This window comes from Mustela nigripes, chromosome 4 (assembly GCF_022355385.1).
Source record: "Mustela nigripes isolate SB6536 chromosome 4, MUSNIG.SB6536, whole genome shotgun sequence".
NCBI lineage: Eukaryota > Metazoa > Chordata > Mammalia > Carnivora > Mustelidae > Mustela > Mustela nigripes.
The window spans coordinates 94,596,934-94,666,126 of record NC_081560.1 but is presented as its reverse complement, the minus strand read 5'-3'; the positions used below and the strand labels follow the sequence as shown (position 1 = coordinate 94,666,126).

The window sequence follows — 69,193 nt, the reverse complement described above, 5'->3', positions numbered from 1 at the left end:
AGTATGGCGGCCCACACGGGCTTGCTTCCTGCCCTGGGTTCAGCCCCACATGGCTTTGGTCCATGGCTTGGAAACCCTACGGGATTTGGGGCCAGTACAGCATTTAGCATTTCAAGGTCCTCTAGATGCACACGGTGGCTGTGGTTAACTCCCAAAGATGTCCTTTATCAATCAACGGTGTAGCTGTTTGTGTATCACCAAGACATGGACCTGGTCCTAAAAACTGTCCGCTTCATTGATTGTGCAGCAGAGCAGAAGCCGGAACCATGGCCGGAGGGTGGGGGTGTTCTGAGGAGGACCAGACAGCCCATGGCAGACACCTGACATTCTATGCAGGGTTCAACTGCTTGAGTCCCCAAAGTCAGCAGTTCTCCTCAAATCAGGACATGGAGAAGCCAAGCCTGGGAGTCAGGCACAGATGGTCCAGGCCAGGAACCCCACTCTCCCTACCCCATGTACCGAGAATCAAGACCTTGGTGCTGGAGCATCGGTGGCCAGTGCTTGGTCCTGACAGTGGGGCTCCAGCCTGGGGGTCAGAAGGCCTCTGAATTGAGACACCCCAACCACAAGGCCACAAACCAGAGATGGCCCTTGACTTTGTAGCTGCTCTTTTAATGTATAAATAAATAAACTCTTTAAAAAATAAAAATAAAAAAGAACTTAATTAAAAAAAAAAGAGCATTCCAGGAAAATCTTCACTAAACGACTTGAACACAATAGACACCTTTAGAGACTAGATACGAATAAATACAAAATGTCATTTTTATACACGCTAAATGGGAAGAGGCATGTCGAGGCCACCCAGACAAGCATTCGCTAATTAAAACTCACCTGGTACAAGGTAATCTTACCCCATAGAGTCAATATTCATAAAAAGAAAAAAAAAATTACCATGGCCTCTTGTCTTTCAGTCAATTCAAATTTAAAATACAAAACGGAAGGCGAGCGGGGGTGGCTCAGTGGTTTGAGCGCCGACTCCTGCTTTCGGCTCAGGTCCTGATCTCAGCGTCCTGGGATCCAGCCTGTGTCAGGGTCCCGCTCAGCAGAGAGTCTGCCTGAGACTCTGTCTCTGCCCCTCCCCTCCCACACACGTTCCCTCTCTAAAATAAGTAAGTCTTTTAAACAAGGAAACACAGAGCCATCAGTGTTGTGGCGACAAGAGACCCAGTGTCAGCTTCTTCAGGGAGCGGCAAGCGCAATGACACAGCCCCGCGGGCGCCTGGCCCTCACCTTTTTCTTCTCTTTCTCACGGTCCTCGGCTTCCCTCTGCCAAACCGTTTTCACGTCGAAGTCGAAAGGCCCCCTCCTGGACTCATAGCTTCCGTTGCTCTGCTGGGGGTTAAACTCTTCGTAAACCATGTAATCGGGCATGGAGATGGCGGGGATCCTGCAGCAACAAGAGCTCTGACCTGAAGCCCCCCTCATCTCCCCCTCCTCCCCACCCCGCCACCCCTCCTTCACCCTTCTTCCCCTCCCTCCTCCCTCCTTCCCCTCCACCACTTCCCCCTCCTCCATCCTTCCTATTTTCCTCCCTGCTCCCCTCCCCCTCCCTCTCTGGGGTCACACAGCAAACACCACCCCTTTCCCTCCTCCCACACCAGCTCACGCAGACCATCCCTCCCCGTTCCACTGAAGGAATGACTAACGCTTCCAGGGCTACTTCCCAGAATCGGAGGCCAAGTCAGAGGTCACAAGGTGACATAATAAGCAAAATGAGAGCATCTTACATTAAGAATTCTTGAAGTAGATGAATTAGAAACTAATTATTTCTGTTACAGTATCATCTACTACTTTGTCCACTCAAACTCTCTAGACCCCCTTCAATATCTGCCATTTCACAACAATAATATCCTTTTTCTGTTTGATGGTCATTTTTAAAAAGACCTTATTTATTTATATTGAGAGAGAGAGAGATGAGGTGGGGGGAGCACGCCAGCAGGGGAAGGGGCAGATGGAGAGAGAGAATCCCAAGCAGACTCTGCAATGATTGCAGAGCCCGACACGGGACTCCATCCGAGGACCCTGACCTGAGCTGAATCCAAGAGTCGGAAGCTCAACCGACTGAGCCCCCAGGCGCCCCCATGGTCGTTTGTAATGTAGTACTTAAACTCCCAGCCTGGTGTGCTGTCTCCACTGGCCAGTACTCAGGCCGGCTGGAGGCTGGGGGGTGGGATGTGCACCTGCCAGCACTGTCCTTTGTCATCACCCCCCACACACTGCTGGGGGCTAAGGGCTAAGGGCTGGGACTTTATCCTGGCAGCAGTGAGGGGCATGGAGAGGGCAGGGACTGCAGCTGGGGGAGGAGAGGAGGGGAGAAAAGGGAGAATGGAGGGGAGGGCCGGTCCTCCAGGATGCATCGCCTGGCTGAGCCCGGGCTGCTCCGAGCAGGGGAATGGAGGGACACAGACAAAGTCAGCAGAGCACCAAGAAGTACAGAGAAAAAGGGGTTCCCGCTGCCCCTGACACAAAGGGAGGAAGGAGGCAGGCTGGAGGCCCCCAGGAAAGCTGGTACAGAGGGCAGGGAGCAGAGGGCAGAGGCTGGGAATGCAGGCTACAGACAGGACCCCAATTCCCAGGAAGAGAAGCCCACAGGTGTGGCACCCCCTGCTTCACTGCAGGGATGGCAGAGCGAGCCCTCCCATGTTTAGGGCTCTCTGCAGACAGGGAGAAGCCCCAGGGCCCAGAAGGGAGCGCTGGAATGTCCGAGAAAGGGACAATTTCCACTGCAGTTCCTGGGCTTCCAACCTTTCTCCTCTCTACCTCTCACCCCTACAGGCTGGGAATGCCATTAGGAAGCTTGGAAGATTGGCAAGGGCACACAGGATGGGAGGGACAGCCATGCTTCCTGCTTCCCCACCTGGGACGAGGACAGCCAGGAATACAGTGGCAGGGGCAGTGCACGTGGCCCAGGAGAAGGGAGGAGGACCTGCCTGCTACCCTCCCAGAACACCCCGTCCGTGGGCTCGGGCCCCAGCTAGAGCAGCTGCCCCCTGGGCTGCAGAAGGCCTCAAGGATGCTCAGTGTCCTCACAGCCACGGGACAGCTAGGTGCCCCCTTGGTCACGTGTAGCATGGAGGCTACAGTGTGCACGCCCACACACAGGAATTCTGTAGACACTGCAGACACTCTGGGGGACAGGGCTCCCCACAGCTCTGTGACCACCATGGGTTGGGACTGTCTGCATTTCTGGCCTCGCAGGGCACCGGCGTCCTTCAGTGTGAAGAACGCTTCACCAGCCACTGTCACCGGCCCTGGGAACAAGGCAAGGTCTGAAGCCGTGTCCCCTAAGCAGCCCCGGAGGTCCAGCCCTGGGACCCCTGCACAGTCATCCATTTTGCGGCACCCTGACCCATTCCATCCTGGCTGCTGTACCACCTGGGGCTGTCATTTCACACTCTTAGTGCCCCTACTCAAGACCTGTTGGCTTAATGGGGCGCCTGGGGGGCTCAGTTCAGCATCTGCCTTCAGCTCGGGTCATGATCCCAGGGTCCTGGGATCGAGTCCTGTTTCTGGCTCCTTGCTCGGCAGGGAATCTGCTTCTCCCACTGCCTGCTGCCCCCACTGCTTATACGCTCGCACTCTCTCTGACAAATAAATAAATAGAATCTCTAAAATGCAGAGCAGGCTACTTTCCCTGTAACGACGAGGGAGGCAGCCCGTGATACTCACTGTCTCTGCTCGGCCGTGGGTGGCTTGCTGTGGTGGATGTACCAGTCTGGCAAGGAGTAGGCCACCGGGGAGCCTTTCCTGGTCCCGGGGACGAAGTGCTTCAACAAATCTCAAAGCCAAAAAGCCGCGGGGGTGAGCATGTCACACGAGTAGCAGGCAGCTTCCCATAAAGTTGCCAGAACAGCTGGAACCCCCAACCCTTTTCCCAGCCTCCCCAGAGGCTCACATCTGCTGCATTTCTCCCCCTCCCCTCCTTCATTAGTGTCATCACCATCACTGCTGTTTGGGGAGCAATTTGGAAGCCCCTCGCAGACCTGTGGCCTCCTCTGCCCCCATGAACTTGGGTGGAAGGTTCTGGAAGACTGGTGTTACATAATGACAGCACCCAGATCTGCACTGGGAAGTCAGTGCTGATGCCGTCCTGTCATCTAACTCGGAGGTCCCATCTAGATTTTGCCGGCTATCCCAGGAACTTTCTCTTACCCCGAGGCCGGGGAGTGGGAAAGAGGGTAGAGGAGCACTGCAGGTCCTGTCCTGGCCTGGCCTGACTTGGACGGATGCGGGATGGTGAGTTTTGGGTTCCTGAACATCCAAGCCTGGGTGTTGCAGGGCTGTTTCCCACCACCTGTGACAACCTCCTGGGGAAGTATGGTGGCCAGGAAACAGGACAGGAAAGGCGGTGGCTCTTAGCATCCCTTACCACAGGGCCTGAGCCCTGCCCCTCACTAGCGATCTGTATGAGCTCAATAGGCAGCATGTTCTCAGCTAAACTGTGGACCGAGGTGGATGCTCACCAGCACCGCCGCTGAAACGCATCTGTGACCTTGGTGTTGAGATGCACCAACACACCGGGTAAGGGCTGTGATCATAAACCACAGGAGCCCACGCTCCAGCAGCTCGAGAACTGGTTTCCCCAGCAAGGCTACAGAACTGCAGGCAGAGGCTCTCTGGGGAGGTGGACTGCTTCTGGGGACCCTCTACACCTGGACCACCAGGATGGGGGCGGAGACTCTAACACAGGGTCGCTTGCAAGCCAATTCCGCAATTTCGGTCTTTTTAGTCTTTACCTTTAAAAAGGAGACATCCTACGGGCCACACCCACCCCAGGCTGTGGCCTGACCCTCAATGTCCACTGGCCTGGGGCAGAACTCAGAGACATTACAGGTATTTTCACATGGAACCATGAGGACCAAAACCAGCCAATAATCTTGGCCCATGCAGCGGAGACCCTGGGGCGCACGTGGGCTGCTTACCGGGCCGGCCGCCTTGCTTCGCAAGCTTTACGTACTCGGAGTCTGTTTCTTTTACCCAGTACCTCCGGGGCCCAGGCAGGTGTCCATTGGGAGGCTCCTTCAGATCACTGAGGCCCGGGATCTGGGAGGCCGGTGGGACATCCACGGGCTTGTCAGACCGCTTCACGGGAAGGTGGTAATACCAGTCTAGAAAAGAGGTGGCCGAGGGCCAATTAATTACACCAAGTTCAGGTTGGCTTGCTGCACTGCCTACAACACAGCCACGCCATGGAGAGCATCTCAGCCTCCACAGGACATAAGCATAAGAGACATCACCACAGGACATTAGCACAGGAGAAACTCCCACGGCATGGCACATCAGCATGTGAGACATCACCACCCCCTTGGGAACACCTGCAGTGGGCTTGTAGGCACCAGTCTCCGGAGCCCACTGGCATGCCAGCTATTGGTCCTGCCAGAAGGAAGAGTTCCTTATATGAGACCCTGTGTTCCTCTGCCCCAGGCTGCACCTCTGCTCCAAAGCAGTGGTACGAGGGCCTCCTCCAATGTGTCCCAATCCCCCTGTGTCTGTGCGTCCTGGGTCTCTCTCCTCCGGGGAACTGGGAGTAACCGGCATTTCTGGATATATTGGAGAGTGCACATTCTCGAAGAATCCTAAGACACTCACAACACCACAGGTTAGCGTGGGGGGCATGGGACCAAGGCTGGGCCAGATCTGCTGAGCTCAGCAGATGAACGACGCTGAGACACATAGCCCAGGCCAGAAGTGGCACTGCCCAGATCTGACCCAGGCAGGAAGAGGCAGGCTGGCCCTCGGGGAAGCCTCCTCTGGGGACCTCCCTACGTGATGCCCCCACGCCTCCATTGGCCCACCGCGCTGCTCCCAAGGCCTATGCCAGAGGCCACAGTGGGACCGAGTGAGAGGTCCCAAGAGCAAGGAGACCGAAGGAGGCCAGGACCTCAGCCTGGCAGCCAGGTGTAACAGAAAGCCACCGCAGGTCCCAGGCAGGGGACAAGGTTGAGTCTGGCTCCCCGGGAACGTCCAGTGAGTCCCACAGAGCAGCAGCATGATGAGCATAGACGGAAGGGGTGCCACTCCCGTGGGTGGGGGCCATGAGCAGGAGGAGGGGCAACATGGGAAGGAAGAAGGAAGGGAGAGGAAGGCAGCCTGCTGTCTGTCCTTCCTCCCCTCCTGCTCTGTGCCCCACGGACAGGGGGGCCACGGGCAGTGCAGTGAACATGGCATCAGCAGAGCCATGGAGCCCCGAAGTGGGCACAGGAGGTAGGGGCATCCAGGAAACAGCCCTACAGGCTGCTTTGGGAACACCTGCCCCTGCTGGGAGGGAGAGGTGAAAACAGAACCCCAGACCTGCAGTTATCGGTGCCCACTGTGATCCCACAGAAGAAAGAGATCGGGGACACGCAGACTTCTCTGAAGGCATTTTTAGGTGAAATTAACATTTACAGCAGTGGACTCTGATTAAAGCAGATCACCCTCCATCATGTGGTGGGCCTCATCAAATCAGTTGAAGGTCTTGCGAGAAAAAGACTGAGGTCCCCGGGGTAGGGGTGCAGTTCTGCCTCTAAGCAGCTTTTAGACTCCAAATGCAACATAAGCTCTTCCCTGGGCTCGGCCTCCAGCCACACGATTGTGTGAGCCGGGTCCTTAAAATAAACCTTTAGATAGATAGATGGTCCATAGACAGATGATAGATAGCCGATTAATGACAGAGAGATGCACTGTTGGATCCATTGATCTGGAGAACTCTAATACGGTAGGATCACAGGAAAACTGTGCTGAATAAATTAAATTATGTAGAGGGCCCCTGGCTGGCTCAGTTGGTTAAGTGTCTGACTCTTGGTTTCTGCTCAGGTCCTGATCTTGGGGTCCTGGGATCAAGCCCCGCATCTGGCTCTGCACTCAGCTCAGAGTTTGCTTGAGATTCTCTCTCTTTGCCCCTCCCTTTGCTCACTCTCTCTCTCAAATAAATAAACAAAATATTTTTAAAAAATTAATTTATGTAACACACAGGTATCTCATGAACATCTGTTCTCTAAAGGTAAAGCTTAAACAACCAGTTTCTACCTCTAACTAAAAACTGTGTTCACTGCCTGAAAACGAATATAATTAACATAACAAAATATTTGAATATCAAAGGACAGCAATTAGCTGAATCAACATCTTACTATTGAGAATGAAAAAAAGCATTAAGAAAGGTTTAAGAATGGAGCAGAAGCTCACAGGTAATTTAAGACTTAGGAGAAAGAACTAAGCAGCTTCCTACTCTCATCACTTTCAACTCAAATATTTTCCCTTTTAGAGGGAAGGCATGCACTTCTTGCTTTATTTGTCCTCTGTGTTTTCATTACTAATTAATCCACAGAGAATGGTGTATCTTGCACTTCTCATTACTGGAAGCTTTGGGCAGGCACTGAGCTCTACTCCAGGCATTCATAACTGCATGCAAAGGAGCTCACACACAGGCATGCTTGCGCGCATGCACACACACACACACACACACACACACACGGTAAAAGGAATGAGAACTGTCTGGTAGCTTCTATCACTTAGAAATTACTGGTACTTGTACAGCAATTACTACCACTACTACTGTGATCAATTACCACCCGTGTAGATTTCTTTTTGTTTGTTTTATTTTTACCAGCAGTGCTGGGTATCATGTAGATTTCCTTTTTAAAGATCTGTGTATTTATTTGACAGAGAAAGAGAGAGCGGCGGCGTGTTGGGTGGAGGAGAGGGGCAGGGAGAGTGAGAGAGAATGTCAAGCAGACCCCCGGCTGAACACAGGAGCAGGTGTAGGACTCGATCCCAGGACTTTGAGATCATGCCCCAAGCAGAAACCAGCAGCTGGAGGCTTAACCAACTGAGCCACCCGGAACTCTAGTCCAAGGCAGTGTTTAATGCCCACTTATGCTGGAGCTCTGGTGGCTGATGGCCATTCTCCTGCCTTTGGACAGCTGCAGCCTTGCAAGGCCTGGACAGAGGAGCCCCCATGAGATGTGTGACCTTGGACAGCTTCCTAAAACTCTCTGTGCTTTAGTGCCCACGTCTAAAAACCGGGGCTAATGATACAATGTCGAGTTGTTTTGAGGTTAAATGTTAGTGTACAGAAGTGCCTGGCCCTTGTCAGTGTCCTCTGATGTCCTGTATACAGAAGAGTCCACTAAGGCTGGGGGAAGTCACAAAGAGGCTGAGAGCCCACAGTGGAGAAGGAGACCCGGTCAGCTGCCCCACCCCCACCCACTACACACCCAGCCCCCAGCACACCCACGGTGTCACCAATGGCAATGACAGAGCTCTGGACTAGGTCACCAGCTCCTTTAGGAATGAGAAGGCCACTTCTGAGCAGATGCGGGCACTGCAGGTGCCCACCAGCTCCCACCCCGAGGCTCCCCGGAGGGCACCTGAGCCCCCCCTTCTCCAGCCTTTCTTTCCACCTTTCCAAGAAGGGGAGGAATCAAGACAAGAGGCACAGACAGACCACAGCACCCAGCTCTCCTTCCCTCCCTTCTGCCCAGCTGGCCCCCAGAACCCTCCACCCAATCCTTCTCTGCGCCCAGCCACGAAAATCCCAAGACGTGGTTAACTGGGCGGGGGCATAAATCACCAGCAGAAGAGAGGTCACGAGATGCTCTGGGATGCAGAGCATCCAGGAAATGGGATGGAAATGGAAGTGCTTACATTCCCGGAGACAGTTGAGGCTCACCCCGGGTCCGACCATCACAGGATAGAGACCCTCCACCCTCCACCAGCGGAGGCAACAGTAGGAGGCCTGCGTTCTTGCGGGGAACATGGAGACTAGCTGGGTTCTGGGTGCCCTCCCACTTTACTCTCCCTGTTTCCCTTTAAGCTGCTTTGACCCTGAGGCCCAGGAGCAGCACTACCTGCGGGCCCCTGCCCCGGAGCAGAGCGGGGCTCAGCGGGGCGGAGGCTGCGGGTCACTCACCGCAGGGGGCGTGGCGGCCGGCCGCGCCCTGCAACTCCTTGCTCGTGTTCCTCATGCCGGGGGCGCCACGCCGACCGGGTGCTGTCGGGTGGGCCGGGGACGCCGCGGGGCCGCGCAGCCGAGGATACGTGCCGGGACCTCCTGTCCAGGCCTCCTCCACCTGCAGGCGCGCAGGCGTCCCGTCGTTCAGCAAGGGCGTCCCCGACCGCGCGGGATCGCAGCCGGGCGCGTGCGAGCTGGTGTGCGGCGGGGCACGGGGGGCGCACGCTCGCCAGTGCACAGACGGGGCACGACACGCGCGCACGCTGCGGGGCAGCGGAGTCCGCGGGGACACAGCGGGGGCGCCTGCACCCGGTATACCGCGGGCGCCCGTCCACACCAGGTCCACCGCAGGGGCACGTCCACGCGGGATCACGGCGGGGCGCGGGGGCCCCTCCGGGTCCGTGGTGACAGATGGCCCCGCCCTCCCCCTCGGCCCCGCCCCCTGCCGCCCGCTGGCGCCCCCTGCCGCCCCCTGCCCAGCTCACCGGCCCGCCGAGGGTCTCCGTTGAGTACGACCCGCACCGCCCGAGAAGACTTCACTCGCCGCGGCTAGGGCCCAAGCCCACCTCGCACTCCCAGTGGATGCGGAAGCGCCGCAGCCTGCGTCGCCCGGGCAACGGCCGTCCAGTGGGCGGGGCGGGAGCGCCCCCAGCCAGTTGGGAAAGCTTGCGGGGAAGCGGCAGACCAATCACAGAGCCAGGGGCGGAGCGATAGCACCCGTCAACGGCAGGGGGCGGGGCGGGGCGGGGCAGGGGCCTGGCCCGCGCGATCGGCGGGGCGGGGCCGGCCTCGGGCTCCCTCGGGTGCTCCACCCCGGGGAGTTTCCACAAAGAACAAATTAGACGGCTTGGCCTGTCCGTCTCCCGTTTAATTCATGCATTTTTTAAAGAGGACGAATGGGGGCTCCCGACTCTCGGGGAGGAGCCTGAGGCTCGGTGTGGGTGGCGAGCTTGAGCCCCACACCGGGTGTCCGAGGTTACTAAAAAAAAAAAAAAAAAGAAAAGAAACATCTTGAGAATAAATCAACTTTGAAAATAGACAGAGGAGGTAGCACAGCCAAAGCGGGTCTGCCAACGATGTCCGGCCGTGGACCGGTCCCGCAAAGGGCCTCCTCAGACCCTGCGCTCTCGGGGTGTTTCCCGGATCGCGAACGGACAGACGCGGCTGCGAGGGTTTCCGGGGAGCGCCTGACTCCCGGCGGACCCGGCCTGCACGGGAGCGGCGCCCAGACGTCCCCCGACACCGGGCGCGACCCTCCTTACACCCGCGGTCCTCGCTCCGAAACTGGGTGCCTCTGGCTCCGATCCCAGCCCCGAGGACCGCTCGGTCCCCCGGGAGACAGGGGCCGCTTCTGGAGCTGGAAAGCAGAGTTGGCAGTCTCGGGTCGAGTAAGAATCTGGGTAGGGCCCGAGAAGGACGAGCAGATCTCGTTTCTCACCCTTCCGGACGGAGGACTCGGTGCCCTAACAGTCCCCAGCGCTTAGAGGGATCCAGATGTCCAAACACCCAATCCCACTGCACGTTATGTGATTTTATTTGCAGATGTTTGGATGAAATGTAGATCGCACCTACATCTTTTTTCAAAATATATATTTTTTAATTTATTCATTTGAGAGAGACAGAGCAAGCGAGTGCATGAGCAGGGGGAGAGGCAGAGAGAGGGAGAAGCAGCCTCCCCAGTGAGCAGGGAGCCGCACATGGGGCTCCATCCCAGGACCCTGAGAGCAGTGACCTGAGTCGAAGGCAGACGCTTCACTGACTGAGCCACCCAGGTGCCCTTCCTACACATATCTTATCTGCCTATCTATATATCGATATCCTTATTTATTACATATATCCCATTATATATGATTTTATATACTCTATATCCTGTATACAGACATCTTATTCTACATACATCTTATGTAGAGAGCTCCTGCTCAGCAGCATTTTGAGAAAAGGAAAAAAATGCATTTGAGTACAAACTCTGATTTCTCAAAGCCCTTGAACCTGTCCTATTTTTCCTCTCTCCTAGTTTACCCCTGTGATTGACTGAAGCTGTTTATTTCGACTCCCAGGACACAGGTTCACTTCTGCTTTTGCCCATCCTTGTTATGTATCCAACCCAGAGCAGCTAAAAGGTCTGGACAATTCCCTTCCCTAGACATCCTGCCCCGGGACTCCATCTGTCCCCTCTCCATCAGGGGTCATGCTCAGGTCATGAACTCAGGGTCCTGGGATCCAGCCCTAGGTCAGGCTCCATGCCCAACTTGGAGTCTCCTTGGAAATCTCTCCCTCTCCTTCTGCATCCCCCCCCAAAAAAGATAAATAAATATATTTTTTAAATAATATAAAATGATTTAAAGACAAGCTTTTCCTTTGTGACAAAGATTTCAGTATCTCAATATTACATAGCAGTTTGGGCTTTCAGTCTAGTTGGGAAAACAAGACCATCCTCTCTGCCGCCACAGAGGGACACAGGATTACCTTGTGTCCCCATCAACACCTCCTACTGTGCCCTGTAGTATGTGTTAAAGTGATAATGGCCCGCTCTTTCTTTCTTTCTTTTATCGATAGACAAATTTCACATTTTAAAATGGATTTAAGCAAGACCCCTTGCTCAAGATTGAGATGAAACAGGAAAAATTTTGGAAAAGTAACAGAGTGAACACAAAATATACTTAAGGGACAGAGGGTTTAGATCAGTTCAATTAAATCCCTGTAATGCAATAATTTCTATACAAGGCCAAGGTAATTGTATTGTTTGGGAGAAATACAAAGTCAAAACTTATATTTGAGAAATAATAATCCATGATTTATTATTGTAAGTTTATTGTTATACACTCTATCAGAAACCACTGCTTAGAACAGAGTTGTAGGATTTTTGTTTTATATACCAAAATGTGATGCGTTGTTTTTAAAGATTTTATTTATTTATCTGACAGAGAGAGAGAGAGAGAGCAGGGGGAAAAGCAGAGGCAGAGGGAAAAGCAGACTCCCCACTGAGCAGGGAGCCCAATGCGGGACTCCATCTCAGGACTCCGAGATCATGACCCAAGCTGAAAGTAGACACCTAACCAACTGAGCCACCTAGGCGCCCTGAGATGATTATATATATATATATATATATATATATTTATATATATATAGTATTCTGCTGCCTTTCTTCATTCCTAGGGGTAGAATGGGTCCTGGTCATTTTTTTAAAAATACATCAGTCTGCCTTCTTTGCATGCAAGCTTTTCGAGGGACCTGCCTGGTAGGTAGTTCCCAGTTGGGAAGGGTCATAACTGAGGATGAGAAGGATAATGTCATCCATGAAGATGACAGTGAAGACGGCTATAGATGGGAGAGGTGTGTCCCCCCCCCACACCCCCATCCCCAGTGCATAGGTTGAAGTCTAACCCCCAGTGTAATGGTATTTGGAGGTGGGGCCCATGGGAGGAGATTGGGTCATGATGGGATTAGTGCCCTTATGAAAGAGCCCCACAGAGGCACTTGTCCCTTTCCCTCTGTGAGGACACAGCCGGAAGGCCATCTGTGAACCAGGAGTGAGCCCTCGCCAGACACCGATTCTGCCAGCACCCGGATCTCCGACTCCCAGCTCCAGACTGCGAGAAATGAATTTCTCTTGCTCACAAGCCCACCCTGTCTGTAGTTCTTGGTAAAGCATCCCCTGAACAGATTACAACAGGACTGGGTACCGGAAGTGGGGTGTTGCTATAACAAATATGTGAAGATGTGGAAGCGGCATTGGATGTGGGTAGCAGGTAGAGGCTGGAGCAGTTCTAAGGAACTAGAAACAGACCACATTGCCATGCACAGACACCCAGGACGATTCTGGCAACAGCTCAGGAAGCAAAGAGGGGTTCCAGAGAAAGCCTTGTTCCAGAGAAAGGGGTTCCAGAGAAAGCCTGGGGAAGGCCAGCATACTCACAGACAGACTATCAGTACACTGGCAAAGGCCATGGTGACAAGGTCCTGGATGGAAATGGAGAGCACCTTACAGGACACGGGCAAAGGCCACCCCAGCTAAAAAGTGGCAAAGATCCTGGCTGCATTGTGTTTGTGACCTGGTGTTTTAGGAAAGGTGGGCTTGAGAGTCATGACCTTGAATACTCAGCTGCAGCTATTTCCAAGCAAAGTGTTGAAGATACAGCCTGACTCCTCCTGACTGCTTGCCGGAAAATGCGAGAAAAGAGGCAGGTTGCACTGGAGTCTTGCAGTGACCCAGCCCAGGACATACTTCTCTTGTTCCTGGCTCTCCCGGGAAGAGGTGATCACGGGGCTGGGAAGGCCCTGCAGAGGAAGGGTCTCAAAGTACTGGGCGGGGGTGGGGGGGCGGGGGGGTGTTGCACAGCGGGGAAGGGAATCATTAGTAAAGATGGTGTTCGATCAGAATTAGAATTAGAAGACAGGAATTAGAAGACATGAAACACAATTGCAGGTAGGAGGCCGAGTGGTCCTTGTCACAACATTGCTGTTAAAAAATGGTTTGATAAGGATGTCATTTTGGAGGGATGCCTGGGTGGCTCAATTGGTTAAGTGTGACTCTTGATCTCAGCTCAGGTCAGTCGTGAGATCGAGCCCAGCATGGCCTCCGATTCTCTCTCCCTCTGCCCCTCCCCCAATCACTCTAAATAAATAAATTTAAAAACAAATAAATTAAAAAAAATTTTTAATGCTCACTGAGATGCCTGGGTGGCTCAGACCATTAAGAGTCTGACTTTGGCTCAGGTCATGATCTCAGGGTCCTGGGATCCAGTCCCACATCTGACTTCTTGCTCAGCGGGGAGCCTGCTTCTCCCTCTTCCTCTGCTGCTCCCCCTATTTGCATGCTCTCTCTCTCTCTCTCTCCCTCTGACAAATGAATAAATAACATCTTTTAAAAAATAAAAAACAATAACAAATGTAAAATCTTCCCGTCAGTATGGGACAGGTTGGATGGACTTTGGCGCTCAGAAAACTGCCTGCAGCCGTGAAACACTGGGGAAGGTCACCTCCAAGTGAGTTGGGAAGACTTAAATATAGACATTTTAAAGGAAGAAATGCAAAATGCAGAACATGGGTTACGGTCAGCTCCCAATTCCACAGTGTGAAGCAATGCGTGTATCTATAGATACACACATACACATACACAAAATTGTTCCTAATCACATTTTACATAAATATGTCATTGTGTGCACATTCATATCCTTGAACAAAAACAAGAAAGTTTGAGGAAGGACAGCCCGCAGCGGGGGTCAGAGCATGGCAGAGAGATAGCCTGTCCCTCTGCTGCATTCTGTCCCTGTTGAGCTTGGGACAGCAAGGCAGAGAAGGAGACATGCTGGGATTTCTTGGGAGGAAATCCCAAGACCTCACAGGGTCAAAGAGTAGATCAACGAACTGTAAAGTAGCACTTATGAACCACCCTGAAACCAGCGTAGATAAAAAAAAGGGAAATAAAACATGAAAATCCTAACTATGACAGGGCTGTGAGCTGTGGGGAGAGTGGAGCCAAAGGAATTCACAGTGTCGCTAAGTGAGCATCACCAGAAACCAGAGGGACTGCAGAGAAGCAGCATTTGAAGAGCGGATGGGGGAGAAATATTCCAGAAATGAGGCGATGCACGAGCACCCACATGGACCTTTAAAGTAGCCGCATCTATCGGAACAATGGGAACTAATGTCCCACTTCGGTGTATCAAAGAGAAACTGAAGAACAGCAAAGAGAGAGAGAAAATGTTAAAGACCCTAAGAGGAAAATGATCAAACCACCACACCCACGTGCACAGACGCACGTGTGCGGACACACAGACACACATGCACACAGACACGCACACAGAGGGACACACACGAAGACACACATATGCATACACACAGACACACACAGAGGGACGTGTGCACACAGACACTCGCAGACATGTGCACGCCTACGTGCAGCAATGAAGAGGAACCAACAAGGAGGAAACCGCATCACCCCGCCGGCAGGCGCCTGCTCCAAGCACCCTGAGGTCGTGCTCCGAAGCTGTCACCCGGGACGTAGACAGGTGTGGGCTGGCGAAGGGTGGACCCCAGACACGCACAAGGACGGGCGCCGGCTATCATCCATTGCTGGAGACCTGAAAGCAGCCTGAGCACGCATCCGTGCGGGAGCAGGTGGACGACCGCGACGTGTACGTGACGGAATCGAGCATCGGAGACTGCGTGGGCATGAAAGCGATCGCGCCCAAGTGAAGACGGCCCAAGACGACGCGAGAAAACGGAGGAAGGCATCTCGGTGGAAAGCAAACACACACTGTTGTGTTCTGTAAGGGCACATGTATCGTGATCGAACATTCAAAAATTCGTGGGAATTCCGTCGGTTTCCGGATCATAGTTCCCTGTGGGAAGGAAGGGACATTGGGGAGCGATGGTTTGGGGTCTCCCGTGGTCTCCGTGGTGTTTTAGCAACCCCCCGGCTGGTGACGGCGGGGAGCTAGGTACAGGGGACCTCAGACGGGTTAGGGTAAAGCATGAACACGTGCTCGGGATGAGTTTGTGGGGGCGGAGAGGCGGCCACAGGTGCACCGCCTGACCCGGGGCGGGCGGGGGGGTCCCATTATGATGTGTCACAGCGGGTGATGCAACAGAAGGGTCCTCAGCAGGTCCAGATCTGCTCGCCCACAGATAGTTCCCCCCTCTAAGGAGGAGCACGGGAGAAGACAAGAAGCCAACGCAGGCCCTCTGCGGAGGGCGCCATGCTTTTCCTAAAATAGCGAAGAGCGCAGGGACGCCCTTCTTCCTCCTTCCAGCTCTGTGCTACCTTGTGTGGGAACATGAGCGGGAGGCCGAAGCCGAGGAGGGGCGCCAGGACTTTGACAGGTCATTCGGAGGAAGCCGGCGGCAGCGCCAGTCTTCACATCCGGCTGGCGGAGGACGGGAGCCCCGAGGCCAGCCGGTACGCCGCTCCGGGGAGGGACGGCCGTGCACCTCGCAGTGCCGCGAGCCAGAGGTGCGATGCTCACTTGGGAACGGACCCAGTGAACGCTTTTTCCTTTTGAAGACAAAGTCATTTCCTAACAGTCTCCTGGCAGGTGTCTCTTGACCACAGGGCACGGGGTCTCCCTTCCACGCAGTGGTGGGGGGTGGGGGGGGCACTTTGATTCCTTCCAGCCCAGGGTCCACAAGGACGGTGAACCAGAACCGCAGCAGTGGCAAGGTGACTGCTGTGCCCTCTGGGTTTACAGATCATTCCCGTTGTGACCAGCTGTCAGTTCTCTGTGACTTACCTGGTCTAGGAGCCTGGACACGGAGTGCTGAGGGCATCCTTGAGGGACAAATGATGCACGGTTTGTAGGCACCCATTTGGAGCCAATAACTGCGTCCTGTGGTCTGAGTGGGTGTGGACTGGCTTCAAGGAGGTGGCAGGGCAGCCACCCCCCCATCCAGAGAGGGGGCAGGGCAAAGACCCCAGCCCCCCCTTACCCCACCCCTGCTGCCTGCTGGGAAAGCAGAAATGAAAAGTCACGGAAGAGCCATGGGAGTGACAGCACAGCCCTTGCACAGAAACAAAACTGCCCAAAGGAGCGAGGGCTACAACATTTTGTGTCATTTGTCATGATACAGGAAGACGGTTTTGGACTGACAGAGCAGAAGTAGCAAAGGGTGGTCCCCGCTGAAGACAGGGGCCCACAGGCAGGGCAAAGGCATCCAAGGGGCTTGGAAAAGCAGAGGCTGACAGCCAGGGTTTTCCGGAAAAACAGATGTAACCTTTGCCTGACACGGGCATGTGGTCATTTTCAGTTCCTGCAGCCCGTGGCGAGGGCTCACCTGTGCTGTAGATCCGCCTCCAACAATTCTCTTTAGGCAGTGGACCCCCCACATGATCCTAAATAGTATTTGCAGAGGATGTGGCTTCAAGATACACCTCCCTCTGAGGGCAAAGAATCAAGAAAAACTTTTGGGTCAGGACAGAGGTGACCTTTGGGGTGGAAAGGAAACAGTCTGATGGGGGCACAAGAGTGGCTGCGCGGGGCTTTTGCTCATTCCTGCGGAGCTGACGCGGGTGTGTTCATCCTGTGAAGTTCATCCTGCGACGAAGGTCGCGGAATCTGGCGGTAGAATTTGTGTCCTTTTCTGTGTCGATGGTAGACAGCAAGGAAAGGGTGAAGGGAAGCGTTAGGATTTTTTAAAGAACTTCATCAGATAGTTGTCAATCATCCTTAGTTCCTTGGCTGAATATCTTTCTTTCTTTCTTTCTTTGTTTCTTTCTACGAGGGACTTAACCATCGCAGGACTTAATCTCACGACCCTGAGATGAAGACCTAAGCCATGGGGCTCCCAGATGGCTCAGTCCATTGTCTGCCTCCAGCTCAGGTCATGATCTCAGGGTCTGGGATGGAGCCCCCAATCCGGCTCCCTGCTCAGCGAGGAGCCTGCTTCTCTGTCTCCCTCTGCCCCTCCCCCTGCTCGTGCTCTGTGTGTGTGTGTGTGTGTGTAATAAATAAAATCTTAAAAAAAATAGTAAGACCTGAGCCAAAACCAAGAGTTGGACACTTAACCGAGCCCCCCAGGTGCCCTTTAATACCTAATTTCCACAAAAATCAGACTCTAACCTCTTCTCTTTCTACCTCCAAAGATAACCCTTTCCATTTTATCCTTCGTAAGCATCTATGCACACATGAAAACACCAGTGCATACACAAGACATAAACACCAGCATAACCATGTAACATGTGTGACAGGGACAGGACATTTGAGTGTGTAAATACACCACCCCCAAAAGTGTTTTCTCTCAATTCCAAAGCTCCCTTGGGAAGTGAATTTATTCTCACACTCAGCCCAGAAGGAGCATGTTTGTGGACTTGGTTGAGGCGGTCAGTTTCACGTCCAAAGTACAGGTTCTTGGCGCTGGACCCTTACGTTGTTTTTGCTTTTCTTCTCTGTAGGTTAACCCAGTCGTGGAAGATTGTCATAAGTGCAGTGTCTATACTGACTCTTCTTCTTATAGGTAAGGTCCTCAAAGCCATGTCGCAGGACGTTTCTGTGTGGGGAGGGGGATCTCCGTGGGATGAAATTCCTGAGCAAACTCTAGAAGTCAAAAATGTCACAGGGAGATGGCAAGAAAGACTCACTTGTCCCCAGGGGGCTGGAGAAATGGCTCAACGTGCCGTTTGCAGGCCTCTGACTGCCAACATCCCACATCGCACCCCCTAGCACATGGTAAATTGCTCTAATATATTAATGACTTGAAGCACAGAGTGCCCAGCAAAATCAAGGCTCCAACTTGGGGCGCTCAGTCCGTTAAGCATCCGACTCTTGGCTTTGGCTCAGGTCATGATCTCAGGGTCATGGGATGGTGCTCCACATTGGGCTCTGTGCTCATGGAGAGCCTGCTTCTCCCCTCCCTCTCCCCTCTCCCTGCATGCATACACACATGCTTTCTCTCAATAAATAAATAAAACTAAAAAAAAAAAAAAAAGAAGATTCTGTCTGTTATGTCCATTGTTTGGACTTCCCCAGGGATGGTTTTGATCCATTTGTTTTTCTTTAAATGGGTCATATTTGCTTGTTTCTTTGTGTGTCTTATAATTTTGTGTTGGAAATGGGGCATTTCAATATTTTAATATGGTAACTCAGGAAATCAGGTTTTTTCCCCTTTCTCAGGGATCGCTGTTCCTCCTTGTTGAGGGCTGTAGTCATTTTTTACTGATGATCACTGTTTGCTCTCTAAGTGGTCTGCTATGGACCAGACAGATTTCCTGGAGTCATCGAGAGAGAGAGAATGAGGACTCTCCGAGTCTTGATTCTGCCTTAACCTTCACCCCTGGCTCACACAGACCCCGAAGAGCCACCTGAGACCAAGCCCAGGATTTTCTCTGTGATCTCTTCTGAGCATGCACCCAGCTCCTGCCATGCATGATGCACCCCCCTTTCCCTTCCAAGCCCTGTTCCCACAAAGGACTTCTTCTGACTTCTCCTTCCCATGCTGTGGGGCAGTCTGCCACTTGCCCTGTTTACTATTCCTTGCCCAGGTCAGGAAGGCCAATATATGTCCTTAAATCTTTTTTTTAAGGGCTTTATTTACTTATTTGACACACACAGAGAGAGAGAGAGCAGAGCAAGGAGCAGAGGGAGAGGAGAAGCAGACGTCTGCTGAGCTCTATCCCAGGGATCCTGAGATCATGACCTGAGCCAAAGGCAGCCGCTTAACCCATGGAGCCACCCAGGCACCCCTGTCCTTAAATCTTTCAACAGATATCACAGCCTCCCAGAAAACCCTTCTAGCCCAAAGGAGTGGGAACACCGGGCAGGTCAAAACTCCCAGGTCCTGTAGATTAAGAACAAGTCTGCATTAGCCCCCTGGAGCCAGCAAGTTACACCAACACTGTGCACTCCCATCCCCCCATGCTCCCCATGGTGGGATTGTGGAGGGATGGCAAGCAGGGAGCAGGAATATCACAATCTTAACAACAATAATCTGCTCTTTCCTTCAGTCCTTCAGTCCTCTGGTTGCTGTAAGGTTGGGATTAGATTTAAGAGTCCAATGAAGGTAGATCCTACTGGTCTTTGCCAGCATATGAACATTTCAACGGAGAACTGATTTTGTTAAGCACCCAATATTGCCATTTTCTATCTTGTCGTCCAATGGTCTGATATCCTTCTAAAGAGGATATGTATCCTTCGTGCTTAGAGAAATTCTTACCAGTGCGTGTAGCACGTCAGGGCAGGCGGCTGGCTTCATCAGTGGAGCTCGCAACTCTTGCTCTCGGTGTTGTGAGTTCGAGCCCACACTGGGTGTAGAGATGACTTAAAAGTCTTTAGAAGTAATACGAGTAGGAAATCACAGATGTTTGCAGACAGAATCTCTCATCAGAGTTGGCCTTTTCTTTCACAGGACTTGGCAATCACATGTGGCTTCAAGAAACAGAGTTTCCTCACAAATCCAGACAATTTTACGCTCTAATTGCAGAATACGGTTCGAGGCTTTATAATTACCAGGTGGCTTTTGTTAAACCGTTTTGTATGTCACTTGTTTAAGATTTAATATGCTCCAACTTGTAGTGTGTTACCTTCGTTTTGCATGTGAATGTCTGACAGAAATAGTTCAGGGACCAGAGTCCTGTTAAGTGGATTTATGATGAAGCGACAATTTGACCTACAAACTCTCTCCAGCCTCTGATCCCGGCAAGCTCCTGCCATAGACTGAACGTTTGGTAAACTTTCGTCTTCTCTGTTTCTTTCTTTCTTTTGCAGTGAGGAGGTCATGCTTGTACTTAGCACATCACCTGTTTGATTTCCTAGCCTCACAGCTGGGGGGGAATTTGCTTTGGGATGAATTTTATCTGGGATCTTAACCCATATGGACTTTGGTGCTATTTAGCCGAGGCCCTGGACTTTAGAGTTTTCAGTTCGTGCTGGAATGAGCCAAGACTTCGGAGGCTATTGGGATAGAATGAGTGCATTTTGCAGAGGACCTTAGTTTGGGGGGCTAGGGTCAGAATGCCACAGACTGAGTGTTGGTGTCCTCGCAGTGGAAATCGTTCCCGGGGTGTGGAGGAGGGGTTTTGGGAAGTGATGAGGTCACGGGATGGAACCTCGTGCCTGGGATGAGTGGAGTCCCCTTCTAGAAGAAACCATATTTTTTGCTTAGGATAAACTCCTACAAGAAAGATTAACAATCCCCAGATTTTAGGTGACCTTTGTATATTGAACCTTAATAAGTTAATCCTGCTTTTCAAGAAGTTAGCTGTGCCTCCTCCACCTCACTGTGGGTGGGGGGGATGGGGCAATCACCCCACATCCAAAGCACATTAAATACACATTTCAGTTTCTCCTCAAAATGAGGATTTCACAAGAGTATTACTAAATCCTACTTAATAAATCCTAGGAAGCTGCTTAGGACAATTAGAGAGATTACTCATATGCCTGGGGCTTGAGTTCAAACCTGGGTTGTGCCAAGTTGTGCCGAGACTGGGCCTGCCCATCTGAACTACTCTGGCCACTGCTGGGGACGCGGGTTTACAGCCCCACCCCCCATATGGTCACTGTCAAGAGCATTGGGCCAGTGACTGCAAAGTAGCTGCTCCAAACACTCAGTTGGTTGACATCGAGCCCCTCTAGGAAGCAGCGAGCTTGATTACTAACCCGGAACACAGTCGGCAACTAGTACACCTTCAACCATCCTCTTGCGGGGTGTGTACAGGGACACAGGGCAAGACACAGGACAAGGACACAGGACAAGGATGTCTACCAGGAGTTTTGTTAAGGGAAAAAAGAAGTCACAACTGCGCACAGTGCATGTGAACATGGGCATCGGTTGGTCCCGGTGCACCTTCCTGGAGCCACGTTGCAGGGCATGAAACCCCGGACCTCATCCACGTTGCCTGAAAAAGCAGAGCACAGTGTGCCCACTTGGGCTCAAAGCCTGTGCTCGAAACTTGGGACCAGCCCAAGAAGATTAGCCCCTGAGAGCTCTTGGGGAGGACACCGCCTGCAGGGAGGGACTCTAGAAAGTTCTCAGGAGACCCCGTGCCAGTGGCGTCAACAGGCGTGGTGCGATGCAGCTTCTCCTACACCTTTGATTTTTGGCTTTTTTGGCACTGTGCGTGGTGTGAGTTTTGGTCACCCCCGCTTCCCATGTCAACCCCCACTTCCGTGGCTCTGGTGCTGGAACCCAGCATGGGGTCCACAGCTGACAGCTCCCGGCAGGGAAGACTCCCGACCTGCAGGGCAATCTCACCTCCCAATCCCCTTTCTCTTCTCCCTTTTATTTCCTTGCCGGTGTATTGTCCTAGGTCTTTTCGTGCTATCTTTGTTCCAATGGTGGGAGCCCCCTGAAACCCATTTGGGAGAAGCCAGAAGAAAATATACTTTTTTTACATCCTGAGATTTTTAGGGATGCTGGGGTGGCTGTCGGTGAAGCGTCTGCCTTCAGCTCAGGTCATGATCTCAGGGTCCTGGGATTGAGCCCCATGTTGGGCTCCCTACTCAGAGGGGAGCCTGCTTGAGATTCTCTTCCTCTCTACTCCCGCAACTCACACACACCCACTGTCTCTCTTTTAAAAAAAAAAAAGAAAAGAAAAGAAAAGAAAAAAGCCCAGCAGTGTCACTTCACTGCACACCACACTGTGCTCCTTAAGGCCCAAGGTCCTCAGGCAAGCACAGAGCTAATTTCCGCGGGACAAACAGGGAGGAGAGCAGGTCTTTGAAACAGAAGGGCAGACTGGTCAGCAGAGGAGGACAGCAAACTGTTTCTCAGGCAGCACTTGGATGGTCACTGGTTTGGAAGGGGACCCCCCAAAGCTAGCCAGGTCCCTGCCTGAGAACCCACGTCACCTTGATGTGGAAAGAGAGTCTCATCAGATGCAATGAGGGGTCCTGAGAGGAGATCGTCCTGCATGTCCCAGGTGGGCCCCAGAGCCAGTGACAGGGGTCCCTGAAGGGCCCAGAGAGAAAGGCCTGGAGGCCAGGCACAGGCAGCCCCTCGTGGGGAGCCAGGAGCCACCAGACGCCAGAAGAAACAGGAGGCACAAGGTCCCTCTCTCCCAGCTTCAGAGGAAAGCACAGCCTCCGAGACCAAGGGGGTACCTTTCTCCCGTTGTAGACATTTGTGGGAGAGCCTGGAGGCCACGTGGCCGAGGACCTGGGGACGCAGAGGAGCTGGCGCCCAGGCAGAGAGGCCGCGTGGGCTGCAGCCCGAATCCAAGCCTGCCGTCCCGGTCCCCGTTAACCCCCTCTGCGCTGACACCTCCACCCTCAGCAGCAGCCTCATCCCCTGCTCATTCTGGGCCTGGTCGGGGCACCACCCCTGCCCACGGAGATGGTCAAGGTCAGACACCTGTCAGCCTAGGTCAGTGTCTGCTCTTCTGCTAATGGAATCCCGCCATAGATGCATCAGTTAAGCAGAAAGAGGATGGTCCTCCGTATTTACAAGGACAGCCTAAGGCCTCAGCAAGGCCCTCTGGCCCCTCCCTCCCTCCTCCTCATCCCCTCTGTCCCCTCCCCCCCAATCCCCCCATTCTCCCCCCCCCCACTCTCCCTTCTCCTCCTGGCTCTGTCCCTTCCCTCCCTCTCTCCCACCTAAACCCCCACCACCTCTGTGTCTCAGGGGCACTGAGCACTTGCACTACCTCGAGAAGCAGCCCCTCTTATGCTCCAGCTGTCAGTTTCACCTTTGGGGGTGGCTCAGTCCCCACAAACTAACCAGGACAAACGTACAGGTGTCTTAGAGGATGCTTGGCTTCCCCCGTCATGCATGTCTGTCAGGGAGCAAACGGGATTTCTTTCCCCTCTACAAATAAGAACGCTAACTCTGCTTGACAGGCAGGATGCGGGATGATTTGAGTCCCTTGGTTTCTTCCAGGCCAGACTCCGGATGCCCAAGGAGCAGCTAGAACTTCTAAAGTGAGTGACACGCTCTGATCTGTGGGGCGCTGCTGCTGGGACTCCAGCAACGGAATCCTTCTCTAAAAACCATAAAATGAAAACCACTCCCACTTCCTTAAGGAAATACACACTGCTTTCAAGGTTAGTTACAATTAAAAAAATGAAAACTGCCTAGAGAAGAAAAACAAACCAATGGCTAAATACATTGGAAAATATCCGTGTAATGGGGAATTAGGGAGCCTTCAAAGTAACTATAATATGACTAATGCATGTATTTAATGATTTAATATATAATAACATGTATCTAGTGCCTGGGAAGCAGAGCAGGACACCAGATCACAAACAGGATCTCTATTTTGTTACTCATTTTTCACATGGGATAAAAACTGTTACAAACACACTGAAATGCAACAGTGTTTATCTCCTGAGGATTTTTGTATTCACCAAACCTTGAACATGTACTGTTTTACAAATTGGGCAGCAGGGGGGAGTACTAGATGCATAGTGCGACCATTTTTCAACCTAAAGAAACACCTGCTGACTTGACATCTTCTCATTGGGTCCACCAGTAATTTTCAACCTGTTCTGCAGTCAGCTGTCACCCTCCTGCTGTCAGCATGACAGATGACGGTCCCCATCTGTAATCTCCAGCCACACCGCCTGCAGCCGCCCTCCTTCCTGAGCCTCATCCGTTAAGACCTCAGGGCTCAGGAAGAAACCCCTGCTCCATACCCCACTGGAAATATAGGGTGTTCCCCAATCCAAGCAAGAGAACAAGGTGGCCCTTAGAGATTTAGGCTTCACGCTGTGAAGTCATGCAGCCTCTGGTCAGGGTAGCAGAGCCACCAGGGAAGGATGAGGGACGTGTAAGGTCAGAGGATCCCTACTTCCCTGCCTAGAACGCACCCCTAGAGTTGGGACACTGTCTGGAAGCTCCTTTCCCTGAATGTCCTTGCTTTTCAGGGGGAGTGAAAGGCGTTGCTTTGGACAAGGGGGCTTTTCTGAGCTCCCTATCTCTCTGCTCCAGCATAAAGCCCCTTCCCTCTTCCTCCTCCACTCCTGAAGCCCAGGGCATGGCAGGATGCCCACTCCCCTCCCTTCACATCGGGGGTCTCCTTTTACAGGAAGGAAAGCCAGACTTTGGAGAACAACTTCTGTGAAATTCTATTTTTAATTGAACAAATAGATGTTCTGAAGGCATTGCTTAGAGATACGCAGGATGGTCTACACAGCCACAGCTGGAACGTGGATGGAGACTGGGACCAGGAGCCCCCGGAGGCCACGGACGAGGTAAGGTCGCCTGGAAGGGTTGCGCCACACGGCTCTGGGAGCAGAAAACTCAGGTCCTGGCAGCTGTGTGTCTGTGTCCTCCTGACCATTCTCCCCGACAGGAGCTTACCTTGACAAGGCTTGCCTGGGAACCCCTTCTCTATCACTGCAGTGTCACACAGATGACCATTGCTGTATGATGGATGTCCCCTCTCCCCCAAGTCAATAGCCAATTCCATCTTACTTTCCAGTAAAACAAATATTCAGAAATGCAGCCTGTAAATACTTACGGAGCAGAATAGTTTTATTCACGGAGCCGAAGCTAGTGCCCTTGACCTCATCAGCTCCCGATTAGGGAAGGTGATGCTGGAATTCAGTCAGCTTGGCTGCACTTGCCCGTCTCCCGCACTCCTCTTCTTCTCCCCTTCCCCCCCTTTTTTTTTTCTAAGACTTTTATTTATTCATTCATTTGTCAGAGAGAGAGACACACACACACAGTGAGAGAGGGAACACAAGCAGGGGGAGTGGGAGAGGAGGAAGCAGGCCTCCCACTGAGCAGGGAGCCTGCTGGATCCCAGGACCCCAGGATCATGACCAGAGCTGAAGGCAGACACTTCATCGACTGAGCCCCTCAGGCATTCCGAACAAGCAGTGGTGAAGTCCATGTAAACGGCCTGATGCCCAACTACCTACAGAATGATCCAGTCGCGAATGAAGGGGGGACCCAGCAGGTGGCACACAGAACCCTGTGTGACTGCCTCGCTGCAGAGCATGACGGGAGGTTGTTAGGGATTCCGAAGGGGCCTTGTGTCCAACCTTGCTGGGACTTGGGTTGGGGGGTGTCTGACACATTGCAGCGTTCTGGAGATCGGCAATGCCGCAGCGCCGTGGAGGGCACTAGAAATCCTCCTTCAGCGACTGGCTCAGCTCAGCTCCCTCAATGTTCACCGTCGGTAATTTGCAGATTACGGCCTTCAGGTCCAGGTAACACAGTGAATGGTCAGAACTTGAGCAGTTGGGGGAGACTGTTAACGCAGAACTGTTTTTGATATTTGCACAGGAAATGTCAAACTTGGTCAACTATGTCCTTAAAAAGTTGAGAGAGGACCAAGTCCAGATGGCCGACTATGCCCTTAAATCAGCAGGTGAGTACAAACTGAAGAGTTCATGCTTCTAAACCGTCCATGCCTCTTTATTTTATTTTCTATTTTTTAAAGTTTTTTTTTTTTTAAGATTTAATTTTTAAGTCATCTCTACACCCAATGGGGGGCTTAAACTCGCAACCTAGACATCAAGAGTTGCATGTTCGACTGACTGAGCCGGCCAGATGGCCCTCTTTCTATTTATTTATTTATTTAGTATTCAAAAAACATACTTATTGCGGCACCTGGGTGGCTCAGCCAGTAAAGCGTCTGCCTTCAGCTCAGATCATGATCCCAGGGTCCTGAGATTGAGTCTGACGTCAGGCTCCCTGCTCAGTGGGGAGCCTGCTGGAGATTCTCTTTCTCCCTCTTCCTTTTTTCCCTCCCACTCATGCTGTCTCTCTCTCTCTCAGATAAATAAACAAAATCTAAGTAAAAATGACATGGGGAAGTGAACCAGAGAATCTTCTTTTTTCTTTCTTTCTTTCTTTCTTTCTTTCTTTCTTTCTTTCTTTCTTTCTTTTCTTTCTTTCTTTCTTTCTTTCTTTCTTTCTTTCTTTCTTTCCTTTTTAAGTACTGGCATTCGGACACACCCTTCTTGTGCTTTCTTTCCTCTTCTGTATTGAATGCACGTGCGGCTTCCATCTCGAAAAATCCATGATGACGAAGGTAAATCCAGAGATTGTGTAGAACAAGGACGAGCAGGATACGTGATGGTTTCTCAATAAATGTGAGCATGAAACATGGGGCCATCTTCTGGCTGAGCCAAGATGGAGAGAGCCCCACGGCGTACACGCAGCTGAAAGATTTGGACAAAATACAAAAAGCAGAGATCGGGACCTGAGCCAAAACCAACAGTTGGCTGCTTCACTGCCCGAGACACTCAGGCGCCCTTGATAGTGTTTTTTATGCTTTTTTTGTTTTGCTTTTAAGTAGGTTGGGCTGTTAAGAAGTGGGCGTCCGTGCATCTGTTTAGGTAGTAAACAGCCCACATCCTATTTGCACCCCTGAATCAGTTCTGGAATTCACTCCATGCCGGTTTCAGAAATGCTGTGAAACCACACGGAGCAAGAATGTTGTCCCGAAGTGATAAATCCTCTGCCGCAGGGAGAGCGGGACACCGTGCTCTCCCGGCCGAGTCCCGAGTGTGAGTCTCACCTCATTTGCAGTTCACCTGGGAATGCTTGTCCAACAGCACTGTGAAAACAGAAGTGATGCGTTTTGAGACGTGTACTTCTTTATTTTTCAAATTCTTTTGTCTTTGCAGGGGCCTCTGTCATTGAAGCTGGGACGTCGGAAAGTTACAAAAATAATAAAGCGAAACTTTACTGGCATAGGATCGGGTTCTTAACTTATGAAATGCCCCCAGATATTATTCTCCAGGTAAAAGTGAGACTCAGAGGAATCCGTTTGTATCAGAGGATTCTGTTCCTATTTATCATGAAGATACTAACACTCAAAATCGAGACCATCTGAATTTATCACAGCACCATCTGAATTTAAACCCTCACCTTGCATTTTATTTTATTTTATTATTTCATTTTGCGGGGAGGGGAAGGGAGAGACAGAGAGAGATTGAGAATCCCAAGCAGACTCCATGCTGAGGACAGAGCCCGACGGGATCAATCTCACGACCCTGAGATCCTGACCTGAGCTGAAATCAAGAGTCAGATGCTTAACCAGCTGAGCCACCCAGGCTCCCCTGTACTTGCATTTTAATAGTCATCAAACTATATAAATTATCTCTTATTTTATGAGCAGTAAACTACAATTGATGAATTATTGATTGTTTTTATTATTTTAAAATCAGTAAGCTAGTTTATTTCTTAAATAGGACATTTGTGTTCCATATCTCTTCCTGAAGCTGGGCCTGTGCCCTGCCCCTTTTCTTTTGAAAACTTCAGTCTTTCAGCAAATATTAGTTCCAGATCCTCACCCCTAAGTGTCAGCACTGTGCCCCACTCTTTCCAGACCGACACATTCCTCCAAAGTCCAAGTGTAACAGGAGAGATTTTCAAATAAGATTTCCACCAACATGTGAGTGCAATTCAGAAGACTCTAAGTAGACACCAGCAGATGGTAGGGCTGCTCTTAACTACCGTCTACAAACCTGATGTCCTTTTCCAAGGGAGGAATACCTTCAGGAACAATCGTGCAGATCTCATTGCAGACTCTAGATCTAGAACATGGTACATTTTCTTCCTTACCACCACCATTGCTTTGACCACCACCACTGTCGTCACCACCACCACCACCATCATCTCCACCACCATCATGACAACCACCATCACCATCACCACTATCATCACCACCACCATCACCACCATCATCATCACCACCATCTCCACCACCACCACCATCACAACCACCATCACCTTCACTACCATCATCACCACCTCTATCACCACCATCACCTCCCCCATCATCATCATCACCACCATCACCTCCACCATCACCACCATCACTGCTACCAATACCTCCACCACCACCATCATTACCACCACCATCTCCACCACCACCATCATCACTATCATCACCTCCATCACTGTCTTTATCACCAGCACACCATCAACACTCATGCCAACCGGCTAAGTAGCAACATACAGTCTAAGTAGAATGATAAAAGAAGATGCATAGTAAATAAATCATATAATCCTATAATAGATAATCCTATTAGGAAGGGCTTTGAGTGATAGAAGCATAATGTGCTCTGGGAGAACAACCAAACCCCTGGGTACCTTGGCAGTTTTCCCATGTGGTATGTACCCCACTCAATGCTTTCGTATTACAGGCATAAGCAAGATCTGTGGTAATGGTGAACTCGGTGTTTTCTCTCCAGCCGGATGTCCACCCTGGGAAGTGCTGGGCCTTCCCGGGTTCCCAGGGCCACGTCCTAATCAAGCTTGCCGGGAGGATCATGCCAACTGCTATCACCATGGAGCACATCTCGGAGAAGGTGTCTCCATCAGGAAACATCTCCAGCGCACCCAAGGAGTTTTCCGTCCATGTGAGAGGGAGTTGGAATCACCTCAGAGTGGATTAGGCTAGGAGGGGGTTGGCTAGGAATCAGATGCTGGGCTGGCACCACCACTGGGCAGCTAACCATTTTTATCACTGCAAGAAATTTCCTTCTTTCCGGGACCTCTGCTTTGTCATCTACAAAAGAGAGAGGGTTGGACTGGAGGATTTCTATGACTTACTTTTTTTTTTTTTTTTGGTGCACAATTTAAAAATCAGCATTCTCATATGCTTATAACTAAACACTTTTTTCTTGTGCCAGGACTCCCACCCAGGTTTCTACTCTCTGGAAGCTTCTGCTCGCCAGTTTTAGCTGTTCATTTGGGTACACTTCCCTTCATATTTGCTTTTACTGTTACTTCTTCTTTTGAAAATAATCTCCGTGCCAGATGTGGGACTCGAACTCATTATCCCCAAAATCGTGAGTCATGTGCTCTACCACCTAAGCTAACCAAGTGTCCCTATATTTATTTCCTGAATTTTTTTTTCAGTTTTGCTTATCGTCTACTGACATCCTCTGATGAAAAATGAAGAGGAGTCCTCGTCCACGGCTCTCCCATCCTCCCCCAGGGTTAGGTCTTACTGTCTTTAAAAGACAAGTTTACTGAGCTATTACTCACACACCAGCAATTCGCTTAAAGTGTTCCCATCCATGGCTCTTAGTATATTCACAGAGTTGTGTATCCGTTACCACGATCGACCTTAGGACGTTTGTGTTGCTCCCCAAAGAAGACTTGCCCTCCTGAGCTGTCAGCTCTCATCGCCAAGCCTGCTGCCTGCCCCACACGCCCCCCGACACACACCACTGACCTATTTTGTCTCTGCAATGCTGCCTACTCCAGACATGTCATTTAAGTGGAATCATATATGTGGCCTTCTGTGCAAGGCTCCTTCCACTTAGCATCATGTCTTTGAGGTTCCTCTGTGCTCTATAACATGGCTCCGTACTTTATTTTTAAATTGCTGACTAATGGGGGCACCTGTGTGGCTCTGTCCGCTGAGTGTCTGCTCTTGGTTTCGGCTCACGTCGTCACCTCAGGGTCATGAGATCGAGACCCACGTCGGGCTCTGGGTTCAGCATTGAGTCTGCTTATGACGCTCTGCCTCTCCCTCCCCCCGTCTCTCATTCTCTCAAGTAATCTTTTTTAAAGTCTTAAACATTTAAAGAAATTGCTGAATAATAAAAATTTCATGGTGTGGCTAGAATACGTCTTCTATGCCCACTTATCAGGAGACGGGCGTTTGAGCTGTTTCTCCTTTCTTAACTATTAGGAATAATGCTGCCGGGAACATTCATGTACGTGTCTTTGTGCGGACCCTGATGCTCATTTCTCTTGGATCTATACCTGGAGTGGAATTATGAAGTCATGGGGTAAATCCAGTGTCACGTTTGGGACACTGCTGGACAGCGTATCTTCCTCTCTGTCAATATGCGTGTTTTCACGGTCACTGTGTGCATGGAGGGGTTCTCATCGAACCCTGCGGCAAACGGGAATAATATTTTCTTTGGGTGAGACATTGATGTTCCTCTTGTTAAAACGAATGCCTCATTTCAATTGAATTTGCTTACTTTTCTACATTCCTAGCCCAAAACCATCCCCCACCTCGTTTTCGGGAGGGTTAAAGTCCTGCCATTGTGTTCCTTCCTGTCAGGTCATTTCCAAGTTTCTCCTTGATTTTATTTTTTAAAACGTCCGCTCCGGCCCACTCTGCCCTCGTGCTCCGATCTGGCCGGACTTCACATCCTCACCCTGAGGATGCGACTTAACCACCTAATCTATGATTTAAACAACCTTTTTCTCTCTAATCTTCCTTCTTTGTTTGTTCCACCTTCTGAAAGATTTTTACCAACTTATATCCTGACCCATATGTTGAATTTTTCATTTCTGCTGTCATGATTATTCTAAGATTTATTTTTTTCTGCAAATAACTCCTCTTTTTAGAGTCTGAATTTCTTCCTCCATGGATGCAGTATCTTCTCTCAAGATTTCGAAGATGGTAATGGACACTAATGAGAGCTGTGCTGCATGTTCTCCAGCTCCCTCCCATGTCCTATTCCCAAAGACCACTTCTCCTGTTTGTGGAAAGGTGCTTTTCTCTGGTGTCTGGTGATGCTCGTCTGTTGCATTTAAGAGCCAAAGGGTAGAAAGCCAGCCAAACTCTGTGCGTGCAAGGTGGTGGCCACTAGGTGGGTGGTCTGGTTGGACAGATTCCTCCGGAACCCTCAGAGTGTAATGGGGGCAGGTTGACTCTTGAGGAATCCTGCAAACTTGTGCCCAGATTTTAGCTTGGTCGACCATCTGCGGAGACAATAGGTACATGGGCTCCCCTGGCAACCCCAAGCCCAGCCCCCAGCCTGTGGCCCCATGTCTGCCCTTCTGGGACTTGCAATGACAGTGTCAGCATGCTGCTGGTCCCCCTACAACCAGGATAATCTATTCTTGCTCCAGGCCACTCTACCAGTCACCGATCGGCTCTCTCCGGACCTTTTCATCTTAGTGTCTGTTCCCGGGTGTTCCCTATTGCTCTCTGCCTTGGTGGCCTGATCTGGAGGGGGGTTTGGGGTTAAAGCATGAGCATTCCGTCTGCTTTGTGCACCCTTCGAGTGCCTGTAAATGGCATGATCCTGGGTCACAAGACAGAAAGGAACCCCCTACCCTTTGAGGCAAACCTTTGAGACACAGTGGGTGTCTGCTGACAGACAGACAAAGTTGGATTTGAGCCACTTGAACCCCATCTCAGAGAGACGTATCAGTTGCTCATTATAGGGGAATTATGGGTCACCCTTCAGGCAATAAAAACCATTCTCATCATTTTTCTCTTATATTAGCAAATTCATGAACCAGTAAAATTGAAGTTAGAGGAATTAGAGCAGTCACTCCCTCCTATTCCGTTGAAACCCCTCCCCTACACTTGACCCCCCAAAAACTTAACTACCAACATCTTACTGTTGACCCCTAAATCTTACTGATAATATTTTGCATGTCATATATATTAGATGCTGTATTCTTAAAGTAAGCTGGAGGAAGGGCACCTGGGTGGCTCAGTCAGTTAAGTGTCTGCCTTTGGCTCAAGTCATGATCCTGGAGTTCCAGGATCGAGTCCTACATCAGGCTCCCTGCTCAGCACGGAGTCTCTTTCTTCCTCTGACCCCCTACCCCCATGCTCGCTCTAACTCATTCTCTCTCTCAAATAAATAAAATGTTTAAAAAGGAAAGAAAAGCATGTGTTTATCCAAAAAAATCCACATTTTTGCAGACCCACGCACACAGTTGAAGCCAGGTTGTTCAAGGGTCTGCTGTGTATGAGGTCTGAGCTGTATGTTGTATCTATAATTATGGCCGCATTATGTAATCATGTTGCAGCCAGTTCTTTTAATAAATTTGTAATGGGGGCACCTGGCTGGCTCAGTAGGTAGAGCTTACAACTCTTGATCTTAGGGTCATGAGTTCAAGCCCTAAGTTGGGCGTAGAGCTTACTTAAAAAAAAAAAAAAAAAACCTTATGATAAAGGTTACATGTTAATATTTTCATTATCAAACAGTTGAACCAATGAACTCTTTGTTTATTGTGTTGCCATGATTCAAGGAAGCTAATGATAAAGTTCAGAGTCACAAAATAAATTCATTTCCAGGTCTGTCCCCTCTCAAAAATCTTCCATTTTGAAGGTAGAGAAGGAAGGAGCCCAAGGGAAAGAGCATACAAATATCATGAAGTTCTTTCAGTCAAAAACCTTACTTTTTGGATAGAGTTATTTGTGTTCTTGAAGTCTGGCGATTGGATTACACTTACATCATTTTGAAAAACTATGGGTCAGCATGGGGATGCATTTTGTGTGTGCATGTTTTAAAGATTCTATTTATTTATTTATTTATTTATTTGAGGGCGTGAGTGGGGTGGGGAGCGGTGGAGGGAGAGGGACAGGCAAATTCCGTGCTGAGCACAGAGTGTGACCCTGAGCCCAAATCGAGAGAGGGATGCTTCACCGACGGAGCCACCCAGGCGCCCCTCACTTTGTGCTTATTTTATTCAAAGTATGCCAACTGTAATTCAGTTACTGAACCAGGGTCTGTGCTGGGATATGCTCTAGTTCCCTGTCTCTATCTGTCTGTCTGTCTGTCTGTCTGTGTATCTATTGATCGATTGCTCTATCTATCTCCCTATCGTCTGTCTATCCAGTCAGACCTGCGGTCAGCCTCCTCTTGCCTCACAAGCTGAGCTAAACACCTCTTGGGTGTACGGGGCAGCACCTTGCTCCTGGCGGGCGGCCAAAGATGTCTTGAGAGTTGTTGCTACGTGGATGGACAAACTTCTCCATTTATGTAGCCGAGCATCTATTCATGAAAACCCCCTTGTCTGTCGCTCTCCTTCACAGGGCATCTCCAAACAGTGTGATGGGGAAGAAATTTTCCTAGGTCAGTTCATCTATGACAAAACGGGAAGCACTGTTCAAACATTCGAGCTCCAGGTACCGAGGGCCCAGAAAACGTGGGGTATGAGGAACTCCATCCCCGGGTTGGGGGTCTGTGGGTGTTGCTGATACCGTGTTGTGTGAGGATAATTTTGACAAAAGTGTGAGCTACAGAAGGCTAAGTGCGACTTCCATTTTTAGCTCCAAGAGCAACATGAATTTTAATGTCCCCAAAAAACAAATACCAGAGCAGTTTCTAAGCCAGATTCTTTTTCATTTTCGCATTTCTCATATATATATGTATATACATACACATATATAAACGAATATAGTAAACTTTAGTAAATATATTTACTATATTTTAAATATAGTAAACTATAGCAACCTGTATTATATTATAATACATACATAATACTATATATAATACTATATTATAAGTATAATATAAATAAAATAAACTATATTAAAACTATAGTAAAATATATATATTTTTACTATATTCATTTTCTCGGTCCTTCTCTTACCTGTTGGGTTCCCTTGATGCTGTTAGGTTTGGCGGTCACTGTGTTGTCTCCTACAGAGATGGCTGCAGGCAGACAGGAACTCGGGAACAGAAAGTAAAGGCCAGACAATGTGACTCAAACCTCTCTTCCTGACACTGAGGAGTGTTAGGAAGAGGAAATGGAAAAAAATACCAACTGGTAACATAAAAACCCCTGAAAGCCATTAAGGTAGATGAAATAAATATATTTTCGTTATTTGTCATTAGATACAGGAAGACTTAGAAGGTGTTGCCTACCATGTAAAAAGAAATGTGTTGTAGATGATCCTTCCTGGCCAATGCTGAGATCATCTGAGCTGGAAACAATATGTGTGTTAGAAATGAATGAACCTGTGAAGCTTCTCACCTGTGATCATTTACCCACTGGAGCCACAGTCCTTCTCATGAAGGACTGGGAAGACCTGTGCTTGTCAGGACCTGTTTTCCCATCCCTGAGACTGGACGTCTAATAAAATACTGGTTAGGAAGGAAAGAGAGTTCTGATTTCCCATTATATCAGCATCCCTTGGGACACTTGGAGATGGATTTCTGTATAAGGCATTCATTTGTATCTTTTCTTTATTTTCAGCGTAACGTTTCTGAATCCTTACTATGTGTGAAACTGAAAATTCTCAGCAACTGGGGACACCCGAAGTACACGTGTTTATATAGATTCAGGGTCCACGGAACTCCAGGAGAGTAACGCTAGAGATGGACCCAAGCACATGGCCGCGACCACAGATCCAGAATATGGGACCACGCTCATTCGCTTAGATATCACTGCACCCGGAGGAATCCAGACGGGGGAGTGAGAGGGAAATCTCCAAGTGTCCAAGTGTCCCAGTCAATCAAAAGTGAATGACTTTTCCTAGTAAAAATATATGAAAATAGGTGCAGTGGTCTGGTGGTGGTTTAGCTCTTGAGGATGAATCTGTGGAAGGCTGAAATGTACGTATTTGGAAGAAGCGGCTTTTATTCTAGTCTCTCCTACTAGTATCTGCCTTCATTACTCACGTAGCCCTAACCACACTGGGCTCAGATGCCCCCGCTCCCGTTACCGCAATGACGTATACCTATATATCACAGTGATGTGATTGCTTTCACCGGTCAATGTGAGCAGGTAAGCCAAAGAACTTCGATGTAAAAATTGGAGGGGACGTCAGCCCGCCGGCCCCTGACTACCTGCAGATGGCTTGGTGAATTCCTTGTACTTCAGGAAAGTCAATGAAGAGATACGGACAAGGAGAAACTGTAGGCAGTTAGCGGATACAAAATCCTTACACAGAAATCGACTTCATTCATTCATATGAATAACGGCCAGTGGGGGGGATGCAATTTACAAAAGCTTCGACCACCACGATTGAAAGAAAAAGAAGCGCCTCGTGGTCCTGTCTGTTAAGCATCTGACTCTTGATTTCCGCTCAGGTCATGATGTCAGGGTCAGGAGATGGAGCCCCAGTCAGTGGGGGTCGTCTTGAGAGTCTCCATCTCTCCCTCTGCCCCTCCTCCTTCCCCCCTCAAATAAAGAAATAAATCTTAAAATAAAATAAACAGTTAAGCTACCCGTACAGTCGTCCCCCTTTGCCTTGGGGGGATACGTGCGTGCCTAAATCCGTGGATAGTAGGGAACCGTGTATATACCACGTTTTCCCCTATACACATACACATATCATAAGGTCTAATTTACAAATTAGGACAGGAAGAGATTAACAATAACAATAAAACAGAACAAGTGTAACAATATACGGTGATAAAAGTTACGTGCATGTGCTCTGCCTCTCATACCTCCTTACTGTCCTGCACTTACCTTCCTGGGAAGATTGAGGAGGAGGAAGCCAGGCAAGGAGATGATGGGGGCGAGTGACCCAGGCTTGTGACCTAGGGTTGGATTGTACTGACCTCGTGAAAGTAGATCATAACGGGGTCACCTGCTTTGCGACCACAGTTGACCATGAGGACCTGGAATTGTGGGTCGGGGGAGCCTGCCATGAAGACCCCACAAACACTGGTGGATCATTAAACTAAAACTCCAGGAACTGGGGAGACCTGCTTACTCTGTGGATGTGGAAACTCCGCTATCTAGATGTCAGTTCTCTGCACGCTAATCTACACAGTGAATTTGATCCCATTTAAAATCCTGAAAAAGATGTAAATTAAAAGCCTGAAAAAAATTCACAGTACTTGTGAGAGGATTATTTGGGATGATTGTTAAAAAATGGTATTTCAGGGCGCCTGGGTGGCTCAGTGGGTTAAGCCGCTGCCTTAGGCTCAGGTCATGATCTCAGGGTCCTGGGATCAAGTCCCGCATCAGGCTCTCTGCTCAGCAGGGAGCCTGCTTCCTCCTCTCTCTCTCTGCCTGCCTCTCTGCCTACTTGTGATCTCTGTCTGTCAAATAAATAAATAAAATCTTTAAAAAAAAAATGGTATTTCAGGGGTGCCTGGCTGGCTCGGTGGGTTAAAGCCTCTGCCTTCGGCTCAGGTCATGATCCGAGGGTCCTGGGATCGAGCCCTACATCTGGCTCTCTGCTCGGCAGGGAGCCTGCTTCCTCCTCTCTCTCTGCCTGCCGCTCCTCTGCTTGTTCTCTCTCTCTCTCTCTCTCTCTCTCGCAAATAAATAAAATCATTTTTTTAAAAAGATTTATTTATTTATTTGACAGAGAGATCACAAGTAGGCAGAGAGGCAGGCAGAGAGAGAGGAGGAAGCAGGCTCCCTGCTGAGAGAGAGCCCCATGATCCCAGGACCCTGGGATCATGACCTGAGTCGAAGGCAGAGGCCTTAAACCACTGAGCCACCCAGGCGCCCCAAATAAAATATTTTTTAAAAGATTAAAACACATATATACCCAAGAAAGTAAAAGAATTGTGTTTTGAACAAGTTCATATGAAAACATAAACTTGGTAGGAAGCCAGGAAACCTTCCAAAGGAAGAGAATCTACAGAAATAGTGCTATGATACTGTGATTTATAATACAAGGGGTATATCTGGCCTTTGTCCCCTTTCTGGCTTGAGCTCCTAAAACCCTAGTAATTTACTAAGTGACAGGAGCAGAAGGGTGCCTCTTGTTATGCTAATGAGAGGACCTTGGGACCACTCCAGGGAACACCAGGATTTGGGATTGAAGGTTTGGAACTTCCAGCCCCCACCCCTGACCTTCAGAGACAGAGTCTGGAGATGGAGTTCATTCATCTGTGGAATGATTACATCAGTCACACTTACATGATGAAGCTTGTGTAAAAACCCAAAAAGATGGGGTTCAAAGAGCAGCCAAGTTGGTGAATGCGGAGATTTGGGGGTTAAGTGGTGCCCTGGGCAGGCGTAGAAGCTGCATACCCTTTCCCCAGACTCACCCCGCGGGGCTCTTCCTTCTGGCTGTTTCTGAGTTATCTTTTATTTATTATTTTTAAGAAGATTTATTTAAGAGAGAGAGAGCGTGCACATGCCTTAGCAGGACAGGGCAGAGGGAGAGAGGGAGAGGAGATCTTAAACTGAGCGTGGAGCCCAACCCGGGGCTTGATCTCAGGGCCCTGAGATCCGACCTGAGCTGAGATCTACAGGTGGATGCCCTGTGGAGGGAGAATGAGCAACAGAAATGGAAGGAAGGAATTTGAACAAGAAGGAAATGCGGAAATGCAAAGTGGGGCAGCTCCTGGCAAATGAGAGACCCAGGCCAGGGGTCCACAGGCTGACCCATCTCCACACAGCCCGGGCACCGAGGGAAGTCCTCGGCTGTTCTGAAAGCCGGGAGGCCCCCAGGAGGAAATACAGAAGGCTGCTGCCAGGATGCTGGCCCAGACATTCCTGAGTGTGGGGACATAGACATGGCATGGTGGCAGGGTGCCCTCCACTGTGTCACAGGAGAGGAAGGCTGCAGCACGTGATTCAGACCTTCAGCCCTTTTGGAGCCTCCCCTGAGCACAGGGGCCACTAAGCAAGCCTCAGGGCCATGGGAAGCTTCGGTCTACTCCAGGGGACAAAGCCCTAAGGATGTGCGCTTCCCGCCAGCCATTAGGTGCCCCACCAGACACACAGGGCTTCCTTGGAGAAGGTGGCTCTTCAGTGAAACCACAAAGCCACACAGGACCCGCCGCATAGGGACTTGCGGCGAGGGGGACAGCATATGGGGTAGTTAGTCGTGTTGCTCTAAGGAGACATACATGTGTGGTGTTTTGTTTTTAAGATTATTTATTTGACAGAGAGAGAGATCACAAGTAGGCAGAGAGGCAGGCAGAGGGGGGGGGGAGCGGAGCCTGATGCGGGGCTCGATCCCAGATCCCTGAGATCATGACCTGAGCCGAAGGCAGAGGCTTAACCCACTGACCACCCAGGCACCCCGTGTGTAGTGTTTTGTTTCAAAAGAAGTCGAAGAGCTTTGCAAAAGTGACATGTGATGAGGATGGGCCAGAGAGTACAGATTTTTGGTTCTAACTGAGGAGTGATGCTTTTGTGGCCACCAGGGATAAACGTGAGTATAGACGTGTCCATCTAGCTGCTGCTAGAGAATGGAGGAGTCGGCCCAACAGTGGATACACGGAAGCCAGACAGGGAGTTGTGGCAATTGTCCGGTGGGGACAGTGTGATGGAGGGAGGTGGGGGGATGGAGGGGGAGTCAGGGGAACTGAAGCCTCGGAGGAAGGGCTAAGTTGGTCCCTCAAGCCCCGGGGCAGGGGCGGGGTTGGTCCCCAAGCGGCCACTCCTCTCAGTAGTGAATGATACAATCACTTCCCAGAGACCAGCATGGGAGTTGGTTCACAAGGGCATCCTAGGGCAGGTGAGCCAACAGTTAGCCAGGCATGCACCCTCACTGGGTGGGAATGACGCCCGTCTCCATGGCATACCTTGGTGCCCCGAGACCCTCCTCAGGTTGGGGAATTGAGGATAGAACTCTATTTCAGCCGGTGAGCATGACTATCTGGGGTGGCATGAATGTGGAGATGCAGGGTCCTGATCAGTTTCAAAGCTAACAAGGACTGTGACCTTGGGTAGCATTCTAGGACAGGTGGTTTCCGTTGTCAGAGAAATGCCCTGTGGCAAGCCCAGTATGAGTGAAGGGAGCTCTTATGGAGTTACCTGGAGCTCTCGGAACATGAGGATAGGAAACATGTACACCCCGCCCCCTTTCAAGCCTCACCTTTGGCTGTGGCTGGGTCGGGGGCTGTTCTAGGGGCCCAGAGTCCTCTCTCTGCATCCCCTATGCATGCCCCTTGACTGTTCCACCTGGCCGATCCTCCTAACCAGAGCGGCAGTCGGTTCCTTGGCCTCCTCGTCTCTAGGCTGGCCCGGGACTTGCACTGACTGATGGAAGGAGACAGAAGGGATGTTGTAGGAATTCTGGAGACCCTGCTGCTTCTGCCGGCTCCTTGGGCCACCGTCCAGAATCACCCTGCCAGGAGGATGGGGGACCACAAGGAGCAGAAGGAGGTGCCCCAGGACCATACCCAGTACCCAGTGTGTAGGGGAGACCCCCTAGACCAGCCCCCAGCTGAATGCGGCCTCATAGGGACGTGCAGGTATAAGTGGAAGAGGCCAGACTCATGAAGACACCACAGACCCTTGTTGTCAAAGCCACCAGTTTGGGGAGAGTTCCTTACACATCCATCAGTGACCAAGACACTGCCCATTTCCTGCCTGTTCTCATTTCTGGGGATCCCGGTCCCAGTTCCTGTAGGAAGACTTCAGAATGGCAGAACTCCCTATGTTCGTTGGTGCTGGCAATGTAACGAGAGGCTGGATACACACACAGACGATGGCCAGAGCACACACGCGGGGCAGAACTCTGACCCACGATCTGCAGCAACCAGCCCAGGGAAACCGGCCAGGAAGCCAATCCACGTACCCACCTACCCACCTACCCTGATGCCATGGCTCCTGTTGCTCTTCTCCGTAGTTCCCCACCTTTCAACTAGGGGAATCAGCAACTGACTTCTGGGGTTTGTCATCAAAGTGATACGTAAGTGATGGGTCCCTAACTCAGCCTGCTGGGATCATATTTAACCGTGCCCATGCCTGAAAGACAGGAGAGAGCCAACAAATGCTGGTCTCCCTTGTCCTGGGAGGTGGGGTCCCCTTCTTCAGAACGCCAACCCTGGGGTGCCTGGGGGGCTCAGTCATGAAGCATCTGCCTTCGGCTCAGGTCGTGATCTCAGGGTCCTGGGATGGAGCCCTGTATCAGGCTCCCTGCTCAGTATGGGGTCTGCTTCTCCCTCTGCCTTGGCTGCTTCCCCTGCTTGTGCTCTCTCTCTCTCTCTGTCAAATAAATAAATAAATAAATAAATAAATAAATTTAATAAAAAATAAATAAATATAAATAATAAACAAATAAATTAATTAAATAAAATCTTAAAAAAAAAATAGAACCCCAACTCTGAGCACTGTGCCTGACAGTTACCATGGGCTCCGTGAACGTTAATTCTAAAAATGTTTATGAAATTTATGGAAGTATTTTTCTGTCAGCATCTAAAAGATGAGAAGTCTCTGAAAAGCCGTTTAAGCAAAAACCATGCCTTAAAACCGGGACAATTCTCAAAAGACATGCCCTCACACTGCCTCTACAGTACGCTTTCCTTCATTTTATGTGTTTTCATGTAAAAAAAAAAAAAAAAGAAAGATAAATACTGCCTGTGAAATCCAATGCAGAAGCTCTGAGCCGTGCCAGTCTCTTTCCTCTGGGGTAAGATTTCTGACACTAAGTGGTAGCACTGGGATTGAAGTCAGTCCTCCCCTAGGGGCTAGAGGAGATGAGCGAGCACCTGACCCACCGGGCAACAGCCAGCAAACACTTTCATCCGCTACCCTCTGGTTGTATTTCCATTTGAGGACAAAATTAGGGCATTTCCTCGAACAGGACACAGACATAATAAACACCATCAACACCTGTCCCTAGATCATTCCGTGTCTCATTTCCTAACCCTGAAGTGTGGCCATGTTTTACATCAGAAGGCTGTTTACCAGCTGGACTGACAGCAACATGAATCTACATGCTGTTAGAAAACCTGGGGCACCTGGGTGGTTCTGTCATTAATCATCTGCCTTTGGCTCATGGGTTCCAGGGTCCTGGGATCAAGCCTTGCATCAGGCTCCCTGCCTAGCAGGAAGCCTGCTTCTCCCTCTCCCACTCCCCCTGCTTGTCTTCCCTCTCTCCCTGTGACGTCTCTGGCAAGTAAATAAATAAAATCTCTTAAAAAAAAAAAAAAAAGAAAGAAAGAAAGAAAGAAAAAGAAAAGAAAACTCAGTGGCACACACATGTTTCTAGAGATCTCTGGTGATCTCGTTCCTTACTGCACGATCATTTGGGGAGAGAATGTAGGGAAGTAGTGCAGTATATTTAATTATCAGAACTGAAATTATCAGGTTGCTAAACCTATTTAATTTAGTTTAAGGAAACTGCAAGACTTCATAAGTAAGATCCTTTTTCTCTTTCAGGAAAAGATCATTACAGCCTCATTTTTTAACTGTTGGGTCAAAATTCCCAATATTATTTGGGCCTTTGTCTACACAGAGTGCATTATCATGGAAGTCTTCTTAGCAAGTTTAAAAAGTTATTTTTTATGGCATAAAATTAAGTCACATAAAGTGAAGATCAGGGGTGCTTGGGTGGCTTAGACGCTGGAGCAGGTAACTCTTGGTCTTGGGAGTCGTGAGTTTGAGCCTCACATTGGATGTAGAGGTTGCTTAAAAATAAAATCTTTAAAAAAATAAAAACGAAGTTCAATATTCTGTGAAACATTGTTTACAAAGTTTATTTAGAGACATTCTTTATATTTATGTGATCTCCAAAGCAACTGCCTCATGTAGTAACTTATCTATTTTAAAATTAATTTATGCTGGGGCGCCCAGGTGGCTCAGCTGGTTGGGTGACTGCCTTCAGCTCCGGTCAGATCCTGGAGTCCCTGAATCGAGTCCCCCATCAGGCTTGGTGGGGAGTCTGCTTCTCCCTCTGACCCTCCCCCCTTTCCTGCTCTCTCTCTCTCTCTCTCGCAAATCAATAAAATCTTAAAAAACGTAATCTATGTCATCATAAAGAAAGCATGTTTTGTTCACAAAAAAATGAAAAGTGACATTAAATCACATTTGGTTTGGTAAACACTTCTATATTACAATGTAGACTGCAATTTAGTTTCACATTATAGTCTTAAAATAGGGAGAATTGTTTGTAATTTTTGTATTTTACGCCTTTCGAATACTTTGTATTCGTATTCACATCTTGATTCTACCTGTCAAGTTAAAAGCACGTTTGTGGGTCCTTATTTGTGAAGCATATTAAAATGAACACTTTTTATTTTACAATTTTTTAAAAGTAGGCTCTATGCCCATCGTGGGGATGGTACTGACGACCCTCCATCAACAGCCGCGGGCGGAACCACCCCAGTGCCCCCAAATCAATTCGGCGGATGCTCCATTTCCTGTTTTGTTCTTTGAAATTCTGCGACGTCGTGTACATCATCTGCGCCATCAGAATTTCACTCGGATCGGCGGAGTTCGTCTGGAGAGGAGCTCACCCAGTCACCCCTTAGGTCTCCAGGCCGCAGAGTAAGGGGAGCGTCTCAGCGAGGCGGGGGGCGGGGGCGGGGAGGCGCAGGGGTGCGGTCCTTGGCTCCAGGGTACCCGCCGGGACCGACCCGGGGCGCAGAGCCGTCCACGCGGACACCTGCAGGCCCGGGCCGGGTGTGGGGGGCGGGGGTGCGGTCTGCGTCCCCAGCACAGACCCGCAGCTGCCCGCACCGGGGCCTCCGGGACCCTCGCCGCCCACGGTCGCGCGGACGGACCCTCCCGGCCCCCCAGCAAAGCGGCTCCTGCGCCGCCCGCGGCCCCCACGTCTGTGGGTGCGCAGCCCGCTTTCACCGGACGCCGACGGTCCCAGCTCCGGGGTCGGACGCGAGCCTCGGTGCGGCCGTCCGAGCGGGAGGGTGCGGAGCGCCCGCGGCCCGAGGGGTGCGCTCGGCGACCGCGTCGCTCGGTCCCGGGGGGCAGCTGCGGGTCCCGGGGGGCGCGTCCCGGCGGCCGAGGGCGGCGGCCCCGCGCTCTCCCCGACCGCGAACCCGCGGAGGCAGCGCCCGCTCCCGGGGGCCGGCCCGCACGTCACCACGAGCAGAGGCCGCCCCGGGCATGTCCGACGCCAGCGCGCCGGGAGAGGACCGGAGACCCCAGGTCCCCACAGAGGGGACCGGAACGGGACCCGCGTACGCCCCCTCCCGCGGTCACGGCCCCGGCCCCGACGCCTCGGGATGCGACCTGGAGCCCGACCGCACCCGAGGACGTGGCCCCGGACCTCGCCTTCCCCGGGGTGCGACCCCCGACTGTGACCCGGACTCGCCTCCCCGGTGACCCGCGTCGAGGGTGACCCCGGAAGCCCTCTCCCGGACTCCTGGCCCCAGGCCCCGCCTCCCCGGGGGCGTGACCGTGGGGCCCCGCCTCCCCCGGGGCGGGCCGGGCGGCGGAACCAATGCGCGCGCGGCGGCGTTTCCGGCGGGAAGCTGAGAAGGGGACCCGAGTCACCGCCACGGACGCCCCGCGCGGGCCCGCGTCCGGCCATGAAGTTTCGGGCCAAGATCGTGGACGCGGCGTGTCTGAATCACTTCACGCGTGAGCGGGGGCCGCGCCGGCCGCGGGGGCGGGAGAGGGGCGGGAGAGGGGCGGGAGAGGGGCGGGCGGGCCGGAAGAGGCAGCGCGCGCGGCCGGGCCCCTGTGGGGGCGTGTGCGGCCGCCCGCGGGGCGAGGATAGAGGATGGGGGCGCGGGAGGGTCGGGGGGCGCGGGCCTGGGGCGCCGGAAATGGGGCCCGGGAGGGTCAGGGGGCGCGGAGGTGGGCATGGGGGTGGGGGACCAGAGGGCGTTGCTGCGGCTCAGGATAGGGCGCGGAGGTGCACAGGGCCTCCCCGGGGTGGCAGGGGTGGTCAGGGGTGGGCACTGGCAGGCGGCAGAGCGGGTGCCGAGGTACCCAGGCTGATGTCCCCCACTTGACTGGGACCAGGTGGCTTCTGCCTGCGCACACCTGCCTTGGAAGCGGGGCCGCAGGGGTCCCTGCGCCATGTGGGTGCCGAGCCTTGCACTGGCCTCGGGGCTGTAGCCCCCTGCTGGCCTCGGTGCAGGATGAGTGGGGGACCCCCCCAGCTAGGGGCCAGTAGCCCCCCAGCTGGCTGTCCTCATCCTGCCACACCTGGCGGGGCCTCAGGAGGTCAGAGTGCTTTCCTGCGGGGAGGGAACAGACAGGGCCTCTTCCCCGCGGGCAGCGTCCTCAGGTTGCAGCGAGGGCCCAGGCAGGTTATGCTCCTACCCTCCGTGTGCCTCCTGCTGATTCCCGGCTTTGCTCCCCCGCAGGGGTCAGTGCCATGGTAGCCAAGCTCGCCAAGATCTGCACGCTGCGCATCAGCCCGCAGACGATGAACTTCATCCTCTCCGACAAAGTGGCTGGTGGGGGTGTGAGCATGTGGTGTGAGCTGGAGCAGGTGCGCCTGTGGGCAGCCCGAGGCCGGAGCCGCACCCTGAGGTCTCCAGAGGCCGCACTGGCCCCGTGTCTTCCTTCCCACAGGAGAACTTCTTCAGTGAATTCCAGATGGAGGGTGTCTCTGCAGAAAACAACGCCATCTACCTAGAGCTGACCTCAGAAAATCTGTCTCGGGCGTTGAAGACAGCCCAGAATGCCAGAGCCCTGAAGGTCAAGCTGACGAACAAACACTTCCCCTGCCTCACCGTGTCCATAGAGCTGGTGAGCAGGAGCGGGCATTCCAGACGCTTCTGGGGAGCGAGGCCAGTGCCTGCAAATATAGGCTTTCCAGCGGCCTGGAGAAGGCCGGTTGGTTTTATAAAAAGGAGGGACGTGCCTACAAATGCCTGCTTTCTGTTAGTCAGGCCTTCTCGCGCCTCAGTGCTACTGTGCTCACACTGCATTCGGCCAGGGCACTGCCTTTTCCCGGGCCAGAGCACTCCCGTGTCCTTTCCTATCTGCATACCCCCACATGGAATCACGCTTTCCGTCCAGTTCCGCCGTGGAAGGGTTCCCCCCCTCCTCTGTGACACTTTCCCGTGACCTCTGATTCTCCCAGAATGCACACATTTTTCGTGCTGCTTCCAGAAGGCTCTATTGCCCAGCTTTCCTTGAGACACACACCCCACGGGGCTCTCCTGGCTCATATGTCTTACCATGATGGCCAGAGCCCTGCACTTCTGGCCACACCTGTCTTGGAGCCAGATCACCAACTGCCACCATCCAAATGGTTCCCACAGTGTCCCCTTCTTGCCCAGCTCCCAGACTTTGGAGACCCTAGGGATCCTGCTTGGAATGTCTCCCCTTCTGGCTCCCTGAAACCTGCACCCTGGTGCCTCTTCTCCCTACCTGCCCTCACACTGGAGCCTTCCCCCACTTTTTAAAAAGATTATTTATTTGGGAGAGAGAGAGAGAACGTGTGCCCAAGCATGGGGAGCAGCAGAGGGAGAGGGAGAAGCAGGCTTCTTGCCAAGCAGGTCGATAACAGGACCCTGAAATCCTGACCTGAGCTGAAGGCAGATGCCCCTGTGTGTTGGTTTCTTGCTTATTGAACCATGTGGGCCCTGGAGAGCAGGGACATGTCTTATTCACCACACTTCCAACTCCTTACGGGACTCGAGCAGGACAGGCCCGCCATAAGTGCTTGGTGAATGGGCTTCGATGAACACACAGAACATTCCAGATAGATTTGGTATCAGTTTCTGTTTGTCCTTCGGCGACTCTGTTTGCTTTTTTAACATCAACACTGAAAATATGTTCCAATTTTTCTCTTGGCAGTTATCTGTGTCGAGCAGTAGCCGCATTGTGACACACGACATCCCCGTTAAGGTTATTCCTAGAAAATTGTGGAAGGATTTGCAAGAACCTACAGTCCCGGACTCCGACGTGAGTGATGCCCGTCGTCTTCTGCTCATGACGTGTTGTGTGGAGTGATGAGAATTCCCTGCTGTCAGTTCTGGGCTCACGGCATACCTCATTTAGAAATCGTTTAGAAACTTGAGAGGAAATGCTAGTTGTTTTTAAAGAAGGAAGAAGGAAGGAAGAAGCTTGCAGTATTTGCCTTTCGTTAATTACGTAAAACATCTTAAAACAGCGCTGCGTGTAGTAGAAAAGCTACACTCCGCACACGGGAGAGCAAAGTGCTTGGATCATTGTGCTTGATTAATTAACCTAACTTAGCACTTGGGGGGCAGGAGTGGTGCCCGGAACACGGGCAAGAGCCAAGAGGGGGGCTCCTCCAGTCCTGCTGGCAGGAGTCCCAGAGCCCCTGAGAGGATCGCCCATCCCAAAGGGTGCCCTGCCTCTCTCTCTCACATTCTGAAAGACACGCTGCAGGGAGATTGGAGAGACCTTATTGACTCCTGCCGAGGGCACCTGTGCTGACAACGCCATCTCGGGCATTGTTAGGATTCAAGCTCCGGAGCCGGACTGGCTTGCGGCGCCTGTCAGGGTGGGAGGAGGCCCAGCACGTGGCTCTGGGCCCACAGAAGATGGGCCCCGGGGTGCTGAGTGCCACCCCTGGGTGTCCATGGGGACACAGTCGCCCCAGTAACCGGAGGCTGGCAGGTTATAAAGTTGTTTTCTTTTTATATTTTGAGAGGAGCTTATTGAGACAACTTTACGACAGGCTTTCAGAACTGTTCAGCCGACACACAGTCCGAGCCCAGGTGGCAAGCCCGTCAGCACTTGGCTGTGCTCGTGTTTTCAGTCCTCCCGACGTGTGTCGTTGGTTTTGTAGGTCAGCATTTATCTTCCGGTCTTGAAGACCATGAAGAGCATCGTGGAAAAAATGAGGAACCTCAGCAATCACCTTGTAAGTGATCACTTCTTCGGAGAGCAATAGTCTGCGACTTTCAGGACTGTTCGATTCGGGTCCTGGGCCCTGGGAGGAGGCCCGGCTGGGTGGAGGCATGGGTGCCTTCATGCTCACCGCCGCGGTGTCCCGGGGGGCCTGGGGACCCGGCCTGTGTGGAGAGTTCACCAATCCACGGCTGCCTGTGGAAGCCCTGTTCTCGGTGCTTCTCCTCTGCCTCCCCGGAACGGGGAGTTTCGTGTTTGCCCTCACCCCTCGCATTTATCTCTGTGGCCCATTAAGAGTGTGTTCAAGGGTCAGGCCTTGTTTCCTTATGTCTCGGAGAGCACATTCCGTATTTCATCTAACAGTATCTCTTGAGTGAATCACTGGAGTTGGCTGGGGGTTGAGTGTCCTGTCCGCTTAGCCTGGGACAAGGCTGCCCCAGAACGTCGTGATCTCCAGTGGCTGCTCTCCTGTTGATCCAGTCGTCATGCTGGGAGCTCCCTCTGGGCCCACTCCGGTACCTCGGAGACGCTCAGAGCAGCGCCGGGGCAGGGGTGTGGGTAGGCAGGGCAAATTAATCCCAGGCTCTGCTTGTTTGTTCTTGCGGTCCAGTGGAAATGACTCAGCAAAGTGGCCTAGACAGAGTCATCAGGGGTGTTTTTCTCTCCTCTGGAATGTGTATAGAGAGATGTCATGGCAAAGCTGCTAGGGTCTAGAGTACTTGGTGGAAAGCTTCCGGAGGGGCCAGGTGCACAGGGAGCGTGGCTTGGTGACCAGAGTTCTGCCTCTGAGGGTCGTAGGAAAGAGAGCGGAAAGAAGGGGGGTTACCCTGGAGTTGCTCGGACACCCTCGCTGAGACCCCCGGACACCCTCGCTGAGACCCCCGCCCTTCCCCCACCTCCTGCAGGGAGGGATGCGGCAGTAGGGGGGGTCCTGTGCAGGAGCAAGGGAGACCGGCGCCGACAACCAGGAGTCCACACCAGGTTTCCTGTGGCTCCCCTCCCGCTCCAGCCCCAGGGTCTTGTGAGGCCAGCTGGGGTTCTGGTTCCAGAGTCGTGGGCTGGGTCTGGGACCCAGTCCGGCTGCATGTCCAGGTGCCTCGTCGGTGGTGGTGGTGGGAGCTCTGTCCTGCTCTGCCTCACCTTTTAGCCTAGCACCTTTGCATACCTGTACACATGAGCTTCTTGGTTAATGCAGTAGTGACTATCGTGACATGGTGGCAGAAGGGGAGTCCTTGGCCACACAGACCTGGGGCCCCTCCCAGCTACACTGGGTAGCACGTGCGGCCTGTGCCAGGTGTCACTGGAAGCGGGCAGGGTGGCGCGCGCCTTCACCAGAGCTTGCTGTGCTCTGGGCGTGGGGAGGCACTTCCTGTTGGTTGTCCAGCACTCTGGGTCAGTCTTCAGAAGTGATCGGTGATGATCGCTAAGGAAACCATGGGTAGAGCTAAGGTCTTAGACCTGTAAGAGATAGTCACGCTGGAGTGGGGTCTTCACTCTGAGGGGCCTCTTCTTTAGGGATTTCCAAGTACCCCCTGTCGGGGATGCTGGGTGGGTCTCGCTGCCGTCGGGAGTGGTCTGGGGCTGTGGGGCTACCTTGTCACCTGGTTTGGCAGAAGCTGATGTCCGCCCCCCCCTTTTGCTTTCCTTTTCTTAAGACTATAAAATACTCAATTTGCAGATTATCGAAGCAAACCTAAGTGGAGACTTGAACTTGAAAATAGAAACAGAACTCGTGTGTGTTACGACTCACTTTAAAGACCTGGGGAACCCTCCACTGGGTAAGTGTTCCAGTGCTTTGCGTTCTGTATGTAATACATTGTTGGAGGTGTCACATCTTGCTGAGATCTCTACCTGGAACACGGGAGAGATCTCAGTTTCACACTTGGGGAGGGAACAGGCAGCTGAGGTCCAAGCAGGGAAGGTTGGCCTCCCCGGCCTAAGGAGTGGCGCCTGCCCCACTGGTCCCCTGAGGGCCCCTGGTGACCTGTTTCTGCCCATTTCTCACCTGGAATGGCGTCACAAGGTAGACAAGGTTTTGTTTCCTCCCACTTTAGTCCCTCGTATTTATGAAATTAGACTAGCAGATGGCAGCTTTCCTCACCTGACCAGATTTTTCATTCCTTACACAGCAGCAAAGACCATGGGACCAGTTTAGTAGCGGTGAATGACAGGGTAACTGACTGGATAGGGGAGCGGGGGGACCGGAGTGGTGCCCACAGAGCTCGTGGCCATGGACCATGCACTTAGTGGGTGCTAAGTGCTGGGGTAGGCAGCAGGCAGGGCCCGGGGAACTCCACAGATGACGTGGAAACTGGATAAGTCCCACACATGTTCTCCCCCCCCCCCAATATTTCATTTATATATTATAGAGTCGGGGGAAGGGCAGAGGGAGTGGGAGAAGCAGACTCCCCGCTGAGTGCAGAGCCTAACAATGGAGGGCTTGAACCCAGGACCCTGTGATCATGACCGGAGCTGAAGTCAGGGGCTTAACCAACTAAGCCACCCAGGCGCCCCCACACATGTTCTTTCCCACCTGAGAGGCCCGTCGCCTTTATAGTAAAAATGTGCAAGTTTCCAGCTGGCGTATGGAAGTCCTGTCAGTGCGGCCAGAAAGGCTTTTTACCTTGTAGAGAAGCATATCCCACTCCAGCCAGGTGCAGTCCACACAACCGAGGCTTTGCTAGCTGTTCTGTGAAGTGCCTGCCTTCGGTGATACTGTGCTCTTTATTTTAGTAAATTATAGTAAGGATCTTGTCTCTGATGCTTGCTCAAAGTCGAAAGGACCTTTTCTTTCTTTTCATTCCCCTTTGGAAGGGGCGGTCTTGCACAAGCTCTGTGTGGTCTGCTCCTCACTACATGTCTGGGGACTAATAGGGATTGTTTCCTTGGACCAGAATGGGGAGAGCGGGTCGTATCTCAGGTCACCGTAAAGGAAGATTCGCTGGGAATTTGCAGTATTGAGAGAAGCGCTTGGCACCTGCTCGCTCAGCCGGCTACAGCATGTGCACCTCGATGGCGTCTCCTGGCTGCGCCAGCCAGTGCGACCGTAAATCATTGATTTCAGCTGTCATCACGCCAGCCTGGCTTCCCTGTTTCATCACAAGCTGTTCCTGTCTTTGCAGCCTCTGAGGACGCCTCCCAGGATCGAGACCCAGAGCAGATGGCTGAAGTGCGCATAGACATCCGGAAGCTCCTGCAGTTCCTCGCTGGGCAGCAAGTGAATCCCACGCGGGCCGTGTGCAGTGAGTGTGCGGGGGCCTCGTGCGCGTCTCCGATCCCGTAACCAGAGGCCGGCTCGCGGCAGTGCGCAGCCCTGGAGCGCAGACACAGCACAGCCACAGGGGCCCCGTGCTCTAGGGTGGGTGGGGGCTTGGGTTTTCCTGTACTCAGCCGTGCTGGCTTGGCAGGGGCTGTGGCCACCTCACCTGGCCGTCACGTAGGCTCGCTCGTGTCCTGGGGAGAAGCTTCCAGAGGATGGGTGCTGATCGTCCCGTCTTGCCATGTTCGTCTGACCTGATGCGAGGATGCTCTGACCCCATAAACTGGGCTTGGGCTAAAGGTCCTCTGCTCTTGTTCCTGTAGTCGTCCCGTATCTGGGCATCTGGCTTCCTCTTAACTCCCGGTTTTCCACAGTGGTACCTTGGTCGGGGTCAGCCCTGCCTTCCTCTGTGCACCTGCCTCTCAGCTCCCATCAGTTACTGGCTGCACATGACGAAGGGCTTACCCACCCCGAATTTTTCAAGGACTTTTCTGTCTCCTTGCCACTGTGCTGACACGGCAGTGGAGAGGGAGCACCACCTCTCGTGGAAGAGTTGAGCCCCGGGGGCGGAGCTGAGGACGGTCCAGGAATGAACCTGGCAGCTGGCACATTGCCAGTGCTCTAGATGAGGAATAGAGAACTCTGGGGGCCTGTGCCAAGGACGACAGCCCTCCAGAAGGAGAGACATGCAGTGAAGCAGATCACAACAGGGCAGTTAGCACATGTGGAAGGCACTAGATGGGGTGATGGGGCACAGGAGGTAGTGTGCAGAGGACAGAGGGCATGGGTTAGGGACGGAGACTATAGAATGGCTGGGTCCTGGGGCAGGTGCCAGTGTCCCTGTGCGCTGCATCCTGAGAACCCCTGGGGTGGCCTGTTGTGTGTTCCTGGGTCTGAGGACTGTGGGAGATGTGCCTTAGCATGGGGTCTGTGTGGGCTTAAGATGGCCTCCCATGTGCTGACGAACCCGGACAGGCTGCTGGCTGTGCTGCTGTGGTCCTGGCAAGCCGGCAGGTGGCTCCAGTGTAACCCAGCTGTGCCGGGTGCAGAGCGGAAGCCCAGCGGTGGGGTGGCATTGCCCTTGAGTGCGCCCTCTTGGGCCACGTTGGTTCTGGGCCAGGCAGCCAGCTGAGCTGCTGGTGCCCTCGGAAACGGGACTTTGGGGTCCCCAGGAGTGTCAGAGATGTACCAGGAGATTGTGACAAAATGTGGATTTCTCCTACCCTCTCCTTCATGCTTCAAACCAGCTCTTCTGCCTGTAATTTTTGCCTCTGGGGTGGTGTCCTCCAAGTGTCCAATCTACTGCCCCATGCTACCTCCCCCCGCCCCGGCGCACTCTGCCCCATGCCCTCTGTCTCCACCCGCCACCTCTCCTGTAGGGTATTTTTGCTGGTGCTGTGCCCCTTCCCCACCCCTGTCCCCTGGGACCAGTCCCTCTTCAGCCTGGCACTTGGCCAGAGCCACCCTGATGGGCTCCACGTGGTCTCTGCTGCTGGCCTCAGAGGTCTGGAGAGCAAGCGACCTGCCCTTGGCTCCCCTGCACTGCTCCCCCCTCTTTACCCTTGGTGGCCATGGGCCCTGGCCACTGCTGTTGTCCTGTGCCTCACTGCTGCTGAACCGAGCAGGCCTCCCATAGAGTTTGCCCTCCACTCCGTGCGGTGCCCAACCTGGGCCTCGGTGCAATGTGCGGCCCTCCTGCGCCCTGGCGCGCACCACAGCCTGTCCCTGCGCGCACCATAGCCTGTCCCTGGGGGGAGGTGGGCCGCAGCAGTGGGCCTTCATGCACTTAGGTCATGCATTTTCCTGGAAGAACCGTGATTTTGGTCAACGGGGGCTCTTTGCCACAGTCCTGTGGGCCGGTCCCACAGTGGGGGATGGAGCATAAGGAGGCCAGGCTCCAAGAGAAGACATAGTGGCTCGCTGGGCAGGGTCTTTGTGGTGACAGGTTTCCTCTCTCCGCAGACATTGTCAGCAACAAGCTCGTCCATTTTGATTTGCTCCATGAAGATGTGTCCCTGCAGTACTTCATCCCGGCCTTCTCGTAGCCCACCTCCGGCCACGCGTGTCTGTGCTTTACTCTGCCCCACCATGATAGTCTAGCTAAAAACTGAGTTCATGGAAGACAGCTGGATAAACATACTTCTTTATGTGACGTTTTGATCTCGTGTCTGTTTTGTCGTTAAGACATGGGATATGGGAACAAAAGCACGTGCTTATCCAAACTTCAGGTATGTGGGGCTCCCAGATGCTGCCCAGCTCTGACTCTGCTCCTTGGAGCCTGGTAACTGGGGCACGCAGAGGTCACACAGGGCAACAGGGGTGTCGCGGGGTGTCCGGCTGCAGCTTGTGGAGCCTGGGGTCCACGCCCATGAAGGCCAAGTCCCTGGGCTCAGCTGCTGGTCCTCCAGGGCCCCTGAGGCCCACGGGGATCCTCGATGACAGTCCTCACCATCCTGTCTTCATGTGCAGCACTTGGCCGTCTGGAAAGCACACGGGTATTTGGACAAAGAGGAGCTCCGGGGGCCTGTGTTCAGGGCTGAGACCATGTCTGGTTGTCTCTACACAGGCGAGCCGGCCTGGGCCCGGCAGGGTCTGCTTTCTCATCTGCCAGGGCCTGCCCCATCGCATCCCATGGTGGGGGAGTTCCCTCTGCCCTGTGGACGGGATGTGAGCAGTGTCTTAACTCCCGCGACAGCCGAGCAGTGAGGCCATGGCCTGGGGTAGAGGAGGAAGGGGGACATCTGCACAAGTGAAAAACTCTCCTGCGGCCTTTTCTGAGTCTGGGGTGAAAGCCAGTATTTGAGAGCCTCTCTGGATGCTAATATTATCAGTGGGAGTTCACGTGGTGCCTAATACTTGGTCACGTAACGCTTTAAAGCCAGCTCTTCATTTTGCTTTTCAAGCCTCTCTCCTCCTTCAGCTCTGGCCAGCGGTAAAACTTAGAAATTCCTGATGTTCAACAAAGCAATGTCTGAAGATAGTTGATAAAACTTTTTTTGTTCTTGTTAAAGAAAGGGCATAGTCAGTTACTAGATGAGGAAATTGTTTTTTTCTGAATATTTAAATGTTTAACATGTAATGAAGTAAAAAAATACAGGTCCTAGGATAAGTTAGTGGTAAGATGGCGCATCTCCTCGCCTGTCGGGCTCAGCGTGCCTCGGGTCTCTGCCCTGGCGTGGAGCGCACGTCTGCGGGCATCCCGCCCTTGGGCGTCTGTTGTCACGGGCAGGCCCCGTCCATGTCAGAGCTGCCCAGACACGTGGGGTTCTGCACCATGGATCCTTTATTTGCCAGAGTGGATTGTGTGGCCTGCCCATGATCACACGGCTGGGGGTGGGGTGGGACTAGGACCCGCACATCTGACTTGGGGTCAGTAACCCTCTACTCAGGGCGCCACCGCGCAGCCAGAGCCTGAGTCCTGCATGGCAGTCGGGGTCCACCCATGGCTTCCTTCGTCTGGGAAGAGGATGTTCGGGTAGCTCCTGTGGTAAAGCGGCTTCACGTGCAGTTTCTACAGTGTGCTGCAACCATGTGTAACTGCCCTCGGGTTTCTACAGCGTTGGTTTAAGCGCTCCCGGATTGTGATGGTTTTAGCGATTGCCCGAGTCTGTGCGTGTGGCCCTGCAGGCTGTCCCTAGGGGGGCTAGGCTGTCCCTAGGCGCTCTTCCTGCTTCTTGGCAGCACTCCCTGCTTCGCACTGGCTGGGCCTCAGCCTCTCGGAGCCTTGGCCAAGGATGGCTCCCATGGGCTTAGAGACCCACCGAGCTGCTTTACTGAGCAGTGCGCCATGGGGAGTTCTGCCGACTCAGCGGAGGAACACGAGGAACGTGCGTATGGTTTGAACAGGCAGCGTGTTTCCAGACTGACACCCCCAGTGCCGAGGTCTCTCACCCGCGTCCTGCACTTCGGGGACACGTTCTGCTGGCTGCAGCTGTGTGGGGCTTCCCTGGTGCTCGGGCTCAGGTATGTTTAAGAATCCTCGACCCCGCAGCTTGTGACTCTCCGGTGCCTCATCATCCTCCTCGCAGGTGCCCCTGGGCCTGGCAGAGGACCCACTCAGTCTGCATTTTCCTGGGCGGGAAGCGTGGCTCTGTCCAGGCAGCGGAGGCACGGAGTGGCTCTCGTGTTATCCGTGGATACCCCGTCCAGTGGGCAGAGCTGCATTTGAAGAGACACAGTCGTGTCCTTGACTCTGGAGTCCAGCGCAGGGTCGGAAAGAAAGCCTCAGCCCCTGGCATTTTTTAGCTTCTCGGTATCGTCCTTGAGCCAGGAGGCGAGCAGTCTCTGTCCGGAGATGAGGGGGGCATTAAGCCCACAGACACCCTGGGGTCCGGTCGATTATTGACTATGTTGGGAAGCCCTGAAAGGCTTGCGTGCCCTTCAACCCAATATTTTTGATTATAGGAATTTTTACAGAAATTATAATCAAAGCTGTTCCTGTGATCTTGTACTAAAAAATCCTGAAATCCTGAATATGAATTCCTAGGGGGTTTGTTAAATTTTCTGTGGTGTGACAGTATTTTCTGCTGTAAAAGTAGTGTTACAGAGACACTCAGGGTTTATGATGTATACTTATGGGTGTGTCTGGTCAGATTCCAGTTGGAGAATAATCATATACGTGTGGGGGTATGTATGTATGTGTGAGTGACAGGAAAAGGTTGGAAAAATATGCAGCAGGGCTTAAACCTGATTATTTATGAATGTTTCATTTTGGTCTTTGTAAACTGAGGTATCTTATGAAACTCTTATAATCAGTTTTATAACAAAAAATAAATTATTTTTGAAGGGCCTGAGTAATAATATTTATTATCTGAATGCAGTCCATAATCACCAGCAAAGACTGTTTCCACTTCGTTTTCACGCGTGTCCTTTCCTGAGTAGAAGAGTAACCTCTCACCTGTCGTGTGAGATCGCAGGAGGGTCGCGGTGCGAGTCGTGCACCAGCGAGGCAGCAGCGCTTTGCAGAATGCCCGCGTCCTGGCCTGCAGAGGAGCCGGAGCCAGTGTAGCCGAACCTGTGGTGAGGAGAGTGTGACAGCCACTGGCCCAGGCTAGCCGGGTGGTGGGGGGTGGGGCAGGCTTTGCATATCTGTAATTACCAGAGGGAAGACCCCTGGGAGCACGGGGATGGGGCCGGGGATGGGGCCGCCTCCCTGAACCCCACTGAGTGAGCTCCAGTTCCATCAGAGACCCTGGGAGGCACAGGGGACTTGGGTTCTGTATCCCTGTCCCAGGCATAGTGTCTCAGAGAGGCTGCCTCTGTGGGGTTAAAGGAAGTGCAGCCCTCAGGCGCTTTCTGAGTTGAGGAGCAGGCCGAGAAACCAGTGCCCCCCACTCCCGGACTGGTCCCCAAACTGGTTCTCGTGGGTCTGCCCAGTGGTGCGCAGGAGGCTCTGATCATCACTCCCCAGCACGCCCTGACCCTAGGCATGTGCTCCCAGCAGAGGGTGACCGCAGCCCCTCTGTCCTCCTTAGGGAGGGAAACCCCAGGTCTGGCTAGCTGGGTGGGAGGGGAGAGTGACAGCAGGACTGGGGCCAGGGCGACCCCTCCTGCTTTTGTCCCTTTGCCTTCTTTCTCTCCCTCAGGGCAAACCTCTAAGGAGGTGGGGGGCCTTGCCCCTGCTCACCTTCACTCCCTGGCAGCTGAGTTCTTGGGGCAGGGGCTGGAGTGTGAGGCTTGTCCCATCGAGAGGTCCTGCTCAGGGTGGTTTTGGGGTGTTTGGTGGTTCATCTGCCCCTAGCAACACAGGGACCTCCCTTCATAGTGTACATGTCTGAAGTAACCTGGTGAGTCACTGGTGGTTCCCACTGAGCTGTGCAGGGACTTCTAGAAGCTTAGAGGGGCCCCTGCCCAGAGGAACCAGGGACCAGGGTGAGGGCGTGTCCTGAACCCTCCTTGAGGAGCGCATGCGCACACGGACATGTAACCTGAGTGGTCAGATATAGCAAAGTTTCCAAAGATGATCTTATTTCTATTTTACAATTTATCAGTTATCTGTATCAATAGTTTTGATTGGTATAGATTTCAGGTCAAAGGAAGAAAGAGACCAGTGTGGGAGGCCCACGCAGGGCTGGGTGCCACCAGCAGCCCTACCCTACCCACATGTAACAATGTGTATTGTGGACCCCAAGAAATTCCCCCAAACCGTCTTGTGCTTTTCTTAATTACTGTCTTGGAACAAGATAAATGCAAAACAGGTTATGTTATCTTCTTGCTCGTAATGTATTTTGTAAGAGAAAAATCACTGATCACTGAAGTCTTCAGTGCTGAGTAATGACTTCTGTGATGGTCTGTGTCCTGTCAGTGTCCCTGTGACTTTGCAGAGAAGGAGAGGGAAAAGGGGATGGGGGGAAGGGAAGCGGGGGAGGGAGGGAATGGAGGAGGCAGGGGGTAGAAGAGGGAAGGGGAGAGGAGGGAGTGGAGGGAGGGAGGGAGGAGGGGAGGAGTGCGTGAGGAGAAGGACGAGGTGGGAGGGAGGGGATGGGAGAGGGAAGAGAGCAAAAAGAAGAGGAGGGGGAGAGAGGGAGGAGGTGGATGGTAGAGGGAGAAGGAAGGAGAACAACTAGCAACCAGGTCAGGCCAGCAGGATGGCAGCCCCTCCAAGTGGCCAGAGTGCCCAGGCCTTTGGGATCACTTACGAGGGTGTTCAGATCCTGGCTTCTGGATATGTAGTTTCCTTTAGAAGCCCATGGGGAGAAGAGATTCTGGAGGGGCAGGTGCCGCCTACCTATCCGATTCAGTCAGTGTGTGAATATGCAGGCCAGTCGCCCCTAGCTTTAGGAGGCTGACCTCTGCTGGGAGCGCCGGGCACCCCCTCACCCTCACTGTCACCCACTTTGTATGGGCACCTCCCTGGCCAGACTTACACTCTGCAGGGTCACACCGGAGAGGACTTACGCCAGGTGTGACAGCTCCTGTGAGGCTTCCTTGGGGGAGGGTGGAGGCAGGGGGGGGGGGGGGGGGGGGGGGGGGCGGGTGAGCCCCCAGCTCCCCCGCCAGCAAGAGCCCAATTGGCCAGGCCCTCTGCTGCTGGGACAGGGGAGGGCTGTCCTGCTGCTGTGGGCCCATTGTTGGGCGTACCTGCTGCTGTCCAGTTCGAGTAGGAGGCCCTATGGGAGCAGTCTGCGGGGGCCCGGGCTGGAGGGTGCTCCTGCGAGCCCTGCCCCTGCTCTCCGTGCTGCAGCCCCTTCCCCCGGTCAGCTCAAAGGACGGTAAGTTCACATCTACCAGCATCTTAGCAGCTCCCCTCACCTTTGCTGCAGTGTAATTACCGAATTCGCCCCCAGCGTGATGCTGGTGTGCTGATGGGGGAGGCCTGGGTCATGTAAAGAGGACAATGAATGCGTGCATGCCCTGGGCGGGGGGCCGGGCGGGGGCGGGACCTCCAGGTGGGAGCAATGTGCCAGGTGCACCCAGCTAGGTCCATTCTGAGGTGGGGATGGAGTCCTGCAGTCACAGCCCAAGCCGGATCTGCATGGAGAGCCCAGAAAGGCCTTTTACCTGTGAGGAACAGTGTCCCAGAGCTGGTTGGCACTGTGATTTTAGGGACATGCTGGCAGACCGTGTGGGGGCCACTCTGCCTTTGTGCACTGGGCACTAAATCCCAAATACGGAATTTGTGGTTTAAAAAAACCTCTAAATAGGTGGCTTTTGTTCATTAAACTTAGCAAAAACCACTGAGGGTTGGATGGCTGTATCAGGTGCTTCACCTTCCGGAAGGTTCTCCCAGGGGCTCAGTCCTGGTGCAGAAAGTTGTGGGGAGGAGCCTTTTGGACCAGCAGGTGACTTCTGGGGGTGACTTCTGGAGTCTTGGCGGCTCCTCGTGCAGAGTTTCAGTGGCCGTTTGGTAAAGAAAGCCACTAACTGATCACATCCAGAGCTTCTGGCCGGAGAGCGGATGGGACATAGTCCCATCTGCCGCACAGCGGGCCAACTTCACCTCCGCGCGTCCCTGTGTCCGCAGCTTCCTGTTCCCGGGGTGGCCTGCCCCAGTGGCTCCCGGCACCTGGAACATTCTGTGTCCCATGCTGAAACGGGGCCAAGGTGATGGACACACGAAATCTTACTTATTTTAATGGAACTCGGAGCGCCAGGCGGCTGCGGCTGCGGCCAGTGTGTGGGATGGCACTGGGACATTTCTTCTCTCCGAGGGTCACTGCATATTGGGTTATCCCCGTGGCCTGGAGTGCCTTGTCCCCACTGCTGGTGCTAATGCCAGCCTGGGGCATGTGGCTCTGAAGTGGGTCTTCAGATCCCATGGGAAAGTGATAACAGGGCAGAGGCCGCGGCAGGGCTTTGGAGAGGGGCCTCTGCCAACTCGGTGGTGGGTCTGTATTTATCTTAAAATCACAGGTATCCTTCTTGTTTGCATAGCTCCTGTGAAAGCCTTTGTCCCTTAGAGAAGAGGCAAGGGGGATGGAGGTGCCAAGAGGTGTCCCGGAGTGCAAGGGGGCGGGTGCACAGGCCCCCCGCAAGTGTGCTGAGCCAACAGCACAGGCCTGAGCCCACCAGGGCTCTGGGCCCTGTTTACTCACCTGCTCGTCTGCAGGGCCCCAGCAACACTCTAGAAATCACAGGATTCCAAGAAATCTGCTGGGAAACCGGCAGGCTCCCTGGTCTTCCTCCTGGGACCCTCCAGCCTCCTGACCTGGGAAACCAGCTTCTGCACAAAACATGCCTCCACGGGGCACCGCTGTCTTCTCTAGAGCCTTGTGCACCCATAAACACTTCTGGGGGGAGGCAGAAAAGTGGTCTCGATTTCTAGGCAAAACGAAAAAAAACCAACTTTCGTAAAATCTCTATTCAATTAGAATGTCGACATGAAGAATTAAGGGAACTGACAACTAGTCAAAAAAGAGACTTTTATCCCTGTAGGCTTCAGGCCAGCCCTGGGAACGGTGGTGCAGTGGTGGCGTGCAGGTGGGAGCAGGGACAAGGCCTCACCGAGGGGCTGCAATCCCCCATCAGTCCTTCTCCCTGTCGTGGTGTCCATCGTGGGTGCTGGGGCTTCTCTAACTCTCTCCGCTGCCAGATGCCCTCTTCCCCTGGAGAGCTGGCCCATTTCAGACCGATGCGCAGAGACCCCTGCACTTAAGAGAAACTTTCCGTGAGAGTTGTAGGGAATCAAGCTTTTCAGATGGGGAGCAGATTATTGGCAAGGTTTCTGCTTCCCCGTGTGTGACTAGTGTCGGGTACAAGCATAAGCCACCCCCCACCCTGCACTGTCTTCCAGGGAACACAGGTGGATGCCGGCCAGCTGACTGCTGTGGCCAGGGCCATGACCCAGTGACACCAGGAAGGACCTCAGTCCTGAGGGCCCAGGAATCCCCAAAAGGTGTTTCTGATGACCCGCAGAGGTAAGCGGCGCTGGTCGCAGGGAGTTTGAGAACCTGTATTTTAGAGCGTGTACTCGGGACTTTTTCTTTCAAAAGGAATATTCCACGGAGTTGGGCTTAATGTGTGTGTGTGTGTGTGTGTGTGTGTGCTTGCCCCTGCGTGTGTGTGTATGTGCGCGTGTGTGTGCGTGTGTGTGTGAGAGAGGGCTTCTGTGTATCTGTCGTATGTGCCGTGTGAGTGTCTGAATGTGCAAGTGTGTGATTGTGTGTGTGCCTGCATGTGTGTCTCTGCTCATGTGTCTGTGTGTGCTTGTGTTCTGTGAGTGTTTGTGTGAAACCGTGGCATGTGTACGTGTGTGACTTCGGACCCTTCCCAGTCCAAGTTCTGCACAGGACCCACTGTGGTCTTGCAGCCACAGGGGTCACGGGCACAGGTCCTTCCCTGGAAACCATCCAGATGCGCCAGACTTCATGGCTTCTGAAGAGTCTGTGATGTGTGACTCTTACCCGGGTGGTGGTGGGGGGGGTTGGTTCTGTTGAAGGACCCTAGCAATGAGCATCACCAGAGCACAGACCTATAGCCAGGCCACTGAAGGAACAAACACAGACAAGAACAAAAGGCAAAGCCTGTAAATAGCGCTTCTTTGGGGGTGCTCTCCCACTGGTCCGTCTGTTCACATGGAGGGGAGTCCCTGCTCTCCCCTGCCCCGTCAGTCTATTCACCTGGAGGGGGGTCCCTGCTCTCCCCTGCCCCATCAGTCTGTTCACCTGGAGGGGGGTCCCTGCTCTCCCCCCTGGTGCGTCTGATCATGTTGGGGGGTGGACACAGCTTTGGGTATGTCTAGGTCTCCCTCGTTGAACTGATTTGCAGAAGTGCTCCCCGCCTCCCCTGTACTGCCTTCTGTGAGGCTCTGGCCTCTGAGGAGGAGGTCCTGGGGGCTGAGTCACTCCAGTGCCCTGTGCCTCTCCCATGCTCGCCCTGGGGCGGGGGGAAGGAGAAAGGTCAGGCAGGCTGGGCGGGGGGTGTCAGAGTCCCCGCAGGATCCTGGGCTTAGCTGGCCCTGCCCAGCTCCTTCGAGGTGGCCACCGCCATCTGCACTCCCCAACACCCCAGACGCCTGTCCCTGGAGATGGGTGAGTGGTGCCGTCCCACCAAGGGGAGGTTCACGCACACGTGTCGTCAGGGAAAGCGGCCAGAGCCACCCTCCATGGCCAGGGAGAGTCTCTCTTGTATGTACATTTTCCTTACAACACCCTCCCCCCCATTTTGTATTAGAAAAGGTCTTTGAACTCTCAGGGCACAATCCCTTCTTTGTGCAGTTCACCTTCAGAGGGGCCGGCTGTGTCAGGTGTGGTCAGGCGGCCCTGGCAGTGCCCCAGGTGGGAGGCAGGTGCCTGCGGGGCTGGAGGTTCCCCGGGGCCTTCCCTGTCTGATCTGCCCCTGGTCCTCTCAGGTGTCCCTCCAGGTTTGCAGTAGGATGTGCGCTGTTCCAAATGGTCTCTTTTCTCCTTTTCTCATGTCCCTGGCCTGAGGGAGACAGGTGTGGTCAGGGGTGGGAAGGAGGCCCTGGGGATGCCTCACTCAGCCACTGAACCGAGGCCTCTGAGGGACGTCCCCATTTGTCAGAACACCGTGGTCACTGCTGCCTCCCCACGCCCCCCACCGCCCACCATAAAGGGTCCTCGTCTGCCATCTGGCGGCAGCTGCCTGGTCATTGCATCAGGAAGCTGCTGGGGTCAACACAGTCTTCCCTTCTCAGAAGTCCCTGCTTAAATGAAAGTTTACTCTCCCAGCTTCGCAGGCGCGCAGAGAGGTCAGAAACCGCTCGCTGCAAAGTGTGCACGTGTTCTCACGGGGAGTTGAGCCCAGCCTTGGGGACCGGAATTCACACCTGCAGTGCAGAGATGCACGTAGCCCTGGGGTGGGGGGGCGGTGCTGGGTGGCATCCCGAATGGCACCCCATGTCTGGTCAAGACCTCGGTCCCCACACCTTGGTTCAGGACTATTTGATCACAGCACATCGATCTTTCTGGGTGGTGAGGGGCCCCATGGACGCAGGCGCAGGTGTCCCTGGCCCCAAGAAGCCACAGCATGTAGAGGAGTAACCAGTGCCTCCCTTACCCCCGCCCCCCAGACTGGGCCTCCCAGTCTGTGAACCCGCTTATTAGGGGCCGTACTCGGGGCCACTGGCCAGTGGTCTGGAGTTCTGCAGGTGTCCCCTCTGTCCTTGGGGGAATGTGGGAGGGCGCAGTGAATCGTTGGCTCTGGAGGTACCACCGATGCGGTTGAGCGCAGCTGCCTGTCTCCCGCGGTCGCCCTGATCTCATCTGGAAACATACCTGTGCTCTCCCTACCTGGTCCACGTGGGGATCACACGGCAGGGTCATGCTGGTGCGTTTGGCCACTGTCATGCAGTCCACGGTCTCATCCCCGCTGGTCTGGGCCCTTCTGTTCCACGGTGGGTCTGGTCCACACAGAGGTAAAGGAAGGGGACACAGGGGAGGTGTGGTGGGCAGGGGGCTGTGGGCCTGCCCTGCTCTGTTCTCTGCTCCCCAGTGCTGAAGCTGGAGGAGGGAGCAGGGACGGAGGGAGGGAGGCTCTTTTAAAGCAAGATGAGAAATCTGTTTCAAGTCACAGTTTGAGGCCAGGCCCCACACTTGGAAAACACTGTTGAAAAACCACGAACAACTTTCCATCAGTGCGCGGCCAACTGCATCCCTCTTTAGTTTAGGCACAAGCTGCGGACGTGGATGGAAGAGGGGGCACAGGCTGGCTGAGAAGAAGACTGCTATGTCATGCAGCCCTCTCCTCTGCTCCCACCCTGTTAGGTACATCTGGGCTGCCTGCTTCCGGTCCTCCCCCTGCGCCACGCCCCCGAGAGCCTTGGAGCCCGCGGGCCTTCATCCCTCCGATGGAGCTCCAGTCGGTAAGGGCCTGGGAAGGGGTGCTGGCACCAGAGCCGCTCGCTGGGACTCCCTGTGCGGGGGCCCCGGCGAAGTCCACAGCCCCGGGTCCATCCCTGCCCGCACCTGCAGGGAGGGGCCATCCTAGCCTGGTTGCTGGTGAGAAAGTACAGAATAAACGAGAATAGAAGACACCAGCTGCTCGCCCTGAGCTTGCCAATCAGTGACATCTGGGCTCCAGAACCCCTCTCTGGACCATTACTCACCTCTCCTGGGATCTCCAGACTCCAGGGGGCATCAGACTCACAGGGGGGCTTGCTGAAACCAGGCTACAGGGCCTGCCTCAGACATTCTGCCTTTGGAGGTCTGAGGGGAGGCTGCTGATCCAGGGCTGTACTTTGAGAACCATTGAGTCTAGGGGGGGTCCCCCATGGAGCTACGTGATGGGGGCGCCCAGGTGATGGGACAGGGGATGCTTCACAGCCACAGTGCTGGGTTTCCCCGCACCAACACAAGACGACACTTCCATTATTCATCTTTTAAAATAAAAGTCTTAAGTGGTTGCTTGAAACTTAATTTCCAGTGTTACTTCAGGTCGATGGAATATTTGAGTTCTGCACTCGGGCCATGCCCTTGACAGACATGAGGAGCTTTAAAATACCAGCAAGGCAGGTGTGCATGGTGTGTGTGCCGGTGGGATCGGGGCTCGGGCGGAACCCAGCGTGAAACTAACCCTCTGACTCTTACGTGACAATCGTGGGGAGTGGATTTCCCTCGTGAGTTCATTTCTCCTTCGGATTTGTGTTTGTGCCATTTTGTGACCCTGTATCTTCAAGATGCTTTCCCATGATCGTTCCTGTGTGGAGCACTTGTGCTCGTGTGAGGAGGCTGGGTTTTCCTTCCTGTAACCTGACCACAGTGGCTCTGGGAACCACTTGGTTTCGGAGAAACAGAGGTGACTTTATTATCCTAGCTCACCTGCAGACAGTGTCGGGCACATGTTAGTCCATGCCGAGGGCAGTGTCTGGCTCTGTGGGAGGCAGCTCAGACACTCAGTTTTTATTTATTTATTTATTTATTTATTTACTCAGCTCGTTTTTAAAGAAGCCACAGGACGGCTTTTATTAGCCTGAGATACGAACCCACAGGAGGCCTGATAGTAAATAGCGTTGACTCAGTGTTTCAGTCGGTCTGCATGTTCCTGGGAGACTGGAAGGTTGAAGGCCGGGGGTGCTGCCTGAGCGGTGCTGGGGACGGTGCTGGGGACACCAGCTCTGGTGACAAGGGGTGGTGATGTGGCTGATGGAAGCCAGGGCCTGGATATTGGAGGGGAGGGGAGCCAACCCAGAGCACCCCTCCTTTCCACCTGACGTTTCTGGCCCTGCTCTGGGGACCTGCTCTGGGGGCTGCATGTCTGCATGTGCAGGGCCGGCTCTCTGCTTCGTGCCCCCAGGCTGTGTGCGTGGAGCCAGGGCTCTGTGGAAATGCTTCCTGTAGCTTTTGAATTGTGGACATTTTCAGACCTCTGCAGGACTAGAGAAAATGGCCTCGCAGACACCCTTGAAGCCGCCATCCGCTTCTGTGATTTAAACCCATGTGCAATTCTTGGGTTAGAAATCAAAATTCCGGTATGCCTGGCTGACTGGTGGTAGAGCGTGAGACTCTTGATCTCAGGGTCATGAGTTCGAGCCCCGCGTTGGGCATAGGGATGACTTGAAAAAGAAATTCCACGGAGTAAGTGTGAAGATCTCATTGGCTTTGTTAAGTAATTCATGGCGCTGGCGGCATCCCATAGGCATGTAGACATACGCCCTCAGGAACAGTGCAAAATGGGAGATTTTCATAGGGAGGAAGGTGAGACAAGGAAATTACTAGCAAAGACAAGCAAGGATTGTTCCAGGCAAGGTCATCGTCCCCAAGGGGAAGGGCAGGGGTTCTCACTGGGTGGAGCACCTCATCTTCCTTTGGGGGCAGGGAGCCACGGGACAGATCACCTCACTGATGCTGACCCGGAAATTCCTGACTGACTGTTTCGACAGCTTTTCTGGGGGAGCCTGGCAGCAGGGGTAGGTGTTGTATGACGCCCTGGCTTGCTGACTTGACCTCAGCGGTTCTGTCTGTGGTGGGGGCCTTCTTCCTACTGCTCGTCCCTTCTTGTCCAGAAGGTGAGGCAGGTGGATGCTGGCCTGGCTGGCCCCGGGAGCTGGGCAGTGTGTATCCAGAGGCCTTGTGTGGAAGCATCCTGGCTTTTAAACTTCGCGGGTCCTATTGGCCTTCATGTTGGCCCCACAAAATCCCCACTTGGTCTTTGGGACTGGTTTCCCCGTTTTGTACCCATCTCTCTGATGGGGAAAGCTTGAGTGCTGGAGGAGAGAGGGATGGTCCTCCGGGTCAGGAGATGAGCTTGGGCTCTGGCCCAGGAGCTCCCCAACAGTGCCTGGCGTTGGCTTATCCGAGACACTGTTATCAGTGAGTTAGAAACAGAAAAGGCACCGAATGCAGACATGGCTTCCACTCAGAAGCAGGTCCCACGGGCACCCGGCTCTGTGACCCACAGGAAAGCAGGTGGCGTCAACCCGGGTGGGACTTCTCACGGTGTGCCACGGCTGCCCTCTCCTGGCTGCACGTTGCAGGCTTCAGACCTGGTCTTTGCCTTTTCCCTAGGGGCCCACGCTAATCCCACGCCCTTCAGGAGCACTGAGAAGGCCAGCAGTCCTCCGGGCGCGAGGACACGTGGGAGAGAAGACGCGGGACCAGAGCACCCACCCCCGCTGGTGTCACGGGACAAGGTATTCCTGAGACAGCTGCCGCTGCATCTGGGGCGCTCGGGCTTTGCTTCCAGAAGACCGGTTACTCAGGCTGGACTAGCCGGACGGAGGAGCAAAGTGCAGCTGTGCGTGGCCATCGGGAGGGCCGGCGGAGGTGGGGGGGTGGAGGCGGGACAGGCCGTCTCCGGGTGTGAGAAGCAAGGCAGCGTCTGAGCCGGCCGTGGCGGGTGAACCATGCACGGTGGCCCAGAGAGTGACATGAGTGACAGCGGGACGCCGTCCTGCTGAGGATGAGCTCTGACTCCCAGAGGGCGGTGCAGTCAGCCCAGACGCAGCGTTTCTTGTCCTGACCCGAGGGAGCTGGCTCACAGGAGCTCCTGGAACCTCCTCACCCTCACCCCGCCCCCTGGCAGACATCACCCTGCAGCTCAGATTCCCGTCCTCCTCGTGGGGATCCCCAGTCCTCCTCATGGGAGTTCCCAGTGCTCCCCATGGGGTCCGCAGTTGTGCACACAAGGGCATTTGTGTCTGAAGATGAGCTGATCACAGTGTGCCCCATTCCTGTTGGCAGCTCCCCCAGGCTCACCCACCATACCAGGAAGTTCAAAGGGGGGTTTTCAGGCTAACTGGAAAGGGTGTCGGCCAAGGTGCACTGGTCATATTCTGGGAGCGGGGCTCACTAGAGGTTCGAGGTCAGGGATCCCTCCGGGACACCAGGGGACCCTGCTGCCGTGGGCTTGTCCTGGTCCAGCAGCGGGCTCCCCACCCCCGCCTGTACCTGCTTCTGTGAAAACCGTGTGCAGCCACCCCCCGGAGGGGGCTCTGCTTTCTGCACAGATGGGGGATACGTATTCAGCCTTGGGTCCCCAGGGCCTAGGGCCTCCTGCCTGTGCTGTTGGGGTTTCCGTGGTTCCTGTTGACCTTGAGCCCACCTGCGCCCCACCCAAGCCCCAGCACCCTGTTCCCTGGAGCCCCAGCCACCCGGCCTCAGGGGAGGGCCAAGGGGCTGCAGCCCGGGGGCGGGTTTGATGGTGAGGCATTCTGCGGACCGGCTTTGCAAAGCCGAGACTCCATCAGTCTATAAAATGCTGTGCTCCCTGGGAAGAACAGACAGGCCTGACTTCAGGAGGTTATGGCGAGGACTTGTTTACACCCCGATCAGGTAACAGTCACATGCCATATCAGGATTTGGAAGAAACACAGCTTTGGTCATTCGTGCAGTCTTTGTTCATGGCTCCCAGCTCCCCAGACCCCTGGACTCACCCTTAGCTAAGGGCCAGAGGGTGTGTTGTGTTATGTTAAAGGAGACCTTCTGACCCCTTCCCAGGGCTGGGGGAGCTGGCTGCTGGGGGAAACAGCCCTGTGATTCTTGGCTTGAAACTCTTAGTCCCACCTCTAACCACCCCCTCCCTAAAAACCCAAGAGGATGGGATCACGGAGCTTCTGGGTTGGTGAGCACATGGAGATTGGGGACAGTGGACCCTGCTCGTGGGGCATGGGAGCACCACACCCTCTTCTTCTCCCATCTGGCTGTACAGTCCCATCCTCTATTGTATCCTTTACTGGTAAACATGACTATGGGTTTCCCTGAGTTCTGTGAGCCCCTCTAGGGAATGAAAAGAACCTAGGGAGGAGAGTGTTAGAACCTGCAATTGGTAGTGGCAGATCAGAAGCAGAGAGGCCAGCCTGGGGCTCCCAGCTAGCGCCTCAGTGTGTGGGGGACAGCATGGGGGAACCAAACCCATCACCTGTGGGGTGTGATGCTGTCTTGGGTAGGAGGGGCCAGAAGTGAGTTGAATTCTTGCTAGTATCTGAAACTCCCTTGGTGTTTTGGGGGGACCCCACCCCCACTCGGGAATTGGGTCTGAGACCCACAAAATATCATAGTTCGTAGGTTCAGTGTTCCATAAGAAGTTGATGAGCAAATATGGTTTTCTAGAACAAACGCAACTGAGTCATTACACTTCTTACCCCAAGTGAATGTTGTGGGCAGTGAAGGTTATAAAACCCATTTCTGTAGTTCACATGGCAGGTTGGGGGTGATTTTGGGTAAACACATCTTGAATTCAGAAGGACAAGACCAGACATACTGGGTAGCTGAGCTGGGTCCTCACCCACCCTGACTTGTGGCAAACCCTGGGTCTTTCAGGAGGGAAGACAAACACTCTCAGTCTTCTTGTCTTCAGGACGGAACAGCAGGGCAAACTTACCGCTTCTCTTCTTAGGGTGTCTTATTCTCCTAAAAACTGCTCCCTGGTAAAGCTTGGGGCTCCTGATCGGAATTATGCTTTCATTAATGCCAAGTAAAACATTTGGGGCTTTTGTTACATTTAAATGGTAGTCAGTCTTGCCTCCCACAGCCTTGGGGGGGCCGTGACTTGATGTGGGGGGTCCTTGGGGTCACGGGAGTCGGGTGGTCCATCGACCTTCCCAGTGTGGCACCATCTTTCTGGCCAGCCCCACTGGTCTGGTGGCCTCCCCAACTGCTTCTCTGCTGTTCCTTTGTTTTGTCACGCTGACTGTTAGGGTGGCTGTTCGCATACTTGGAATTCTGAATGGCGTCTCTTCCCGGGCTAGTGACATGCGACCAGTCCTCTCCTGGGATGCTGAGGGGCAGCTCGCTACCCGGCAGGTGCACAGTCCCAAGGGTGGACAGCTGATGCCCCGACCGCCCTCCTGCGCCCACACGGCCTCTCTGTTTCTCACCCTCAGTACCGCATCCAGTCACTCACCGCAGACGGTGGCTGCTTTATTATACAATCAGCTTTGTAGCCAAGGCTTTTGCCCGGTGTCGGCTCATGAAGTGTTCTGAGCGCGCATATCGCAGGCCGGGCTAAGCTCGGTGTTTGGGAGGCTGCTGTGTTCAGTGCATTTTCCAGTCCACATTACTTTTAGCCATGGCGGTTCATCTGGACACAGCCCCGGTGTCAGTCAAGGGAGGTCTGTGCTGGTTAGTTTGACACAAACGGCCTACGGTGCCCTGCGTCTGGTAAGGACTCCATCAGGAGACCCAGTGCTGCTGTCCTACCCTTATCGGCGCTGGCTGTCTCTAGGGCCGATGAAGTGACTGAATGGAGAGCCAGCTCCAAACATCTTCCTTGGGATTCTCACCTTCCTCAGCCTTTTTCAACATTGGCCAGGTCGGGGCTTCCAAAACATGGGTCAGATAATGCCACTCTGGTGCCCACACCTGTGTCTCATTCAGAAGGACATGCAAAGTCCCATGTTCGAAGACCCCATCTGACCTCCCTGCCTCCCCCGTCACCCCCTACTCTCCTGGCATCCACAGCTCCCGCTCTCCAGCCAGCCCCCCATGACCTCGAGAACGTGGGCTCTGGGAGGACGGGGGGCTAGCCTGCTTTGTTCCCTGCAGCCCAGCAGGGCCAGCTGCTATCCTAGGACAGAAATAGTATAGCTGGGGTTTTGTAAGCAGCTCTTAAATGACTGCTGTTTGTCCCCCTTCCAGAACATTTTGAGAACAACCAGCAGAACAGTGCTAAGTGCTGTCAGCGGGAGGATGCAGGCTGCTTCGGATCGGGGAGACTATGCCGACAGGTATGTCCGCGAGCCCTGACGGAGCCTGCTCCTCTGCACTGCACAGGGGCATGCAAAGACCTGCCTGGGATGGCGTCAGATCGGGTGTGCTGTCTGGGGTGAGGATGTGGGGTTGCAGAGAGCTCAGAATACCTATCGCCAGGGAAGGAAGAGTGGGGGACTGGTCTTCTCGTGCGTGCGGTACGGTAGCATCAGACAAACCCTGAGCACGGAACACTACGTGGAATAAGCCAGTCCCAGAGGATGGGTATTGCAGGATTCCACATGCACGAGGCCCCTAGAGCAGCCGGGTTCCTGGAGAAAGATGGGTGGTGGGTGCCAGGGGCTGGGGGCGGGGAGTGAGGACCCGGTGTTCAGTGGGCACGGGGTTTAGGGTGAAAAACCCTCGAGGTCTGTTTCACAACAGCACAGAGGTACCGAGCATGGATAAAGTGAACGTTTCAGAATGAGAAAGACGGTCGGCTTCATGTTTTTATTGTGGTCATTCTGCCACCATAAGAACGTAGCACTGGGCCATCAGAACTTGGAAGTCGGCATGCTTCTAAAAACACGTGGCCTGCTTGGGATTCTGCCTCACACTGGCCCTGTAATCTATGGTTTTACTCACCCCAATGAAAATTAAACGTTGATGCATACAGAGAACAAACTTGATCTTTCTGATGGCAAACACAGGGTGCCTGGATGCAGACCTTTTTTATCCTTCCTGGTGACTAGCACATTTCCACCATGTTCGCTGAGGCGAGCTGCCCGTGTGGCCCACCTGCCAGGCCACCGGAACCGCTGTGCCCCCAGCCCTCCCCGTGCACCTCAACGCACCTGCCCTCCACTTATTTGCATGATTCCTCCTTCTTCTTCCCCATAAAACTCCCCATTGTTGAAGCCCCCAGCTTAAAAGGCAGAGTTTGGGTTACAGAGACTAGTAAGATCCCATCCTCCCCGGGGGACCCTA

The 69,193-nt window shown here is 53.2% G+C and overlaps 4 protein-coding genes across 5 annotated transcripts in view; 3 read left to right on the top strand and 1 right to left on the bottom strand.

Annotated features, from left to right (window-relative positions):
* The window catches only part of C4H7orf57 (chromosome 4 C7orf57 homolog), a 15,035-nt gene extending 5,484 nt beyond the window's left edge, over window positions 1–9,551 (bottom strand). For both annotated transcript variants that reach the window (XM_059397169.1, XM_059397170.1), the window contains exons 1-5: window positions 9,418–9,551; window positions 8,891–9,050; window positions 4,923–5,108; window positions 3,670–3,778; window positions 1,231–1,387 (exon numbers count right to left, since the gene is read on the bottom strand). In XM_059397169.1, the coding sequence (XP_059253152.1) occupies window positions 1,231–1,387; window positions 3,670–3,778; window positions 4,923–5,108; window positions 8,891–8,945 (507 nt within the window). In that variant the 5' untranslated portion in view covers window positions 8,946–9,050; window positions 9,418–9,551. The remainder of the gene's footprint in view (window positions 1–1,230; window positions 1,388–3,669; window positions 3,779–4,922; window positions 5,109–8,890; window positions 9,051–9,417) is intronic.
* A 6,160-nt stretch (window positions 9,552–15,711) lies between these two features.
* SUN3 (Sad1 and UNC84 domain containing 3) lies at window positions 15,712–34,345 on the top strand. The gene is made up of 10 exons (XM_059397599.1): window positions 15,712–15,833; window positions 17,823–17,884; window positions 19,772–19,875; window positions 23,240–23,280; window positions 24,387–24,552; window positions 25,592–25,676; window positions 26,941–27,056; window positions 28,513–28,680; window positions 33,066–33,158; window positions 34,232–34,345. Exons 1-10 carry the CDS (start codon window positions 15,712–15,714, stop codon window positions 34,343–34,345), a joined length of 1,071 nt encoding a protein of 356 aa, XP_059253582.1.
* An 8,793-nt stretch (window positions 34,346–43,138) lies between these two features.
* On the top strand, window positions 43,139–54,471 carry HUS1 (HUS1 checkpoint clamp component). The gene is made up of 8 exons (XM_059397168.1): window positions 43,139–43,222; window positions 43,957–44,084; window positions 44,168–44,344; window positions 45,401–45,508; window positions 46,362–46,436; window positions 48,102–48,201; window positions 49,546–49,665; window positions 51,645–54,471. Exons 1-8 carry the CDS (start codon window positions 43,171–43,173, stop codon window positions 51,725–51,727), a joined length of 843 nt encoding a protein of 280 aa, XP_059253151.1. The 5' UTR covers window positions 43,139–43,170; the 3' UTR covers window positions 51,728–54,471.
* A 10,129-nt stretch (window positions 54,472–64,600) lies between these two features.
* Window positions 64,601–69,193, top strand: part of PKD1L1 (polycystin 1 like 1, transient receptor potential channel interacting) — a 100,039-nt gene continuing 95,446 nt past the window's right edge. Inside the window, exons 1-2 of the mRNA XM_059397598.1 lie at window positions 64,601–64,710; window positions 68,156–68,244. Of these exons, the coding sequence (XP_059253581.1) occupies window positions 68,207–68,244 (38 nt within the window). The 5' untranslated portion in view covers window positions 64,601–64,710; window positions 68,156–68,206. The remainder of the gene's footprint in view (window positions 64,711–68,155; window positions 68,245–69,193) is intronic.

Excerpts from the sequence above, each read along its gene's own strand:
- SUN3 (XM_059397599.1), top strand. The coding sequence starts at position 15,712 with ATGAGCGGGAGGCCGAAGCCGAGGAGGGGCGCCAGGACTTTGACAGGT. Across the intron at positions 15,834-17,822 it reads GGGAGCCCCGAGGCCAGCCG|GTTAACCCAGTCGTGGAAGA; the intron begins GTACGCCGCTCC and ends TCTTCTCTGTAG. Across the intron at positions 25,677-26,940 it reads CTATGCCCTTAAATCAGCAG|GGGCCTCTGTCATTGAAGCT; the intron begins GTGAGTACAAAC and ends TTGTCTTTGCAG.
- HUS1 (XM_059397168.1), top strand. The coding sequence starts at position 43,171 with ATGAAGTTTCGGGCCAAGATCGTGGACGCGGCGTGTCTGAATCACTTC. Across the intron at positions 45,509-46,361 it reads CTACAGTCCCGGACTCCGAC|GTCAGCATTTATCTTCCGGT; the intron begins GTGAGTGATGCC and ends TTGGTTTTGTAG. Across the intron at positions 49,666-51,644 it reads TCCCACGCGGGCCGTGTGCA|ACATTGTCAGCAACAAGCTC; the intron begins GTGAGTGTGCGG and ends CTCTCTCCGCAG.